The sequence below is a fragment of the Electrona antarctica genome (assembly GCF_951216825.1).
Source record: "Electrona antarctica genome assembly, chromosome: 11".
NCBI classification, from domain to species: Eukaryota; Metazoa; Chordata; class Actinopteri; order Myctophiformes; family Myctophidae; genus Electrona; species Electrona antarctica.
In genome coordinates this window covers 7,881,465-7,953,553 of record NC_136792.1, presented here as the reverse complement: position 1 = coordinate 7,953,553, position 72,089 = coordinate 7,881,465, and the positions used below count along the sequence as shown (strand labels likewise).

General features: G+C 43.5%; 2 protein-coding genes across 2 annotated transcripts in view; one reads left to right on the top strand and one right to left on the bottom strand.

Moving 5' to 3' along the window:
• LOC306931963 (unconventional myosin-XVIIIa-like) overlaps window positions 1-19,362 on the top strand; it is a 128,534-nt gene extending 109,172 nt beyond the window's left edge. The window contains exons 33-39 of the mRNA XM_079513668.1: window positions 1,184-1,321; window positions 4,195-4,380; window positions 6,402-6,541; window positions 9,453-9,497; window positions 15,296-15,418; window positions 16,610-18,142; window positions 19,224-19,362. Coding sequence (XP_079369794.1) covers window positions 1,184-1,321; window positions 4,195-4,380; window positions 6,402-6,541; window positions 9,453-9,497; window positions 15,296-15,418; window positions 16,610-18,134 — 2,157 coding nt within the window. The 3' untranslated portion in view covers window positions 18,135-18,142; window positions 19,224-19,362. The remainder of the gene's footprint in view (window positions 1-1,183; window positions 1,322-4,194; window positions 4,381-6,401; window positions 6,542-9,452; window positions 9,498-15,295; window positions 15,419-16,609; window positions 18,143-19,223) is intronic.
• Window positions 19,363-36,751: 17,389 nt separating this feature from the next.
• On the bottom strand, window positions 36,752-61,385 carry pipox (pipecolic acid oxidase; the record flags this gene model as incomplete). The annotated part of the gene is made up of 8 exons (XM_079514188.1): window positions 36,752-36,882; window positions 39,820-39,895; window positions 42,464-42,613; window positions 46,650-46,802; window positions 51,171-51,353; window positions 55,081-55,294; window positions 60,124-60,275; window positions 61,275-61,385. 8 exons carry the CDS (start codon window positions 61,383-61,385, stop codon window positions 36,752-36,754), a joined length of 1,170 nt encoding a protein of 389 aa, XP_079370314.1.
• Between the last annotated feature and the right edge of the window lie 10,704 nt (window positions 61,386-72,089).

The window sequence follows — 72,089 nt, the reverse complement described above, 5'->3', positions numbered from 1 at the left end:
TTAGTGACAGGGGGTTAGTTTCAAACAAACAAACAAACACACCAAACATCAATTATTTGCAGTGAATGTTCTTGGGGAAATGGGAGATGAAAGATAAAGATGCAGGGCTCCTATCCCACAAAATACCGTCAACCTGCTGTACCTTTCGCTCTTCTCTTCTCTCGTACATTTCCTGTCATCATTTTTAAGACTCCGGTTGTCATTAGACATTTCCAGGCACTTAAAAAGCATATCATTTTCTTGGTGCTAAACAAAAGATTCTGCCTCTTCTGTAAATCGTTCCAGACGAGGAGCCCGTCTTCTCCTCGCCGCTTTGAAATGGCAGCGCAGCTGATCAGCCAATCACATTCTGGGACACGTCTGCAGGCTTTGAGTTATGGATATGAAGCGGTCCAGTAATGAAGGGCCTTCCCTTCCTTACTTGTTTTGAAGCTCAAGTCTTACCGTGAATCAAGGCAGGAATGTGGGCTGTAAAGCACTTGTCCACAGCCTTTAAGAGTCACGCGATTAGAGATGTGTGTTTTCGGACGTGTCCTCCAGTAGAGGTATCCTGGTATCCAGGATGAAAGGCCTTCGGACTGTCTGTTTGATTCAGGGATGATGAAGAGGTTTTTTTAGAGGTCGAGACACTCAGTGGTTCAGGTACTTAAAGCTGTCTCGATAAAGGCTGCAGTCTTTTCCAAGCCTATCGCAAGATGAATAGGATGTTTTTTTCTTTTCTCTTTTTTCGTTTGCAGCTCATACATCATTAATTCATTTATGCCTGTGTGTTGTCTGTCTTCTCGTACTTCCATATTTATGAGGACCAGATTTCCTCACAGCTAGGAATTGATCCCGAAAGTGGCGACATTGTGCCTCTTCTCACTTTCCAGGGACCTATTAGTTTAGGCTCGGTTTAGGCTTAGAATGGTGGTTTAGGGGGTGCCCGGTGGTGAGGGTCAAAAAGACTTGTTGCCGCTAAAACTCTGTGGTTTACGCTACGTCGCAAAAAACGTTCCTGTGGAAACAGACAGCCGTTGCAGCTCGGCGTGTGTGTGTCATGTGACCAGTTAAAGTACCATTCTGTCACAAGTAGTTGGATGTTGCAAGGAGTTGCATCATTGGTGTGATATGGGCTTTAGGGTAGGAATTAATCTATTCAATAGCATAGTAGTACAAATCTGTGTGTGTTTGTGCCTCTCAGATGACGGCCCTGCAGAGCCAGCTGGAGTTCCAGGAGCAGTCCATGGTGGAGAAGTCCCTCGTCAGCAGGCAGGAGGCCAAGATCCGTGAGCTGGAGACCAAGCTGGAGTTTGAGAAGACACAGGTCAAACGCCTGGAGGTGAGAGCCAAAGTGTGGGCATGATGGGCGTTAATGTATGGCACCTTGTCATGTGCGTTTGTACAATGTTCAAGAAAGTGATGTGTGGGTGTGTGGGCTGGGAACTGTTCTGCAATGTTCGTCATTGGTCAGAGGCCCAGGACTAAGACTATTCTTACATTTATTAGAAAAGACTCTGTTCCTCCCATATCATCAATAAGCTCCATTCTACTCTGTGCACGGCGCACATTAACATCCTCCTTAGTTTTCAGACGGACACACGGCTGCCAGTTAGAACTGTCATCAGCGCTTCGCTTCACTCTAGCCTCAACTGCTTTCATTTGACAATGCCATTTGTTATTCTGTCATTTTCAAATTACTTCCTGATATTTGCCCAGACAAAAACGTTTAAGTGAAGGATAAAGGTTAGCATCCGCACGCTGCAAGAGATAAATTGAAATCCTCTCACGCCTACTGATGAAATGGAATGCTTGTTCGTACATTTTGTCAGAGTTCAGTTTGGTAATTTACTAGCTGTGCTTACAGGCAGACATTTGCAATAGTTGTTTTGGTCAGGTTAATGGTAGCTTGTGGCCACTGACCAGATGTTTGGGAAAGGATCTGCTAGCACTAGTGCCCGAATTTCCATGAATTTCTATGATGACTAAAACTAAGACTAAATATACTGACAATTTTGTCAGTATATTTAGACTAATAAAAAAGGGACTAGTAGACAAGAGATCCAGTATAAGTCATTTTACAATTAGTTGCATGCTGAAAATAGAAGATCTACAAGCTCACAACGCTTGTAAATCAGCTTTTTTCAGCAAGTGAAAAAAACAGTCGGCATCAAGGCCCGCCAAAATACATTTTGTTCGACTAAATCAACTGTAGATTTAGTCGACTAAAATCTTATGATATTTAGTCGACTAAAACTAAAACATTCCGGGTGGCTAAAATGTGACTAAAACTAAATTAAAACTATTCAAGAGACTAACGACTAAAACTAAAATCAAAATTTGCCAAGACAACACTGTGGTACACACACACAAATCTCCTGTGTGCTCTGAGACATGAGTATGCATCTGGAATGCCTTATTCTTCATGAAAAATCAATTACAGCAGTGCCAAACTTCACTCACAAAATGTTTCAGTGGCCAACATTAAATAAATAGAAAAGAGAGGGAAAAAAAGAGGCTTGTTCAAACTATCGCTCTTTTTGCATAATAGATAATAAGCATTCATAACTGACAACCAAACTGACATTTACACACGTTTTATTTTAGTTGAAGCATTCGGCACTGAATTGTTTGAAATGCAGTTACATTATTAAACTCTTAATACTGTAGCAATTACTCGATCTGGATCACATTAAACTCTAATACTGTAGCAATTACTCAATCTGGATCACATTAATGCCACACAAATTCAATCCATAGTCTCACCATCTGATGAAGATTGCATCATGGGTAACATCTGTCCCTTCTCCATATAGGACGGTGGATATAGAATAGTTTGGGTGGTTAATGCAATTCTTACCTCCTCAGCAAAAATTTGGTAGAACAATATACTGTATATAGGTTTATATTATATCCTGCTCACTATGATCTGTTTCTGTGAAAAGAAATCTACTAATTTACACCTATAAGGAATCATTGGTGATGGGAAGCATTCTCGGCTTGTAGATCTGTTATTTATTTTTGGGTGAGCAACGCTGTCATACTACAGAGTATAATTAGGCTTTCCTCTTCTAAGTATTATTTGCAAATTATTAACAATTCAATTTATAAAGGAGTGGAATGCATCATTTGATACACCTGTCTATCTATACACACAAATCAAGGCTGTGCACATTGAATAAATATATCAGAAATGTAAGAACAGTTGCACGAATAAGACCCGTTGGAATATTGCCTCCGGCTCCGACAGCTCCAGATGTCCCATTTTTTTTTGTCGATTTTCACTCCGTTTCCCTGGAGAATGGGAAATTGCGAGAGTGAGGAGAAAACGAAAATCCCTTAACGACACCGCCAGAACTCTTCTTAAACTAGTTCCACTTATCCGAGAAAATCGGGGACCTTGGTCAAGCCTACTCCTTATTAAAGCATGTTGTCAAAATCCAGCCAGGCTCTAAGCCTCCTCCTGAGACTACAGCCTCTCCACACCTTTCAGAGGGGAGGGGAGGGCTGGAACTATAGCTTGTTTTGTAACACAGCAGCTTGTTATGGCAACCTCCCTTGGTTTTTTCTTCGATAGGGGGCTGCCATATTGTCCAATGCAGTTTTATGGCTTACACCGATTCTGCCATAGCTTTTAACAAACTGCAGCAAATTCATATTTCAGGTTGCCAGAGAAGTATAACTCGAAGTAGCAAGCAGAGGCTCAATCAATAGAGATCTGAGGAGGCACAGTACAACACCCACTCAGAATGTGAAATATGGACAAGGTCAGCAGCTAATGGGGAGCTAGCTTTGCTGAAGTTTGCCGTTCGCGTTTGATGAAAATTGACTGAAAACTCGTCTCGCAGCCCATTTGAAAGCCTGTGCGCTCATATAGAATTCTCCTTCTCAACAAGGTTACCTAGGCCTACTTCACTATGTTTTTTAAAGGCAGTCTGTCTTTGTCGCACTACAATGCATTATTGATACAAATAAGCTTATCAATTCTTAATATCGCCGCCTAAATGAAATCTGCAGGGATGTGTTTTAACCTTCGTTCATACCTGCTCCGTACCGTGCACTATAATATTCTGGAATTTATTCCATGACCTTCCTCTACGTGTGTTTTATTGACCCAAGTCTCTGGATGCTTGGGGGGGCCTCCTCTGATATGGTCCCCTTGCGGTACTTTGAGGAGAACAGTCATGACACCTTCCATCTTCCATGCTTCCCCAGAGCCTCGTATCGCGTCTGAAGGAGAACCTTGAGAAGCTGACGGAAGAGCGCGACCAGAGCAGCACCAGCGAGAACCGGGAGAAGGAGCAGAACAAGCGGCTCCAGAGACAGATCCGAGACGTGAAGGAGGAGATGGCCGAACTGGCCAAGAAGGAGGGCGAGGCCAGCCGCAAGAAACACGAGCTGGTAAGAGAACCTGCCAAATCCGTGGCCGGGGTCACGGGCTTTATCATCTGGCCTAGCATCACTATTCTGGGGGAACTGTCTGTGATCTACAAGATCTACAAGATCACAATGCATCACAAAGGGAAAAAAGGAGGGGGGTTCTAGTATAAACCCCTGTGTGACTGTAGTCTGGCAGTCAACTAAGTATATAGATAGAGCAGGGGTGGGCAACTTTGATGATGGAGAGGGCCACTATATTCCACACTAACTCCAGAGGGCCACATTGCCGTAGCAAAAATAGCCGATCTACATTGTCGTAGCAAAAATAGCCGATCTACATTGTCGTAGCAAAAATAGCCGATCTACAAGCTCAAAACGCGTCGCAATGCGACGCGTTTTGAGCAAGTAGATCAGCTATTTTTGCTATATTTGAATTAAAAACCTGAATATTTCTTTGCTATTTTTTAATTGGAATCCTGAAATTAACCTTTTTATTGAATTTCAAATGCATTTAGTTATAGTTATGTTAACTTTATGAACTGTTGACATTGGACACAAAAAGACAATAACATTTTAATACTAGTCATTAAGTACAAGTAATTTAATACTAGTCATGAAGTAATTAAAGCGGGTTTGAAATTGCCACAGCTGAAATCAATACTATTTCAATCATTACTGATAGTACTACTAGTCTACTACTATCAGTTTGCTGGTATTAACATGCAGGCCGCATTAAGTGAAGGTGGGGGCCGCATGTGGCCCCCTGGGCCGCCAGTTGCCCACCCCTGAGATAGAGCATAGCAGTGGGTGGGGTTTTCTGGACCCACTGAAAAATCGGCCATTCATTTTTCCCATAGAGATTTACACAAATATTTATATCAATTATTTGCCTAGAATCAAGCCATCCAGGATCCTGGTGAATCCATGACCATAAAACCTTTGATTCTGTGAAAAATGAAAACGGCTAAACAAAGGTTATTTATTAAATGTAGTTTATCATATAATGAATTATTCAAATGTCTTTCTTCACAGAATCAAAGGTTTTATGGTCATGATTCAGTTCACCAGGAACCGAAGGCTGGATTCTAGGCTTGAAATAATTGATATAAATGTGACTGATGTTAGTCTGCTCAAACGTTACTCTTTTACCTGCTTTTTACTAACACTAACTTCACAAAGATGCCCAGAACATCGGGATGAACCTGTGTAGTTTATGGCTGCTCCAACAGTAGTGGCAACATTCAACTTTGGAGAGAAACGGGATGTTAAAAAATCCACCGCGGTGGCTGAGACCAGAGCCATAGAGTAATGGTTGAGACGAAGCAGTGAAAGGTCCTGAAAGATACATAACGTCAGTCTTACCCAATACCCAAACATTCTGTTGTATGAACACAAGGCTGCTGAACTTTATACCTCTTACTTTATGCTTAATGCTTAGTATGAAAAAAAGAAAAACGGTAAATAACACGGATCCTATGGCTTTCATTTTTCACATCTTAGCGGATAAAATATTTCACATTTCACAACACTGAGATCCTATGGCTATAGAATATTTGAGATGTTCTGCTGTTATTTGTTCAAGGCCACATGCTTTGTTCACTACCAACTCCTCAATGGCGCAACACACTTGAGGTCTAATAACCCAAGATTGTCGTTTTAAATTCATCACTGTTGACAGTCTTAATTCAATATTTTCAGACCCAGTAAACCCTTGATTAGTGGATGCCAAGTGCGTCGTACTGTTCTTGAAAACCTCTTTACAGTTTTCATAGATTATTCTGCTGAAGCTGTTTGGCCCTCATGACCTGCTCATTTATTGTAATAAAATGTGAAAGTTTCTTTGTTTATCACACTCTGAGCTATGATTGTGTTATTGTTTGGGCTCACCTTTAACATCAGTTAGGCGGTGTTTACACTGCTTTAGTGCTTGTTCCCCTGTCCGATACTTATGCTGATTCGGGTGGTTGGGGGGGGGGGTTAACTTTGAAACTGGTTATTCTGTCACCAGGTAAACTTAATAGCACATTTGTATAATTCCCCAGGAAATGGACATAGAGAGCTTAGAGGCAGCGAACCAGAGCCTAGGGGCGGACCTCAAGCTTGCCTTCAAGAGGATTGGCGACCTCCAGGCAGCCATCGAGGACGAGATGGAGAGTGATGACAACGAGGACATCATCAACAGGTACCACCACTAACCGTAGACCGTAGACCAGGGTTCCCCAATAGGCGGCCCGCGGGCCATTTGCGGAGCGCCCCCTTGTGGCCCCTGGAAGATTTTCCCCCAAAAAAAAGAAAGTTTTTTGTTTTGTTTTGGGGGGGTGTCCCAGATATAAATGGCATTAAATGGGGGTCAGTAGCCTATGCATGTCAAACTGGGCACACCCTCAAGGACCACTGGGGGTCCCCGGACCACTGGTTGAGAACATTTTTTTATTAATTAATGAAAAAATTAAAAAAACACGTGCGGACTCGGCCCCCAGCCTGGTTCCCTAGTCAAAATATGGCCCTTGAGGAAAATTAATTGGGGAACCCTGCCGTAGACCCTTAGCTGAGAGACGGGATGAAGCGGGGACCCCACTACATATTGGATAAAATTATGTTGCAGATTAAACCTTTTTCATAGATTAGCTTAATAGAGCGCCGAAGTCCTGACGTCACTCACTCATCCCCAGGTTCACGGAAGTAATTTCTCTATGGAGAATAACACGGGGTCATCTTAAAATCGTCTCATATAAGCATTGTGGTACAAAAATAAACAAACCGTCTCTGCGAAATTGTCGGGGAGGTTGTCTCTGTATCGTTTGCGACCGTCAGTCAGTCATATTTGATAAAGTCTTGTTTCTAGCGAAAATCGAACTAATTCAGCAGCAGTAACATTAGCGTTTTCTCTCAGTCAGTAGATTCTTCATATCCATATGAGTGAAGCGGCCTGGATGATTTGTTTATTTTTCAAACAGTTATTATATGAGGCAATCTAAAATCCCCCTATGGGGATTACAATGCAAATCAAAAAGTACATGAACCAGTGGATTTGGCGCCCTCTACCGATATTGACGTCAGACTTCAGTGCTCTATTGGTAGTTTTGTAAATTTGTAAATTAACTATCAGTGTTTTTATAAATTAATGTTTTTTGTTTATTTCAGACAATTAACTACTTAAACCCTCTGGCTCTGTACTTGGTTTGCTCCGTTTCTCTAAAATCTAAAATCTAAAAAGATTTGGCGGCCCCTCTGTAGTAACTCTGGGGACCCCCTGTTGAAGACCCCTGCAGCGTTGAGATTAGGACTGAGCCACGTTCAAAAGCTGGGAAAACCCCCTCTGTCCAACCACAAGACCACAATCAGTTACGTTCTGGTTCAACCAGAAAGCTGAATGAATGATGCAGGCAGGGTGGACTTTCCGTTGAAATTTATTCCACCTTAATCTTTGAATAAAGCAATCAGAATTGAGCTCCGACTAGACTCGATCATAACTTATTCACACGCTCTGCAAAATGATTCATTCTCTCCCAAAAATCACTTGTCTTAATTTACCTGGCCCTTTATTTTTCATATTGTGATTTTGTCTCCCGTCCCGTGAGGACCTCTGTTTAACCTCTGTTAAACATCCTCTCACTGTGATTCAATATTCGTTGCTGTCCGGAGGAAACTCCATTTTTGAGGTCTTTATTGAACACCCTTTACGTCTGTGTGTCGTTTCGAAAATATTGAACGTTTTACTATTGAAAAGTAGTAAAAAACCCACGCTTTGGACAAAACCTCTTAACTCCATTGGACCATCAAACTGTCTGCTAAAACAGCTAACTCCACCACCTTTCTCCTTCTCACGCAAGTCATTGACAATATCTAAAGTCACAACACCAACTCTGATGAGGCAGTTGAATAGAGGAAGGGAGCACGGCCGTGGTCCTTTTGTTTGTTGAACTGAATACAGGTGCTCGTTAGCGAGGTTAAATCATAACATTAAAGAAGAGAATCCAAGGCACTCTGTTCCAGTGAGGTGAAAAAAAGCCCTTTTTATTTCTTTATATCCTCTTCTTTTATGTTAATGTTCTTTGCCATGCCTTAAAGGAGAATTCCATGCTAGAAGGCTTTCTTACCTTTCTTACCTTTCTTTGTAGTCGTAACGTCCCCACCAAAGAGGTCCTGGTGTTTTTTTGTGCAAAAACTCCTTATTGGCTATTTCCCCTACCATAAGCCCTCAATGAATTGCATTGAATTGAATGGGAATTGAATGGGGCTATGGGGTGTTGTGCTAATTCGCTTATTTCCATCGAAATAAGTAGTAAAGTGTGCTGCTTGGGATATCATTTACATTATGAAGAGAGGATATATAATAAAAAAAATTGAGCGATGGAAATAAGCGAATTAGCACAACACCCCATAGCCCCATTCAATTCCCATTCAATGCAATTCATTGAGGGCTTATGGTAGGGGAAATAGCCAATAAGGAGCTTTTGCCCAAAATAACACCTGGACCTCTTTGGTGGGGACGTTACGACTACAAAGAAAGGTAAGAAAGCCTTTTAGTATGGAATTCTCCTTTAACTCTTAAATAAAAAAGGCTTTTTTTCACCTCACTGGAACAGAGTGCCTTGGATCCTCTTCTTTTATGTTATGATGAGGCAGTATTGCATCGTTTAAAAAAATATAAGATTTTATTATTTTTCCTTAAAAAATATATCTTTTTCATTTCCTGAAAAATGTACATTTTGGAGTTATGAGGTTTCCTCCGGACAGCAGAGATATTTACATGTTTATTTGCCAGCACAGTGAGGTAGCTGTCGTCCTTTTCCTTCTGTATGTGTTGTGAGCATGAGTACATTATGATTTATTCTTACCATTATCATATTATGCAATATACAGCAGGCAGGATAAGGTGTCCTGCTGAGTTAGTTAACCATTTTGTTGGAAGTTGGAGTACTTTATATATTTTGTTATATCTGTTTTTTCCATTTTTATTTCTCAGGTCATTATTTAGAGATACATTTCATACACGTTCACATTCTATTCCTGTGGTTTGTTTTTGACTCTTTCTTCTCTCGTTTGTTTGTTTGTTTGTGTTTGTGTGTCTCTACTTTCATCATGACCAGTTTACAAGACATGGTGACAAAGTATCAGAAAAGAAAGAACAGGACGTGAGGAAAAAAACACTCCAGCTCGTGTTTCAATTTGTTTCAAGCCGTGTTTGGAATTGTCCGTTTTTTTTCCTGTCACTGGGGAAGATGATGCTGTATTCTGCTGTCCTTTGATCATGCCAGATTTGTTGAGAAACCTTTAATGTTGTATTTATTTTTTTTACCACTTTTATCACATTCCTAATTTGGGCATGTCATTGTAGGCAAACAAAATCTCTCCTTTCTTTTTTAATCAAAATGAGATTTGATTGAAAAACACATTTCGTTTTTAATATAAAAAAAATAACAGATCTATTGTAAGCTCACAACACATTGCATCGTGCGGCGTTGTGAGCTTGTAGATCTGCTTTTGCGTGACTGACACTGTCATATGTCAAAGTAAATCAAATCGGGCTTAAGTGGATAATATACTGTAGATTACTATCTATCACATAATGTGATCCCATACAAACACCTGGCATTTAATCCGAGGCGGATCAGTGATACGGCATCATCATTCCAGTGCTCGGCAATTCCCCCAAGATAACCCCAATTTACACCACTAGGCATTGCATGATGTCACTCGCTGAAATGCACGAACGCCATTGACAACACATGCTTCCTTCAAACCCCGAGCATGAAACAAGCCTCTTTCATCTTGTCTGGTTAACTGTGCACAGTAGGAGTGTGAGCGCACGGCGAGTAGAACGGAATGCGGTCAGCCTCCGTTGCTCTCTCGTGCCCCGTCCCGTCCCCCTCACACACACACACACACTCCCCCCACAAGGCATTTCTTTCCCCCCCTCTCTCCTTTGGGAACCCCACTTGGTTTCTCGTCCTAGTACTTAACCGCCTGGCTTTTGTCCCGAGGGAGGTTTCTGTCAGGACACCGCTGCGTGGTGTTTGAACAGCGTTTCTGCGGCAGGCAGCCTCTCGTCACCAGGGCCCCCTCCTTAATATTTCAGTGGCCTGCCCCAGGGCTGGATGTCACTGCCACGGTGACTCTGCCCCTGACAGCCGCAACGGAGGGCGTGTTCCTCATCAATCTTTGACATACCACTCGCTTAATAATTCAGGAGGCTCAATTGTCCAACAAAAAAGGGTTTCTGCTCATCTGGCAGGCAGTACACACGCCACAGTGTTAACCTCTGGCTCCAGGCCATCCTGGTCCCAAGTCAGCCTGGCTTTGGTTATAGCAGTCTGTGTGGTATACGCTCTGCTCTTGTTAAGCTTTGTTAAGCAGTACAGTAAAGCAAGGCATTTCATTGCCCTGCAGAAAGTGTTTTGAATGCTAATGGTTGGGCTACCAGAGCAATGCATAAATGAAGGGGACAATGCTTATTTTTTCTTAACATTTTATCCCACAATTTTGCAACCCATTATTTTTTTCACCCAGTGTCAATTATCTAATGTAATCCTGGGCGCTACACTTTCTCTGCCAACCTGGGGGAGTGGGCAGCGGACTGACCTCATGCTTCCTTCTATGCATGAGGAGTTATTTTCACCTGACGGGGGGGGGGGGGGGGGAATGCTTCTGGTCATTTTAGAGAATTGATCTACTGCTACAACTGCTGTCCAGTTGTTGATCTGGTCAAGACACGAGAGTATTCAGTGGAAACATTCACCACACACACACACACAGTGCCTGTAAGACCCAGGCAGGGACACGGTGGACCGGAGCAGAGCGGTGGAGGATCCATAGAAAAGTAATGATGAATATAATAGTGTGTAACAGAGATGTACAACCAATGGCGGCAGATTGTCACAGACAATTAATGTCTCCTCGCCACTGTCTCTGTTTGTTTGCCTCCCCCAGGCGTTCAGCGGGGTTTAACTAATGGTATGGCGGTCAAGGATATAAATTGTGGTTGACGCGGCACGCCACGTGTGAAGCGTTTGATTACAAATTGCCCGCCGTTCTGTTTTATCAACAAGATCACAGCACATCACAAAGCAACAATGAAATGTTATTTAGGGCAAACGGACAAATAATCCACCTAAACTCTATTAACCCATTTTGGGCGGGAACCACTATTGGTGTTAGCATTATGTTATGCTTTAGCCATTGAAAAATAGCAGATCTACAAGCTCATAGCGCGCCACCGAGTGGCGCGCTACGAGCTTGTAGGTCTGCTATTTTTGAAAAATCGAAGAACGACTGACACAGAAACATAGCTTTTTCAGAAAACTGTCAGGATGTAGAAGACGTTTTTAGAATCTGATCTCAGGTCAAAATGGGTTAATTTATTCAATGTAAGACATCATGAAGACCTTGGCATACCAACGCCCGATGAGTGAAATCCATCTGAGGTTCACTTCCAGTACGTCAAGGACTATTGTGCACCAGTGTTGATTTTGACAGAAATGTTTGATTTTAATTTTAGTTTACACCTGCTGAAAAATAGCCGATCTACAAGCTCACAACGCGTCGCAGCGCGACTTGTAGAGCTGCTATTTTTTTCAGCATGCAACCAAGTGTAAAATGACTTGTGTCTCTTTTACTTATAATGGATCTCTTGTGCACTAGACAGTCCCTTCCTATCATTTTAGTCTAGTTTTTATTTATTTGTTTTAGTCATCATGGCTTCATTTAGTTTCCATTTCGTTTTCGTCAGTGAAAAAAGCTAGTCGACGAACATTTTTCGTCATAGTAATAATGAATTGCATTTTTATGGCGCTTTTCTATGCACTACGTGCCTACTCAAAGCGCTTACAACGGTTCATTCATTCATACATTGGGAGGTGAAGCGGCGAACAGTCGACGCCAGCGTCCTCACTTCCCACATTCACACACCAATGGTGGCAAGCTCGCACCGACCGACTCATTGGAGGCAATGTAGGGTTCAGTGTCTTGCCCAAGGACACTTCGACATGTGGACAGGAGGAGCCGGGATTCGAACCGCCGACCCATGGATCATTGGACGACCTGCTCTACCTCCTGAGCCACAGCCGCCACAATATAGTATTAGTCGACGAAGTCAACACTGTTGTGCAGCACTCTCTATCTTTGCCCGTTGACTTTGCTGTGTTCATCACTCCTGGATCAGTCCTTGAATTGCGAATCTCATTTCGAATACAGCGAAAGCAAGAGGTTTTTGTTTTCTCGTACAAGTTCAACAGCTACAGCTTTAAGTCCCAGGAAACTCAGCAATGTCGCTGAGGTCAAGATGCAGCGGGGTAGAGGGGGTTGGCCAGGCGCATGCATGCTGCATCACACATCAAAAACAATTTCCCCTTTTCACATTCCCATTTTCTCAAGGCGAGAGTAGTTATTTAAAACAGAGTGTTGACAGATAAGGGAAAGGTTAAAAGACTAATCTAAGAGGGCCTGGGGGCGACTGTTGACTCACAAAAACAAAACAAAACAACACCACAAATCCTAGCGAGGTTTTTTTTTTTTTTTTTTATCTCACAAGAGATGAGCAAACAGTTGTGGAACCTTCTCAGCACAGCAAATAGCTAACGTCAAGTGCTGCATTTCCCAGAGCCTCTTTGTGTGATGTTTACCCTGTCTTATTGACAAGTTCCTCCCATGCCAAGAAAACAGCAGCTTGGTTGCTCTGTCATCAGTTGGCAGCCACTGTGTCCCTAGATTGTCTGCTAGACTGGGCATGGCCTGCAAAGCTAATTACAGCCTTAACCCATTCTGGGCGGGAACCCCTTTTGGTGTTTTAATTTAACTATTGAAAAATAGCAGATCTACAAGCTCATAGCGCGCCACCGAGTGGCGCGCTACGAGCTTGTAGGTCTGCTATTTTTGAAAAATCGTTTGAGTTAAAAACGTTTTTAACTCAAATCTTTGCTTCTGGGGGGGTCCCTGGAACAACATATTTTCAGATGGGGGCCGGAGGCATATTACATATACGTTTTGGGGTCCTTGACATGAAATATTGAGCTCCACGGATATAGAAACACAAGTTTTTTCAGAAAAAAAATACATTTTAAAAATTTAATTTCGACGTCAGGCCTGAATGGGTTAAGAGCCACTGTGGCCCTCGTCTGTCCTCCCAGCCAATCCCTCCTTCTCTCGTGAGCGGAATGCGGTCCCAGCAGCGACGGCCAAGGTTATTGTGCACCGTAAAAGGCATCAGCGTATGCAGTTGCCTTTTTACTGTGCAAGCCATTATTGAATATCTCTCCCCTGCAATCCTTGGGAGCCTTTGTCTCTGGCCGTTAACAAGTTTAATTATACTGTAGGTGGTACAGGGCCTTGTAAAGATGTGAATGAATGGTGGGTAGAAAGATTTTTTTCTCTCTCCCTTCAACAATGGGACGAGATGGCTTCTGAACCAGATGCAGAGAGACGTATAACTCCACCCCCAACCCCCCCCCCCCCCCCCCAACTCCACCCACCAACTCAGCAGCCTGATGTCTCAGTAGGGCCATTAATCCATTTAGGCCTGACGTCGAAATTAAAAAAATGTCTTCTAAATCCTGACAGTTTTCTGAAATACCTCATGTTTCTGTATCAGTGGTGCTCAATATTTCATGTCAAGGACCCCAAATAACAAAAATGATATGTAATTGGCCACCGACCCCCATCTGAAAATAATATGTTGTTCCGGGGACCAGCAGAAGCAAAGGTTTGAGTTAAAATCGCTGTGAAAGAATATATATTCAAAGATTTGCGCCACATTTTCACGATTTTTCAAAAATAGCAGACCTACAAGCTCGTAGCGCGCCACTCGGTGGCGCGCTATGAGCTTGTAGATCTGCTATTTTTCAATAGCTTCAAACACCAAAAGGGGTTCCCGCCCAGAATGGGTTAAGCTGTAACAACTTAATTTCGCAGCACCACACGAGCACTGGGCTTTGACGGCGCTTAATGAGTGTTGTGCTCTCTTCATCCGTGTCAAATTTTATGACAACTCCTCCGTCTCACCCCGCGCCTCGCTGTGGTTTGTCGACGTGTAATGATAATTCAGCAGAAGAAAGAAAGAGAAAGAATGAGAGCGCTGCGCAGCCCAAGCTGTGCACCAAATATTTTTTTTTCGTCAAGAGAGATAAAATTGCAGGCGTATGCATGTGTGATGTGAGTGCATCTGACGAAGAAGCATAATGAAAAGACGAGAGGTAAAAGTGTACTTGTTTGGTGCCTGCACAGTCCATTCAAAATCAGTTTTCTTAAACCGCTGTTGTCCTTCAATGCCTTTAGGTGTGTGTGTGTGTGTGTGTGTGTGTGTGTGTGTGTGTGTGTGTGTGTGTGTGTGTGTGTGTGTGTGTGTGTGTGTGTGTGTGTGTGTGTGTGTGTGTGTGTGTGTGTGTGTGTGTGTGTGTGTGTGTGTGTGTGTGTGTGTGTGTGTGTGTGTGTGTGTGTGTGTGTGTGTGTGTGTGTGTAATTGATCCTTCCTTTGGTTCCTTGCACGACCCCAGCTAAACACTGGACCAGGCTGATGATGATAACACCTCTAACAGAACCCAAAGCTGAATGTATTGTGTGTGTGCGTGCGCACTCCCCCTGAATTTATTTGGTGTGTTTTTTTTTCCGAATAGGTCCTGTAATCGACTGCATGCGCCCACGTTGTTGTTTTTTATATCCAGGAAAAAGGTGCTCTCGCTTCACCTTTTGTTCTCCAACTAACACTTCCAACTTTAATCCTTCCAACAAAAATCCTTCTCATTTCCCCCTGGCTCTACTCAAACTACAAAGAAATCCTCCAAACGCTTTTTTCTCCCGTTATTCTCTCTCTGCTGATTGCCACCTATTTCAACCTCCTCCTTTTACTTTATCTTTTACTAAACTTATTTTATCTGCTGGTCTCATCAACCCAGTTGCAACACTCTAATGTTTGTTTCTCCATCCTCCTCCGCCGACCCAGCGAGGGCGATTCGGACACGGACTCGGAGGTGGAGGACCGCGTGGACGGGGTGAAGTCTTGGCTGTCCAAAAACAAGGGCTCTGCCAAGAACCTCTCTGACGACGGCAGTCTGAAGAGCTCCAGGTCAGTAACAGTGCGCTTCCCGTCCTTTTACCATTGGATCTGTATACGCGCTATTAAGCTGTTTAATCGTACGTTTGGCTGGCCTTAAATATTCAGCCCGCCCAGATAGAAATAGTTTACGCGGTCGGACCCAGGAGGAGATGAAGCGATTGGAGCAGAGGCACTTGGCTGAAACGAGTGGAGTGTTATTACTTGAATGTATTATCTACGCACTCTGTCTTTATTGTCACTCCCCTGATGACAAGCGGTGGGGGGGGGGGGGCGGTGGGGGGGTTCTAAAAGGGAGCTGCCTCCCTGGCAGATTTATCGACATGCCCATTGGCCAGCTGGCATGGACTACCTGAGCCCCCCCCCCTCCCCCTCTCTCCCTCCCTGAGATTAATGGGTGTGTCTGCCTGCTGACAGCTTCGATTGCCCTAGATTTTTACTCCTTATCACAAGATTTAACTCTCCTCCTCCTCCAACTCCAGCCGCTGCAACTTTGAAAAGTTTGGGGGAGTTTCTAAATCTGTGTTTTACTGCGTGTGTCCCCACGGACAACAATGCACCAGGAGAGCTTAGCTCCGATACCTACGTAGCTGCCATCGTCTCTTAAGAGAAGGTTTAGTGTGTGTTGGTTTAAAATACACCCCCGCACCCGACATGCACGCACACTCGCAGTAACACTGCAGGAGCCCTTAGAGGATTTAAAATTACAATGAGATGCTTGACTGAAATCCTCTGTAACATTTACAGGCATAACATTTCATTGGAATCAATATTGCACACTCCATTGTTCAATATAGCGCTCATTAGGAGCAGCTTTGGACTTTTGATTCTGCGTAAAGGAATTGATTACAGCAAGCCAATATTATTCTGTCAGAGCTCCAATACATGCTGTGGTAAAATGTATTTCATTTAGAAGCCAGCCTAGTCTGCACCGATGTGGTGTCGTGAAAAGTAAACTTCTTCAAATGCGGTACACTTCCTCACTCCCTTTCATAGCTGTACATCCTCCTGAAGGTCATCTCTTTTCAGCTTCCTTTACATTTCTATTACTCTCTCTAGTTTGTTTTTCATTTGTTGTTCATCTGCTCTTATTCTATTTTCTTATATTCCCTGTCACGCAACTTTACCCTGACTTCATCCATTTTTTCATCCATCTTTTGCTCTCCTTGCGTCCTTTTCCTCTCTACTCCCTTCTCTCTCTAGATGTGCTGTAAATGTAGATGCAAAGGAAGCGAAGGAGTATAAGGAATGGAAGGAGGCCAATAAAGAGGGCAAGGAGGTAGAGCAGGGCAGGCCTGTGGTGAGTTCCCTTAGCTACAGGAAACGATCCAACCTTAAGGACTCCTTCGGTGGCAAAGGGGACGAGAGCTCCCTCTTCAGCACCCTCAAGGACAACTCTGAGTCCCAGGAGCCTCTCTCCTCGTTCCGCAAGGCCAAGCCCAAAGCCTCGGACCCCCAGGACGACTGCCTCTCTGCTGTCACCTCCTGGAGGAAGTCTCAGGTGGGAGAGGACATGGACGACCGAGGCTCGGTCATCTCCCAGGCCTATTCGGAGGCCACCAGCCGAGCCAGGAAAGGCATGGACAGCCGCTGGGGAGACTTCGACAAAGAGTCCACTATCGCGCCGAGTCGGGCTTCCGCGCGCCGCATGTTCAGCCCAGAGGACGATGCCAAGTCCACCGTCAGCGTAGGTCAGTCCAGTCCTCTGGGACGCCACCGAAGTGCCTCCCGTCTAGACGAGGGGAGGAGCGGGGAGTCTTCGTACAGACGCAGCCCCAGTTTGAGCAGGTGGTCCGGTGGACGCAGCCCTGGGAGCGTGAGCCGCGCCGACTCCCGCATGTCTGTGGCGCGCAGCTGCCGCCTCAGCGAGTTCGATGTCGACATGGATGATGGCCGGAGTGTGGCGTTCACAGAGAGGTCAGCATACAGTCCTCACTCTTCCACCGGCCGTAGCATGTCCATGCCACCCCCACAAGCCCGATCCTCCATGGGGGATGACGACCCGCTAGACACATCGGATGTCAAACCAGTGAGCCATCGCAGCTACTTGGACCCTGACCTGGAGAAAGCCATCAATGAGGTGTTGAGCTTCAAGCCCATCAAATTCAAGCGCACCAGCCTGGAAGACTCCGAGGCCGAGGCGAAGAAAGACGACAGCGATGACCACAAGAGTGTGCGCGAGGCAGACAGTGGCCGCGGTGGCAGTAGCCTCAGGCGCTCGGCGTCCGCCGTGGACTGCGTCAGAGCGCCCAGCAGCATGAGCAGCAGAAGCAGCAGCCGCAGTCGCAGTCGCAGCAAGAGCAAAGCTGGTAAAAGTAAGAAGAAGAAGAGTCATAGCTCCGAGTCCGACAGCTCTGAGGACAACCGTCGCAAGAGAAGCTCAAGTTCAAGTTCAAAGAAGAAAGGCAAGAAGTCCAAGAGGAAGTCCAAAAAGAAGGAGCAGTCCTCCTCCTCCTCCTCCTCTTCTTCATCGTCTTCAGACTCGGAGTCCGACTCGGAGTCCGACTCCAGCTCGGGTGCTTCTACAATTTCTTACCGTAGCGCCAGCAGCGTGAAGAGAGCTCCGTCCCGCCACGCTTCTAGCCCAGAAGCAGAAGGGGAGCCTGGGGCACCCGGGGCACCCACTGAGGGCCAGCAGCCTAACAAGAAGCAGGACAAGAAGAGGAAGAAGAAAGTGGACAGCCTGATGATGAAATACCTTTATCGGCCAGAAGAAGAGAGTGAATAAAGCAGGCAGTAGGTGGTTGCCTCGTGCCTGGTGTGGATTTGAGGAATGTACTACGAGCATGGTGTGATTCTAACCACTGAAAGATACCACTAATACGTCACTGATACCACTGATGGATTGATAGATGCGGTAGATAGAGCCCTTTGACACAAGTACCTTTTGTGAGGTATCACTTTGGAGATGTTTGTTTGTTATTGTTGCTGTTTTGGGATATTTATCCATATTATCTGAACACCGGTAACGGCATTCATTAATTCACAGCGGCTCCTCTTTTAGCAATTAGGATTATGTCTCTAGAATGACAATTATCGTGACTTTTTTTATTTTTTTGCTGCTGCAGTAATGGCATTAAGACCTTAGTGGGGAGCTCACCGGGAGAGGACGTGGCTTAGGCGTGTTGTGAATTTGATCAGCATGCAGATTAGCTGAGCGGTGGGGGTGAGAAGTGGAACTCACGTGGGTATTATGCCCCCACTAATTCCTCTCCGAATGTCTCTGTGATTTATTGCCATGAAAAGGCAAAAATAACAGGAGTCGTCAATTAAGTGGGGCCACCATAGATTTTCCTCTCAAGCCCCTTAACTGCAGGTGTAATTAGACCCCAAGCATCGATTTACACCAACTAGCGAGTTCATCTAAGATGCACGATTGACAGTAATTAACCCCAGGTTTGCAATATTTAAGCAGCGTGAATGTTAAATAATGGTAAAACACAGAGTGAGTTGTAGGTGGTTTTACCCTACATATTTCTTCTTTTTCGTTATTAACTGAAACAATTGCACAGCTTTGCATTTTTGTCTTGTTGGACTTAGTTGACTAGGGTCCCCCAGGGGTCTATACTTTTGCATCTATGCCAAATCTCTTGTGTCACATTTCTTCATATTTAGTGCCCCTGACCTGCTAATGTGCATTCTATTTCTCTTGCATGGGTTTTACCTTTACGAAAGATTACGTCGGTGCACTTGCTGTGATGGCTGACGATGTATTTTAGATTTCGGTTGACCTGTAAAGAGGTGTGGTACGTAGCTGTGTGCGTGCTCTCTGTCTGATGTTGACTCCATCTTCTTGTGGTTGCCTCTCTCTCAACAGCCCACCCAGCCGTAGGCGCTTCTGTCTGGACAGATCCGACCACGAGGATGAGGACGAAGGGGAGAGGGAAGAAGTGGGGTCGTCCCGCTCCCGATACAAACGCGGCAGCTACCTGAACGATAGCGACGGCGAGGACAAGGACAAGCCTTCGGAGTCCACAACCTAATCCTAGATATCCCTGTATATTAGACACACACACACACACACAATCACTCTGTCGCATTGTTTGGCCTTGCATGTGAAGTTGACGCCAGTCGTGTAACAATTAGACACACACATGCACGCACGTGCACGTGCGCACGCGAATACACATACTATAGTCCCCACATACACATACTATAGTCCCCACATACACATACTATAGTCACACATACACATAATAACCAGACACCCAAAACACTCAACTGCTCAACGGGGTGTGTTAGCCCCTACAGCAAAAAGCAGACAATATTATAATTGTTTTTACTGTTGTTGTTATTATTACTATTATTATTATTATTATGATGCAGCGCTTGCTATGCCAGATCCTTGAAGGGTTTGGGTGCAGTATTAAAATCTATGTTGTCACCCCCCCCCCCCCCCCGGCACCCCAACAACACCCTTCCAAAACAGTAGCTTCATTAATAATGCCGTGTCTCTGCTGGCTGCACACACAGCTGCTTGGCTTGAGCAACGCTCTCCCTTCTCCCTTCTTGAGCAACGCTCTCCCTTCCTACAGTATTTGCCTTCTGTCCTGGTTGTAACTGAGCCAAAGAACTCTTCTTTTCCCCCCCCCTTTATTAACATTATTATTACAGTTGGGTGCCACCGATATTGTCCCTTATTATTTGACCCTTTTTAGGCCTGACCTCAACATTTTAAAAAATCCTTCTAAATCCTCCAGTTTTCTGAAATAAATATTTTCACCATTTTTCAAAAATAGCAGACCTACAAGCTCGTAGCGCGCCACTCGGTGGCGCGCTATGAGCTTGTAGATCTGCTATTTTTCAATAGCTAAATTATAACATGATGTTTAAAACACCAAAAGGGGTTCCCGCCCAAAATGGGTTAACTGTCCTTTTGCGCAGATCACGCAAACCTCAGCAAAAAGAAAAGGACAATATCGATGGCCTCCAACTGTATCATTCTTATTATCATCAGTGCACCATAATTCAAAAAAAAAGTAGAAGAGGAAAAGATTGTCAACCAAAAAAAGCCTTTGTATGTGTATGCGTGCACTGTTGTTATTGCCTGCTCCAAGTTTCGTCTTTGGAGAAAATCCCCCGGATATTTCTCCCCCTGGTTTAATTTTTCTATTTATTTTATTTTCATTTTTTTTTTGTACTTTTGCGGACTTCAAGTGCCATTTGATTTAAGTACGGTCTTTCTGTACAGTTGTCTTCTTTCCAGCTGTGCTTGGATCCGGGCTGTTTGCTGAACCGCACACTCGAGACACTCTCATCATCTGCTTGCCTTTTGATCCCTCAAAGATTCTGCAGGCTTTTCTTTCAGGCAAATCATTTCCCACAACACAGACAAAGGGGCTGCAGCACTAACTGCTCCGTGATGAAAGCAACTCCTCTCCCCCTCTTTCTTTTTTCATCTTTTGTTTTGATGTTTTGAAAGAGACGGATAATTTGTTTGGAAAGTAGCGCCGTCAACAAATATGAATTTCCATGAGGTTGAGCACACCTCTGTGAAATGCCTTGTCTCATTCTTATTCCAACTTGAATTGACTCAAGTACTTGCCGCAATTCTGTAGGGAGGAATGTTTTTTTTTTTTTGCTCAGCTGTTTTTTTTTTTGTATTTGTTTTTTTCAAACTCACTCTCTTTGTGCTTGTTCACATGCTTGCTCTCTTTTTTTTTTGTTTTGTTTTAAATTCAATGTGCTTTTGCTTTCCAAAGGGAATGTACTTGACATGGGGCAACAGTGTTTAGTTGGTTCTCTGACAAACACGTAACACGACACACGACGACACTGAGCAGACTGGATACAGCATCCTAAACCAGCATCTTAAAGTCTCCTTCCTTAACTGGACACACCGCCATCCGTTCAAGAGCCAATACTGTGAAAGAGTTTTCTGTGTCTTTGATGACATTGTTTTGTTCTGTAACTTTTTGTCAATAATGCTAGTCCAGACCTAGTGACGCCTCCTGAAACATCAAGAAAACATAGGAAATCTGCATTGTCATGGTTGCTTAAAGTGTCACATTGAACCCTTTGGCCATGTCTCTAGTATTTATGAATTAGCAACATTAAGATATTTTTAGTGAGGCCTCCAAACATCCATAAATTATCTTACATGGATTTGGTGGCTGGAAAGATTGGCTGGTTTTCTGTGCAAGAGGAAGAAATTCAGTGTGATTGTATTATACATGCTTTTTTTTAAATAGACACGTCTATCACTTCTGCTTACTCTCTATGCAGTCGACATGAGATTGGAATGACATTTTGAACCTGGTTCAACGAAACTACCTGCGTAGAAAAAGGAAAACGGAAAGCGTCAAATGACATAACATTGCTGACTGTACACATTCATATTTATGTATAAAATACCTGTATGGATCATGCTAGCTTTCAAAATAGCTTGTTTATTTTCGTTATTGAACAAAATGACCACTTGTTATAAGTAATAATTTTGCATTACAATTTAATATATTGTAAATAAATGATGGTGATTGTTTTACTGTGACTTCAGGGTTGATTTCTGTCCCTCGCGGCTTGCTTTTTGTTGTATTTTCGGGGGCATGTCACTCTGTTTTAGACTGGAATATGTTCTTTTGATACGGTTCCGCTCTTAATATTCCTGGAGGCCAAACGACATTTATATGAATTCAATGTGATTACGATTTGATGTTATTCATCCGCTTTCTGAAATGTGAACAGTGGCGTTGACCCCAAGACTGCCTTTTAAAGAAAAAGAGTTGTTTAAAAAGGCAAAATGGTTATTTTCTGTGAGAGCAGAAGTCACAGAGCCAAGCTGCAACAGCACATAACGGTGTTTAATTTCCTGAAGACCAACCACAGAGACCAACACAGCTGGGAGTAGGGGGAGACACACGTTCTATTAACATTAGAACAATATTAGCCTTCACGTCGCTCACTGGCCGTCATGTCATTTTGACAAGCCATTGTGAAAAAGACCTACTACTGTTTTTTTCTCCTTTAATGATTGGCCATGGATGGTCATGGATTGGTGCTGAAGAGGACCAGTGAGGCTTCCTGGGCACCTCAGGGTGGAAATCCACTGTTAACCCTATCTCATCCATTTTCTGGAAAAAGCTACTATATTACCATCTCTCTGTGCTTCTTCTGACAAAACCATTGAATTTCTGCATTTTAAATGGTAATTTTCTCTCTTTGACTATTTCCCGAAGGATATTAACCCCTGGGAAATTCTTATCTATATGGAAACCTTGAATCTTTACAATAAGATATATAGTTTAGTTTGGTGAGAACCGCTGACACGGTGAAGAATTTCACAAAGTGCTGAAAGTGTCCTTGAGAGATGTCTGAATAGAGGGAAGCTATAGATCTAATCTGTCAAGCGATCAATATTCAATCTCATAGTTTTGATATTGGTTTGGGATGTGCTCCGCATTTTGCTATTAATTTAAGTCTGACTTCTGTCCTGTGGTGCTCATGAAAGTCATTCATGTTGTCTTTCTCTGCCCTTATGCTGACGTCCCAGTGAACGAGGAGCAGATGCAATATGCTGTTTTAGTTGATGAATAATAGTAAGTTAACCCATTTTGACCTGAGATCAGATTCTAAAAATGTCTTCTACATCCTGACAGTTTTCTGAAAAAGCTGTTTCTATGTCAGTCGTTCTTCGATTTTTCAAAAATAGCGTCCCTATTACATGGCCATGTTTTTGCCACAAATTCTCAAATATACAATATGAAAATTATTCAACATACGTAGTCCTTTGGGTTCTGGCTGATGAAGTCAATTAGATATGCAATTCATAACTAATTGAGCATCAGCTTGCCGGCCCATACATTTTTCAAGAGGCGAGTTGCATTGGGATAAACATTGTTAGATTCTTGCAGTGTGGAGGTATGCATCTGCCCTGTGTCTCTCTCACATGTTTGTCAGAAATGTTGGCGAACGTTCGAACGTCATCATCCTTACTGGAGGCATGAGCTCTATCTCTAGCTTCGTAGAGGAGATGTTCAGCATCACGCAGAGAGAGGGCCCTTTGAGAGTCGAGCGTAGTCACAGTGCTTCATCCGAGGCTCCCTGCCAAGGATTACTGCAGCCAACAAACGAGACAGCAGGACAAGGCTGCAGGCAAGGTCAAACTGGCACTGGTGTGGTTAAGTGATTGTGCTTCCCCCCCCCCTGGCGGTGGGCTTTCTTAGGGGGAACATCCCCAAACCAGCAGCCAAGCAGTCGCTCAGCATCAAGCCAGGACTTCATTCTGTTACCCACCGCATCTCCACACGGTAAAGGATGTCAGGAAGTTGCTGTGCTGTGTCAGCAGTTCCAGGAGAGCCGAGGGGTGGGTGGGTGGTTGTCTAGGTATGCCAGGTGTCTTGGCAATCTTAGGAAATACTCCCTGGTGCCTTTCAGTACATGTCTCTGCTGTCTGTGGAGAGAAATTAAATGGCCTTTTAACCCATTTTGGTCGATTAAAAAAAAGGCTTCTAAATCCTAATTTTTCTTCTGAAAAACCCATGTTTCTATGTCAGTGGTGCTCAACCTTTTTCATGTCAAGGACCCCCAGAATTATCTCTATTGGGCCACGGACCCCCATCTCAAAATATGTAGTTCCAGGGACCCCCCAGAACCCAATATTTTAGTTAAAAATGTTCGCTCTGAAATATATATTCAAATATTTGTGCCACATTTTCACGACTTTTCAAAAATAGCAGACCTACAAGCTCGTAGCGCGCCACTCGGTGGCGCGCTATGAGTTTGTAGATCTGCTATTTTTCAATAGCTAAAGTATAACATAATGCTTAAAACACCAAATGGTCTAAAAATGAAACATGAATTATTCCAATCTATCCACTTATTCCTGTGGCCGCTTCCCCCCCACCCCCACCCCCCCACTCCCCGAAAACTGTCTCCCGAATGGAGATTACTGTCTGCAACCTTTGAACCCCCCCTAATCAAAACTACTCAAGGCCGTTCAGTATTCATGAGCTGAGTGATGGAAATCGCCCTTTCAGCTGCTGGCGCATCTCAGCTGCCAGGAGAGAAGGAGAGGGGAGAGACAGCGAGATGGAGACAGATGACGGAAGGGGTTGAATGCTGGCAGGAATGCACGCACACTGTACTTTTCCCCCAGAGACAAAGTGACAAGGAAATGCTGTAAAAACAGGCGATGCCTTCAGTGTTTTCGCCTGGCAACAGTGCCACTGAGCTCATTACCCTTCCAAATGTAGCTGCTGTTCCCATCCTTTCCCCCTGGGCCCCCCTGCTGACAGTCTATCTTGTTTTTTGGCTGACTGCGACTGTTGCCTCTGACCTCCGTGACACGTAAACGACAGACAGCCCGGTGCGACTGCCATGTGCTTTGGCAGGTAAAGGTGGTCGATAATGTTTTCTTTTCAACAAAGGAGGAAGGGAACAAAACGTAGCCTGGATTTTCCTGTGGTCACTGTCAAGACAGAATGTGGGGCCTGTTTTAATTCCGTTTAGAGAGAACACTGGTGGTAAGGTATAAGGTCATTTTATTTATAAAGCGCCTTTCAAAACAATTGTTACAAGGTGCTGTACAATAAAACAATATCACAATAAAAAATAAGAAACTTAGTTCAGAAGACCTAAGTTGTCTCACATTTACCTTGGGGTGTACCAATTCGGTTAAATAATTTGGGCCCAGCCCATGGAGAGAAGTAATTAACAAGAAATTTAAAACAATTCTGGAGTCAATTGGTAGCCAGTGTAAAGCAGCGAGCACAGGTGTAATATAGTATATTGTGACATATATGTATTGGTTTAAACTAGTCTAGCAGCCGCATTCTGAACAAGCTGGAGGCGGTGTATAGAGGAGCGACCGAGTTACTTACAATAGTCCAAACGGGACGAAATAAAAGCATGGATACGTTTTTCATTGGGGGGGGGGGTCAGTCATTGTCTAATGTCCGTATATATCCACTTTTCAGCGCATCAGTAATCGGCTTCGCAATATTTTCATTGCCCAAGTATTCCCTTCCCATCCCAGTTTTGATCCCCTTCGCCTGCACCTTTAACACTTAATGGCCAGTTTTGGCCTCATCAAGGACCTCAGGTTTGACGACATATTGTCCCTTCCATTCATATATAGGACTAGCACAGACTTGCATCCAGACGCTTTCTTGCTTTCAATCTCGCATGTTGAGTTACTTGCTAGTTTTCATTAACCTGATTGCTTCTGAGTTTCCCGGCTGCCTTTGGTACACACAGGGCCCACGGTGTTGAAGGGCAGCTAGCAGGCTGAGAGATCTGGATCTGATTTAACCAGCATCTAAACACCCTTTAGATAACAGTTCATGAGGAAGGCAGGTGAACAGAAAAGGCCTACAGCGCTGCCCTCGTGTCGAGACCAGCTGCCTCTAGATGTGTGGGAGTGGTTGGTACAGGGCTGGGAGCCTGCAGAGCGCTGCCCTCGGAAGGTCAGCGGCCATTCCGCAGCACATTGCAAGGTCATGTACGGGTCACGCAACTCGAGCACATGCATATTTACACCGTACTGCTTACCCCATGTAGTTTTTATAAGAGGGCATGTTGCCACCTCTGCTAGCACAGATCTACGGTTCATGTAGAATTCGATCATGACCTAAAGTCCTGACCTTTTTGTTGTGCTGCAGTCTCAAGACAAGTTGGGGGAGGTACTGTATTAAGTCTGCATTTCCTTCTGACAGTTTGGGTACAGAGATACTTTTGGTTGAATATGAAAATGAAGTAGGCTACAGTACACTGTAGAAAGTCTGCAACGCATGCATTATTCATATTGCAAACAGCATGTACAGTAGTGGGACCTTTCTTAAATTAATAGTAAAAAAAAAGCTCTAACCCACAACTTACGAAGGGGGATAGTGTAAACTGTTGTACTGCAGGTGCCAATTTGAATAATGAGCCTGGCTACTAAGTTTTACAGGTATATTGTTAAATATATATTGTAAAAATATATATTTATATAAATATAAAAATGTGAAGATTGAAGATTTAATTTGTGTTCTTTATTTGTTCTTTTCTTCTCTCAACTTTTAAAGGGGCAGTCCACCTAAAAGCTACTGAAGCATTATTTTATTTCTGCACTTTAATGAATCACGGGATATATAACGGCATGGCCAGTGTATGGAACTCCAACCTCCCCCGTCAAAAAACCAAACTCGGCTTCTTCTACGCAACGGTAGAGTCTGTTCTCCTATACGGCAGTGAATGCTGGACCCTGAAGCCAACCCTGCAGAAGTCTCTCGATGGGTGCTACACCAGAATGCTGCGTGCAGCACTCAAGATCGGCAAGAAAATAGCAGCCAGGAGAATGAGACTAGCAGGACACTGCCAAAGACACCAAGAGCTGCCAGCCAGCAAACTAGTGCTGTGGGAACCAACACATGGGCACCGGTCACGAGGACGTCCCACGCTAACATACGTGGATGTACTCAAGAACGACGCAGGAGTGCAAAGCACCAACGAGCTGGCCAGATGTATGGAGAACCGGGATGACAATGAGGATATCATTATTTAGTATGTTGTCAACTTGTCTATGTATTAGTTTAGAAAATCGAACCCAATACATTTTATAATTGCAATTTAGGCATTTAGCAGGTGCTCTTAATCCAGAGTGATTTACAGTAAGCAGAAGGAAGATACAATTAAGGTAGGTAATACAGTACATCTAGGACCATATAGGTAAACCCAGAACCTATAATCAGTCTAACTCTAAACAGTATAATAACCAAAAATATCATTTCAATCGAAACTATATTCACACTACGACGAAGCGACGATGGAAGGCTCGTCTGAGGACGACCTAGAGAGAGACACTAAGGTGACATTCACACCAGAAAGCTTTGCTGCGATTTAAAACGAATCCTGCTGCGCATTGTCAGAAAGTGCACTTCGTTTGGCAGGTGTGGAGGCTCATTTGAATCCTAATGCGTATCAAAGAACCGCATTCTACTCCGAGCAAAAACGGGGGTTTCGCTTCGCTTCCAATCGCACTTGATTACGATTTGGTGCAGGTGTGAATGCAATCCGCAGTAAATAAAGGAAATGAAGCAAACAATGTGGCGGGTGAGGAGCTGAACACAGTTGGAGACGGAGAAGGCATATTTTACGCAGCGCAAAGATGTCCCGTTACCGTGGATAGACGTGGTCGAATGAGGAGACTGAAGCCCTGGTCGAAATTAGGACGAATACATTAATCAATTGCTTAAGGAAACACATAAAAACACTGCAGTGTATTATAGCCTACACTACAGAATAGTCTGTCTGTCTGTCTGTGCGTGCCGTAAACATGGAGTGCTGTCACTGTGTGGTGACTGGGGAGTAGGGACTTTCATCTCGATAAACTTGTAAACATTTTGCGCTGCTGTCTGTTATATCAGTGCGCTCAGCGCTGTTCCTTCCATGCCCAAAAGAACAGTGCGTGACTGCGTGCGTATAGAGAGAGAGGTGGGTCCAGTCCCAGACGGCACGACACATGCACGTTATGAGTATAATTTGAAATTTTGATCACCATAGATTTCACTGTGTAGGCTATAGTTTATGAATGGAACACATTGATAAAGGTCCCCCCTGCTGCGTTTCCAATAGCTGCGGATGACAGTGTGAATGCAAACCGCAGCAAATTAAATATGCAAGAAGTCCCAATTCTCCTCCCATTCGCATCGAGTCTACCGAAGTATTAGGTGGGAATGTGACCTAAGATGCCAGGTCTGCAAATGAACTTGGCATCTGTCTACATAACACGCCATCTACGTAAATTACATTTTAGCCTTTGCATAAGCCTAAAGTGGAATCTGAAGAGGTGTGTCTTCAGATTACGGTGGAAGATTGGGAGTAAGTGCAGTTTGTTCCACAGTTCCCAGGGCTGCGGTGGATCAGGGGTAGAGTGGCCGGATGGCAACCGCGAGGTTCCCAGTTCGAACGCGGGCTCCCCCAGAGTTAGTATCGTCGTTGAGCAAGACTCTGAATCCCTAATTGCTCCTGATTTGCTGGTTGGTGCTTTGCATGGTTTCCGCCGCTGTGAATGGGTGAATGTAATGCACAATCTATGTAAAGCGCTATATAAATGCACCATTTACAGTTTGGGAGCCAGAAGGGAGAAGAGTCTGGGACGTGTGGTGCGTTGTCCTGGAGGTTCTGCCTCTGATGTAGGAGCAGAACAATAATCTTGGGACAAAAACTGGGGGACTTGACATTCAAAACAGATCACTCTATAAAATATAATATAAATATGGGGACTGGAGACAGTGGAGACTTAGATTCTGACGGCAGGGAAAACCATTGGTGCTGCTGGGGGACCGACGCGAGCACGCTGCTCGTGTGCCCACACTGTGCAGTGCTCTAGGCAGCAGCAGCAGCGACACACAGCGCACTGAGCACTTTTTTTCCGACTGATTATTTATTGTTTGGTGTTTTAACTTATTTGTATGACTAAAATTGATGAGGGGATAAGGGGAGAATGTAATCAAGCCTGTAATCAAGCCTGTAATCCCCGTTACTATACATCCGTTACTGTAATCCAGATTACACTTTGTTTTTTGTACTCTAGATTACGTAACGGCGTTACATGTAATCCGTTACTTCCCAACCCTGTTCAAAAGCAACGTGACAGATATTCGAAAGAAATAGGAACAATTTGTGTGCCTGTTGTTCACATTGATGTCAAGGCAATTTACGTCTGACAGATATGAAGCCTGTTTGCTTTTCAGATTGATTCTTTTGTACATGGTGAGTCCTTAACTTATCATGTTTTCAGCCGCTGTGCAGACGTTTTGTGAAAAGGTTAGTAGGGAAGGATGATGGGCTCAGACAGGTGCCAAGAAGATCTATGCCCTTTTGCTAAACTATCAGTCAATATGACTCCTCAATGTTGCGTCCATCTCCCTGGCCCTCTGTGAGCACGTTTCTGTCGAACCTCTACATTTTCACATGTACAACATGCCATTAGAACTTCTCACCCCAAGCACACTCTTCAATTTAATAGTCCCTACATGTTTTCTCGTTAATTTGTTTTCACACTGCTGGCTCTAACACATCAGTGCTGGTGTTCAGCCCTCAGCTATTCCTGTAAGAAATACTGGGAGGAAGAGGCGAGAGTAAGTACTCTCTTTTGTATATAGGCTACTGTGCATTTTCTACACCTACACTGTTCTGCACCTACACTGTACATCCGTGCACACATTTTATTTTATTGTTTGCTCTATATTCTTCTGTAGACAAACTGTTCATAGTACAGACGGACGTTACCAGGTAGGCGCTGCCATCACCTTTAGGCAGGAGTAATACTGCTTTTTTGGAATTTTACAAGTACAACCTGTATACTGGATTATTGGGCTATACTAATTAAAATTGGGCTATATTGTTTGAAATATTCCCCCCCAAGAATGAAACCAAGCCATTCTGATCCAAGCCATTCTGATGATTGATTGATTGATTAATTGATTGAATACTTTATTAACAGTTTGCAGAAAAAGCACAGGAAAGTACAGTTCAATAAAAGGTCTGCTAAGAGGATGTATAACCCAAGAAAGCACTATATGGCTTGTTTCCATTGGGGTCCTTCATATTCATCTGAATCACCAGGTATAGGAGCTACAGGAGCTGTAGTCACTTTCTGTGCTGGCAGGAGGAATACTTCATGTTTTGGCTTATATGGCCTTTTTACCGGTACAAGCACTGTAACATTGTACTGATTGGGCTATAATGTTTGGAATAATTACCCCCAAGAATGACACCAAGCCCTTCTGATACAGAAATGACTGTAATCACTGTTTGAAATTTATTTTGAGAATAATAATGCATTATTATGGCTCATTCATTCAAGTGTTATTTATTCTCGAAATTACACAGTAATTAAACTCATTTTCAGTGTCGTCGAGTAATATAAAAGAATAAATAAAAAAAACCTCATATGGCCTTCTAGAGGAAGTACTGTGAAATGAAATATAACCTTGAATGACATCAAGTCATTTTGATACAAAAACAAGCTTACCAGGTAGGAGCTGCAATTTATTTTTGGCAGGAGGAAAGCTGCTTTTTATGGCTTATATGGTCTTTTACAGGTACTGTATGCCCACTGGTAAATGTATCTGATTGGGCTTTTGAAACTAGAAAAGTCACAATTTAAAAAAAACTGCAAAGTGTGGTTGCCGCAGTCGCTTACATAGGCCCCTCCATAATTTGAACATTTCTATAACGCTTGAATAGTTTTGTCTTCTGCCCCTGCAAGGGAATTTATGTCTTTATAAATGATTGTAAAAGATTGGTTACGTAACCAACAGCCAATTAGCTACTACAAACGTTATGCAAAGCTCGGCCAATCACAGCGGAAGTTAGGTAGGTTACTCCGGAAAAAGGAAAATAAGAAGGTGTGACAGACCAATAACTATAGTCTGGGCAAACAGACTAATAATATAACCCCCAAAAATGAAACCAAGCCATTCTGATGCAGAAAATATCATCCAGTCAGCAGGTAAGAGCTCAATCACATATGGCGCATATGGCCTTTTAGAGGTGGGGGCCGTGGGGCGGCAGTTGATCAGGGGCCAGTAGAACGGCCGGATGGCAACCGCATGGTTCCTAGTTCGATCCCGGGCTCCCCCAGAGTTAGTGTCAAAGTGTCCTTGAGTAAGACGCTGAACTGAATTGCTCCCGTTGTGAAGGTTGGTGCCTAGCTAGCTCTGGTCCATATAGCTCTAATGCGTTGCACGCATTAGAGCAATGGACCAGAGCTAGTGCCTAGCATGGTTTCCTCTGAGCATCGGTTTATGAGTCTGTGTGAATGTAAATTGCACAATCTATGTAAAGCGCTTTGAATGAAATTGCTATATAATTACGTAGCCTGGCTTTGGCTAGACACATAATGTGGATTCACTCACACCTCCTCCTCCTGTTTATGAGGAAGCATGAGTTAATCCATGTTACCAGGCTGGCCAAAGGCAGTAAATGCACCATTTACAGATACAACCACTGGTATTGTTGGGACTGATTGGGCTATAATGTTTGAAATAGAACCCAGAAGAACCAGGTCATGCTAATGCACAAAAACACCTTCCATCACTTTGACAGGAGGAATAAGGAGTAATAATGGTAGATAGATGATGGCTTATGTGGCTTTTTGAGTGGTGTAAACCACTCCTACAACTGGCTTTGTTAGTTTACGTGTCTGTCTGTTTGTCTGTCTGTTCACCAAAAATGAGCATGGTTGCTATGGTCACCCAGTTCACACGGGTGTGATTTCATTACGTCAGACATTACGTCAGACCACAGCTGATCAGGCTATATAATACCTTACACCACTCAGTTCACACGGGTGTGATTTTTAGAGGTATGTCCACTGATATGTTGGTCTGATTGGGATAATGTTTGAAATATAACCCCCCAAGAACTACATCAAGTCATTTTGAGGCAGAAACAAGCTTTCGGTGTCACATAGCATGGTGTTAAACTGGAAACGTTTGCAGCCTGCATGCATTTCTCCTTGCATAATATATTCTCTGACTTTATTCTTTAGAGTGTCTTAAGTTCCTGATTTGTTGTTTTCTACAGTGTAGCTTTAAGTTTACATTTATGTGAGTTGACCTGCTTGTTCTATGCATATTCTTCTTAAACAACCTTGACGAACCAAGACCACATTCACCTGAAAGCATCATAGCAGCTGTGGCAGATCAGAACAGTATAAGGGTGAGAACAGGCTGAGTTGCTGTACTGGGCTGGCAGCCTGGCCATGTGGAAAAGTCATTCTTGTCATTCTTGACATTTTCCCCATCTTTCCAATGTCACATCACTGGGGGGAGAGATGGTTCCAGTTGGTGGCTTGTCTCCCCTAGAGGCAATGTTCGTGTCACTAGTGTTGCTCCTGTCTACTCTCATTTATCCGCCTTTGATATTGACAGGTTTTGATAGTGAATATGGAACTGTTTAAGCAGCGACTTGTTCCATTAAAAGGTTTCTAATGCAAGCACGACTGTCCAAAGAGCACTATCCATGTTTGCACTTTGCAATGGAAGCACAATGGAGGCCATTAAATAATGAGATTAGCATATTGAGAAGTGGTCTAGCTGGCATAGCCAGAAGCAGGCATACACCTGGAACTAATTAACAGACCACTGATTGATTACAGTTAATCAGGTAGGTGATACGTGCATCCCCAGAGCAGCAGAAGGAAGGAAAAAAACATGTGAGATTATGCTCACCAAAGATTTTTTTTCTAGAGGGGTGTTTCCATTGGCCCAAGGTGATGATTATTTGTGGTTGAAATTTTTCATCTGCATGTTTAATGCACCTCTAATTCCTATAATTTGCATAATGGCCCTTTTCCTATCCATCTGAAGTCACTTAGAGGCAAAGGGAGCAAATGGCTCGCTGATCTCTGGCATCTCCCTGCATAATTCTCCCATTCGTGCTGATGGCCGTGGTTGGCATCCATTGTAACAGGCCGGCTGATTAGTGATTAAAATGTTTACCGGTACACGGGGAAATAGATTCAGGCAATAGCGTACCACTGAAGACTGAGCACGCAGCTGGCTGCGCACACACAGATAAATGGCTCCGTGGCTGATGTCTTTTTAACCATGTACTTAGCTCACAAAATAGCTAACTCAGAGGGGGTGGGTGTACTGGCGCATAAAAATAATACAGGCTGATAGGGATATGTTTTATTTTAAGTTTAACCCATTTTGACCTGAGATCAGATTAAAAAAATGTCTTCTACATCCTGACAGTTTTCTGAAAAAGCTATGTTTCTATGTCAGTCGTTCTTCGATTTTTCAAAAATAGCAGACCTACAAGCTCGTGGCGTGCCACTCGGTGGCGCGCTATGAGCTTGTAGATCTGCTATTTTTCAATAGCTAAACTAAAGCATAACATAATGCTAACACCAAAAGGGGTTCCCGCCGAAATGGGTTAATAAAATAAATTCACAGATGGGTGGGTTTACAGTTGCACCATGTTATAGTGTACAGTAGGTGATGATGATGTTGGATGGGCCCCTGTGTTTAAAGTGAATTGGCACTGAGAGTGCAAGTGGTTCGTAGTTGATAATGGCTGTGCTTCCTATTTGTTTGCTTTAGAGAGCGACTGGGGTGAGTGTCTTCCCATTTCTAATATTCCGATTCAGAAAAAAAAAAAAAGTCTGCTCACCAGTGACCAACCATAGGACCAGTGACCAACCATACTTTTGATCTATGCAAAAAAACAGTAATAGAGGCTGGTAAAAGTAATTAAAAAAAAGTGGTTCAACCATCAGGTGCAACCTGGAATCACTTGATTACTGTACAACAACGAGAGCCTGGGCAAAACCTTAAAAACACCCTTACTAATATGCATCACTCGCCACATAAAATATTCATAAAAATACAAAAGCTGCTTCAGTGGCACATTCGTCCTTCTAAAAGGTTCAAACAGTCATTTGTTCACAGTGCTTTGAGGCAGAGGAAGCATAATAATGGTTGTTTGATGTAGCTTCACGCATGCACAGTACGTATGCGCAGCGGGTTCGTCTCTTTTTCCTGACCTGTGTTTACCTTGTTGTTCTATCTTACATGTTGCCTGTGATTGTGTGTGATGAAGCAATTTCCCTGCTGGGAACAACTACTACTATTTTCACAGCTTCCGCCTTTTCACTGAACAAAAGGTATACAGAAGGCATTGAAGGCGACCACCCAATATGGCACACTGCACATCTGCCCTCGTATTTGATGTCATGGAGTCCTCTATAATTTCACAACACTGTGGAATCCAACACTGAAATCCTTCAGTGTTGGATTCCACAGTGTTGTGAAATTATTATTATCTTCACATATTATTATCTTCACATTTACCTCTGAGGTTCATGACTTAAGTAGCATTGTTGAGAAATATGAAGCAGTTTTCGCATGATATCTTATTCTACTGTGTGTAAGATACATTTACAATCTTTATTATTACAATATGGGAAATGTTTTGTTGGATATTTTTGGATATATTCTTTTTCATTGTACGTACCAGAGGGTTTGTCTTTGAGGAATAATAGTATATAGCCAATATTGTAGCCTAACTGATGTGCAGACCTAGGTTACTAGATGTGAGGGTCGGGTAGTGGCCCGAACCTCTAGTACAGGGGTTCGGCTCAACATAAATAAATACTGAAACCAGATATAATCATTAAAGGACAACTTTAGTTTTTTTCAACCAAGGTTCATGTTTTAGGTTGTTATTAGAGAAAGTAAAAGATGAGTGTTATTTTTTATTTATTTTTGCTGCTTGCTTTCGTTTTAGGGATTTTAGCTGTTTTTGACAGGGGGGCGGGGCATTCGATGGGGCTAAATATGTATTGTTTTACAAAGTTTTATAGCGATTTCTTTTTTTATTATTTACTATGGTCCTACTAGACCCCAAGAAATTACATCTGGCCACAAGATCACAGGATCTACTGAATGTGTCAAACTGACATATTGAGCCTATGACACACAGTGCGGCTTCGCCCCAGTAGGCATCCTTCACATTCAGTAGATATAGGCTACTGTATATGCATGCAAATATGGTTCACAAACATGACGGTCTGACAGACAGACAGACAGACAGCAGACTGACAGACAGACAGCAGACTGACAGACAGACAGCAGACTGACAGACAGACAGCAGACTGACAGACAGACAGCAGACTGACAGTTACTAGAGCTAATTATATACAAAATAGAAGTCCACATTATTGAATGGCATCAGCATGTTTGCACTTTGCAAGTCGGCCAGTCAAAGTGTTAAGCCAGCTCACCTCTCCAGCGCTCTCCTCAAAAAAGATATGTAGGCCTAGTATGTGCCTAGCATTTGTCAACACACACATACAGTACATATAAAAGAAAGAAATGGCTTAGCTTATGTTAGGCTGATGCAAATTCCACTGGTTTGTATTTGTATTTATTTTGTACACTATGTAGTTGCATTCAGAGCTGAATTATTAGGTCGCTCAGCATGTTGAAGGTTCACGTAATGATTTAATAGCTACTGCTGCATGAGCACCTATCTGCCTCCATTTGAGCACCTATCTGCCTCCATTTGAGCACCTATCTGCCTCCATTTGAGCACCTATCTGCCTCCATTTGAGCACCTATCTGCCTCCATTTGAGCACCTATCTGCCTCCATTTGAGCACCTATCTGCCTCCATTTGAGCACCTATCTGCCTCCATTTGAGCACCTATCTGCCTCCATTTGCGTTGTGGTATTAATTTATAATAATGTATATTGATCACTTGGACGCCACACACAGAATAGCCTAATAACGCTTACCATTTGATGAGGAAACATCTAGTTGGATGAAATCTAGCTTTTCCGACGTATAGAACAATGATCCAAAAATGGTTTAACCCTCAGTAAAAAGAAAAGAAAAAAAAAGAAAACTCTGGTCCGGGATGGATTAAATCTGTGTCCTGTGTCCATGTCCATTATGCCATTTGCTTTTCAAATCCGATGACAGTGGAGGGCAGGGAATCAATCACCCCAGTAATCAATATATCTGATGAAAATTATGGCATTTTATTTTTACCTCTGCAAAGGAAAGGTGCAATTCATCAGTATACAGGGCATTTATAACATTACCCTTGCCGGGTTTTTATAGCATTTGGTCGTGACGTGAGGTTGAACTGTACAAATTAACTTATTTCTCATTATACAGTATGTGAAAGTAACTTTATTTTAACATCAGTTATTAAGTTCAGCAAGGAGTGAAGGAATCGCGTGACAAAATAAGTTAAGCTATGCGGTGCACCCGCACCGTGCTTGGTGCTTCCCGACCTGGTGCCGTCCGTTTCGTTTATAATTATACAGTATAACTCACGCTGTTTGCTTGAAGATCTGTCTGAAGTCCATGCGAGAGACTCGCCTGTCAAAATCAGCTGATCAACAAGTTCATGCGGTGTGATGCATCGCGGACCACCGCGTCCACCATTGTAAGCTTGAAGATCTGTGCATTTTGCAGGAATGTGATGAAGTTTTTCACCCGATGAAAGTTATTTCCTGTTGCCTTATATGGCGTGGAATGGGCGTGGATGTTCAATTAAACCAGGCGACGAATCACTTGAGAAAGATCCCCACAAATTAAGTCATTACGCCACCTTTGGTGAATGACACGTGAGCTTGATCGGACAAATTAATGCGCTCTCATTACGCACTTCATTTACACCTGGTCGTAAATGTCCTTTGTGAATCTGGCCCAAGGTGTCTATTTTACATCATGATGATATATGATGATAAGAGCGCCCCTCACTTCACACGGGTGTGATTTCTTTTTTAAAAATGTATTCACTACATTCAAATTAAATTTGAGTGCTTTAAATTATAGTTTGAATCATAGATCTTCCATTCAGGCACATGAAGAAGGCGTTTCCCAGTCGACCACAAAGGTTCTACAGAGCTGCTTTGCGATGTGCCTGGAAGCGTGCCATTCTGAAGGGTGAAAGGTCATAGGAAGGCACCTCCCCCAGGCTGAGTTCACTCAGCAGCTTGCCAACGACTGGTCCCAACTTGAAGCCATGACCTAGGGAAGACAACCAATCACGTTGAGCGGTGTGCTGAGGTCATCGAGTCACGCTGGGTAAATCAAAGTCATAATGTTGCAGATACTGTATATAACCCCCACACTCCATGCATTTTCTTCCGCATCAGGCTCTCTATAAATAGCTTTGGTTTCTCACCACTTTTTCTTAAGCCAGCCAGCGACAAGTTTAAAGCCTGAATGAGTGAATGCATGAAAGGAGATCAGAGCTATTCCTCTGGCTGTCACACTGGCCATCGCTTCACTTATGCAAACAGAGGCCAGGCACTAAGTTCTCTGAGATTTGTCCCTTTCCTTAGTGAGGGCTTTATATTATATGCTCCGGCCCAGGAGCGAGGTTAGAAAAAGAGGCTATTTTCTGACATTCAGCCGTCTTGTTGCTAAGGTCTGAGAGGCAAATTGTGAATGTCAACAGGGCTTCAGGAACGCAGCGCATTTACCATCTGACAAAGGTCTCTCAGCTCCTGCTGGATACTGCTGGGCTTTGAAGTCATAAAAGCTTGGCTCCGACAGTTTGGGCACGTGTGCGTTTTCATCTCGCCAGAGGAGCAGAATGGAAGCCCTCAATGGCTGGCCAAGCCCACTGGGTGACTTTGTAACCATGGCAACCCCCCAGGACTTGCTTTAAAGCACTTGTGCCTGGCTTTGATGACACATTCAAGCAGAGTTCTGTAGGAGGGGGAGTTTTTTTTTCCTCCGTAGTAATACAGATAAGCCCTGCAAACCGATCCAGACATGTTACTTTGCTTCTTTACCTTAAAAATATGACCTTCTTTCATTCTTTGCAGATCAGCAAATTAATATAACGTGCTGGGGGGGGGGACATGGTATGATTCTCTGGCTCTTCATTAACCACTTAAACCCTATATACTTCATTGACCGGGGTGCCCCAGGGATCCTTCTAATCTACACCATCTCTTTCGCAAAAATAGACAGTCTATAAGCTCTCAATGCGTTGCGTCGTGAGCTTGTACAGTAGAATACAGTACAACGTGATTGTACTGCAATGTGACACCAACCCGAAACATTCTGCGAGTGACATTGCACCTGTCTGTCTACAGTCTGGCATGATGTGGATGCGGAGACGCGAAAACACATTTCCTCATGATTGTAATCTGTGTCTACGGTAATCGATTACATGGCTTGATAGACTTTTTCCTGAACCTGTTGGTTATATTTCCAGGCATGAATGCTCCATCCTCTAGCGGCCAGCTAGCCAGCCATACACTGCAATGTCTAGAAAATTAATTACACATGTAATGAGCTGGAAAAGATGACAATGAGAACAGATGGAGAAATGCCAGGAGACCCCGACAGATTCCTGAACCTCTGGGAGAAGACCACCATCAGAGGGAGGTAGTCTGCTGGGTTCTCTGCCATGCTAATTAGCAATAACAGAAGTCCAGACCTACAGTCAAAGCTCCTCGCCTCTCACTATGGGTTCAGGAAAGATTCTCATTAAAAGTTAACACTGTGTCTCTGGCAGAAGGACTTGGTTTTGTGTCCAGGGCTGGGGGGGCTTATTCTGCAACAGCAACTCTAAACACAGTATGAAGTGCATCGAACCCACTTCTGTGGAAGGCTTTCCATCTGTGATTCAATTTTTCAAATAGCAGTCGAGGCAGTACTTAATCTGAAAACGACTTCTTAACATACTAGAATTACTGCTAGGTGCACTACAGTGTAGTATAGAGGTCATAGTACAGTGTAGTATAGACTATAGACATCATTATTATCATTATTATTCTACACTATATGCTCAATATTATCACAATTTTTTTTTTAATAATAATACATCGCATGGATGCACCTGGGACGTATCCTCAGTGATGTATCCCAAGGTCATCAGGGTTTCGGGTCTCCCAACATCATACCCCTCACTCAGGTGGCCCAGCCGGGGTGATCAAGTCCCGACTTATGTCCCAGTAGTTATAACCTCGATCAGTCCCGTTAGGGATTAACCAGGTCCACACAACAATCCGTTCCTCCCGAACTACTCTGCCGGACTGGGAGGTACTATTCTGGCGCGTGGAAGGACTAGGCTCTGTGCGTTGACTCCTGTCCGGGCCCCTCCTACGTCTCACCAGGTCCACTCCTGCTCTCACCAGGTCCAGCCCCTGTGCGTTGCACCAGACTCCCAGCACCAGGCACTTCATTCAGGAATGGTGGATTCTCGAGCCGCCAATGGTTCTGCAGGCTCCACCTGGCCCATGGTGGTGCTGCAGGCTCCGCTTGCGGCTTGAGTGGCCCTCCTAAAGGCCTCACCGTGGGTTTGTTGGGCTTCTTCCTCACGGAAGACACAGGCTGGGGCGCCAACCCATACTGCTCCCGGGTGCCGGCGTCTACATTCCGGCTGCCACCCGTCTCTCTCCGGTGGTCAATATATACTATACTGTATATACTGTATAGTGATAATAATGAGCATATAGTGTAGAATAATAATGGTTATAGTACAGTGTAGTATAGACCAGGGGTTCTCAAAGTTTTTGGCCGGGGACCCCCGAAAATGCTTTGGCAACGTCTCGGGACCCCCGCCCCGCCCCCTCCCGACCCCCAATATAAATTGACTGCTACAATAACCTTAATAATAGAGACAATACACCATAAATAAATACTGAAACCAGATATAATCATTAGGGAAGGTGTATGCATGTACTATGTGTACTATATGTAAACTCTTCATTTCCATTTTCCAGCCATTCAGTTGCATTTTTTTTTATTATTTGGGGACCCCCCAAAATAATTTGGCGACCCCCCGAGGGGTCGCGACCCACGGGTTGAGAACCCCTGGTATAGACAGAGCAGGGGTTCTCAAATATATTTATACCACGACCCACCTATTATGAGGGTAAATGTTTTGGAGACGCCATCATCACACCCACAAACAACACTACTGCACTTACTACTGCACTTACACACCTGAGAAGCCTGCTCCGATCACAACGTTGCTATAGGTGGGGTGGCAGTCCAGCACAAAATTGCTATCTGGTGTCATCTGAAAGAAGAAGAAAAGAGAGAGACTACTATTATTATGAAGGGCCAGCAGGGTCATATGAGTGGGTTTTACAGCTGTATCTAGACAAATAACACCTAACTATGTTCTCTATCAGTGGAAGAACTGTTTAGTATGAAAGGTTCTTTTTCCAATGTTGCTAAAACCTTTCAAAAACCCTTTCACAAAAGGTAATCACTGTACTTTACAACAACATTAACCCATTTTGGGCGGGAACCCCTTTTGGTGTTTTAAACATGTTATAATTTAGCTATTGAAAAATAGCAGATCTACAAGCTCATAGCGCGCCACCGAGTGGCGCACTACGAGCTTGTAGGTCTGCTATTTTTGAAAAATCGTGAAAAGGCGGCACAAATATATTCTTTCAGAGCGAAAGTTTTTTTTATTTCGACGTCAGGCCTAAATGGGTTGCCAAGGTGACACATACACTATATTACAGTATATATATTATTATTATAATCTTTTATAGATTTGTGCACAAACTCTTTTTGTTAACAGCACCCATGTATATTGGCTACAACATTAGCCACATGTCCCTACTACATATTTCAACAAAACACACTGCATTGTGAAAAGCAGGACTATTGTGATTTTCAGAAGCAGTAGACAAGGTCATAGCAATCCTGCTGTCCTGGAGTGATGGTTTTTTTTTTCTAGCAGTGTATATTATTGCTTGAGGGGAGAATGGCTGCTTTTAGCTCCAACCCCTCCCTCAACACACACGTGCACGCCGCAAGATGGCTCAGAATGTGTATTCCAAATGTCCTCGACAATCTCACACCTGTCTCATACAGAGACGGAAAACATCACACCACAGGTGTTGACAAACCTGCTCCATCTGTATAATTATTTCTAACATGAAATATCACATCTATGGAGTTGATAATGCGCTCATGTCCCTCGCTGCTTCTTACTTAGCACAGCGATGTCTCAGAAACGAGACATACAGTTAATCCACTTAATCAATACGTAATTTCAATGTCTTGGAAAAAATGTATATATCTCAAGTGAATGGACCACTAGTGATCATATCATACTGTATGTGGTTTGAGCGGAACAGATAATAAAATCAATAAATAAATCGGAATGCCTTTATATTCTGATTAAAGGGCCACTTTAATGGGGTTTTTATGTGTGTAATTATGTGTTTTTGGTTATTTTTAGTCATGTTCATGGGAACAAATTGTCATCAGTCATCACACCTCCGAGATGCAGCTTCCCCCCTCTCCACAAGAAGTGGCTGTGCACCAAAGCATTATGGTCTTTGTAGGAATTCAAATCCTAGTCAAACACACATACTTGAATTTCAAATTGTGCTACTACAAATAAAATACTATTAACGTTGAGTGACTGCAGTTTCAGTTTCTTCCAGCGGTGAAACTAAGTAAGTTGCTCTACTATTCAGTGACTGCTGGCTCTGTCCATGGTGCTGAAGTCCCTGGGCTCTGTCCATGGTGCTGAAGTCCCTGGGCGGTTTGCCTTTTCTCTCAAAATGCCATTCTCCCAACAGGCTAGTTTTTATCAACCCTATTATTGCTGTTATATTGTTGTTTTTAGATCAGTACATAGTGTACCTGTAGGTGTACTCAACGACAGCATGAGCGTGGCCTCTCAGTTACTAAGTTACTCTACAGGGAGGTGCGCACTTTGTGAACGAATCATTAGCTTCAGTGACATTTGCAGTGAGTTAAGCAATACTGTAAATCTATTATAAATAAATCAGAGATGCAACAAATCTTTCACTCCCAGGTCTCCAGTGCTGTTTTGTGTGTTGTTTATGTCCACTGCGAAGCGTTGTGAGCTTGTAGATCTGCTATTTTCAGCAAGTGAAAAAAACAGGCCCGACGGCATCAAGGCCCGCCGAAATACATTTTAGTCGACTAAATCAACTGTAGATTTAGTCGACTAAAATCTTGTGATATTTAGTCAACTAAAACTAGACTAACACTAAGACATTCCAGGTGACTAAAACTAAATTGAAACTATTCAAGAGACTAATGAGTAATGAGAGAATAGTAGTAATAAAGTAGTAATTTAGTAATGACTAAAAACTAAAATCAAAATCTGCTGCCAAAAACAACACTGGAGCTTTCTCTGCTGAAAGCAAACCAATAGGGCAGAAGTAACACATGGAATATTAATAATAATTTCTGTGTGGAGTTTGCATGTTCTCCCCGTGTCCCCCTAGGGACCCTCACAAAAAACATGCAGTAATCCTGGTCTCTAAACTACCTCCCCCTGGCCAGCCGTGGGACGCCTGATGGAGGGGAAAGGATCTGATTGGAATAACGTGTTGCTTCCACGTGCTACGTCCAACCAGGGAAACTCCCCCCTGTCAGGTGTAAAGGAGCGACTTGGACACTCATGCATGAAGGAAGCATGAGTTAAAGTCCGTTGCTCTCCCCAGGTTGGCGGAGGGTGTGTAGAGCCCAGGATCCACATTAGATAATTAATTGACACAGCGGTGAAAAATGGGTTACAAAATCGTGGCATGAAAATTAGAAAGAAAAAAATAAGTAACACATGGAGCTATCTATGTCTTCTACCCACCGTGTACAAGCAGCTCTCCACCACGGCAGGCACAGGGTCCAGGCCAGGGAAGCAGCGAGCGAGGTATCGCTGCAGGATGTCAATGTCCGAAGTATCCGTCTGCTTGTCTCTCTCGTCTGGCGTTGTCTTACTACCCATGTGGTAGCACACCTAAAGAAATGTGTTCACACAGTAGTACTATTAACCCATTTAGACCTGAGGACGATTCTACAAATGTCTTCTAAATCCTGACAGTTTTCTGAAAAACCCATTTTTCTATTTCATGTCCCCAAAAATATATGAAATTGGCCGCCGACCCCCATCTGAAAATATATTGTTCCAGGGACCCCCCAGAAGCAAAGATTTCGAAAAAAAAAACCTTTGCACTGAAAGAATATATATTCAAAGATTTGTGCCACATTTTCAAGATTTTTCAAAAATAGCAGACCTACAAGCTCATAGCGCGGCACTTGGTGCCGCGCTATGAGCTTGTAGATCTGCTAATTTTCAATAGCTAAAGTATAACATAATGCTTAAAACACCAAAAGGGGTTCCCGCCCAGAATGGGTAAATTATTATATACTGTCTGGGCTCATTTTGCAATAATGACAGCCTCCCTGTACACACTGTCCTGCTTATTACACAGCTACGTATGAGCTAAATCAATATTCTGACATGAAATATTTATTTAGAAATAAATGTATCTGATTACATACAAGACAAAAATACTTCCAATACGTTATACGATTCGCAGAATACCTTAATTAGAATAGTCCCCAATCCTTGGGTTGTCTTTGTTTTTCACACATTACGTGACATTTGTCCTCTGCATTTATCCATCCTATAATCGAAGTCCCCAGTAGTTCTCGTATTACCACTAGGAGCAGTGAGCAGCCGGTCTACGGCACTCAGGGATCAATTAGGGGTTAAGAGTCTTGCTCAGGGACACACATGGACACATTGCTGGTCTGGGAACCTGGGACAATCGGGGGCTCTGGCTCCCCAGGCGGGCTCGCTAAACACTCAGCTATGGCTGCCCCCAATTGACCAATCAGAGAATTGGTATTCAACAAACCCTTGTAATAAAAAAAACATTAAAAGGTCAAGGAAGTCCACAAATTATAATTAAATACTCTGGTTCATTCCACATTATGTATGCATGTCTTATATGTAAAAACAAACCCTCTCAAACATGCCGTAATCCTGGTCTCTATACCAAGGGGCCAGTGAGGCGCTCCAACGTTGAAGCTCTGGGCCCTAGTGGTAAGAGGAAGGACTGCAGGCGGACCCGTGCACGGACACGTAGGACCATCACTCCCTACGTCACCCATACGTCACCCCGGACCTCAAATTTGAGGTCCGGAAGAGGTACTTCCGGCAGTCTTCCGGGTGCTTCAAAACGCCACTGAGCAACTTCATCGAAATGAATAGCTTGGGGGCGGGGCTAGTGCTCCAGTTCGGTCTCTATCCTTTATATACTCTATGCTCTATACTGCCTACCCCTGGTCAGCCCCGGCTCATGGAGGGGAAAGGAACTGGTTGGAATAACGTGCTACTGTACGTCCTAAGAAGTGGCCTGCTAACTCCTCATGCATTGAAGGAAGCATGTGTATGAGCTCAGTGCAGGGCTCTCCCCAGATTGGCAGAGGGAGAGTAGCGCCCTGCAGGATTAGGCAATTGGCACCGGGTGAAAAAAATGTGTTACAAAATGGTGCGATACAAATTTAAGACAAAAAAAAACTGCGCGAAAAGTGGGCAAAGCCCACTCAGTTGTACTTTCTGCACCCCCCCCCCTCCCTCAGTTTCATGTACACTACAGAATCTTTTCAAAAACAACCAAATAATTGGCCGAGATACGAGTGTCAAGCTGTCATGTTTCATGCAGTAATGAAACACCTTCTTTGAAGTTATCTATCACCCATAAAACATTTGAAGCTTGTGATCTGAGCCCGTCTCTTTTCCACTGTTCAAACAGCATTCACACATAGTTCTAAAACATACTGCTGTTATTGCAGGAGCCAGGACTATTATATTTGAACCTCATGGCATGAGTGGCTCTGATTCTCAGAATTGTGCGAGGCCACAGTTCTTTTTTTCTTTTAAGGGTTATTTAATCCATTGAGACCTGGAACGCATCCATGTCACGTTAGCGTTTAACCACATTAACCATTAACCCATTTTGGGGCGGGAACCCCTTTTGGTGTTTTAAACATTGTTATAATTTAGCTATTGAAAAATAGCAGACCTACAAGTTCATAGCGCGCCACTCGGTGGCGCGCTATGAGCTTGTAGATCTGCTATTTTTCAATAGCTAAATTATAACAATAAATTATTTTTGAAAAATCGTTAATGTGCCTCAAATCTTTCCGAAAATTGTCATGATTTAGAAAACTTTTTTTTTTTATTTCGACGTCAGGCCTGAATGGGTTAATAGTACACTGAGAGACAGGAAAGGCGGACAGAGAGCAGGGGAATGAATGACACACACCAAACGGTCCGGCTGGCCGTGACTCAAACCACAGGGACACGCTGAAGAAGGCACCTTGCGCCCTATGTGCTTGTGGTACAGTATGTGCCCTAACAATTCAGCTATTGGGTCGCCCCAGGACACAGGTTTAATACTGGCTTCACCACGGCTCAGAAAGAAATAGGATTTGATTTTGAAACGGTAGTCTTGTGTTATGTAGCTGTTCAGAGGCTATTAAATCAATGAATTACATTAAACCTACCACCAGATCGGTTTAGGTGGTGAGTGGTGACCTGACACTCCCAAAATATTCTTGTTTCATATTATAGCCATGATGCACTATTAAAGGACCACTTCACCACTTTTCAACATCTCTTCATATAATTGGTCCTTACTAATGTTCATGATAAAACACCACCATTTTTTCCTACTCAGTCTGTGTCTCATAGGAGGGCTTTGGGCAGTTTGGACACCCGTCCATCATCATTAGGCAGATTTTTTTTTAAACAAGATTTGTTTTAAAATATATTCAGATTTTTATTATCGTGAGAACGATGGCTTCAACTTTTGCATTGCAACTTTTCAGGAAAAGAAAGCCTGCCGTTTCTATTAGCTTGGATTCACCATCGATGATGTCACTGGTGGACGGGTTTCTGAACCACAGCCTTCCTATATGAGACACCGACTGAGTAGGAAAAAATGGTGGTTATCATGAACATTAGTTAGGACCAATTATAGGAAGAGAAGTTGAAAAGTGGTGAAGTGGTCCTTTAAGGTCAGGTCAATTGTTCACACTTCACATCTCAAAGACGAATTATAACCTACTTATATAAAAGCGTTGCCCCCTTTCCGTTTTAACCCCCCATTCACTTGGTGCTGGGCCTACACAAGACACAGCACCAGTGACTGTGTCCCAGGGTGAATAATATGATGTGGCATCGCCATCTGTCCCCCCTCCACCCCTCCACCGCGTTGCATGTTGTGTGCCATTAGCCTCAAAACTCCCGCTGGCTCACCATCATGCTGAAAATAGACGTAATATCAATTGAAAGTGAACCAAAGCAAAACTACATGAAGTTTTGGAACAGTTGAGGGTAAAGCAAATATTGCTGGCAGATGTGAAGCAATCACCATCTTTTATGTTTTTATGTTCAGAGTGAGAGTTGAGGGATGTTCTAAGCATATAAAGTGTTGGCAGCCTTTAGATGGTCTTACTCCATAAGCAACGCCAACCTGGCAGTCCACGTTAGCTTCATAAATCAAAGTCACGTAGAGCCCCACTGAAGCATGAAATGTACACACTAGTGATAATGAACAAACGTGACGATGCCATGACACTTCTTTCACTTTTCGACCATTTGGATTTGGTGTAGTTCAAGAATTATTATTATTTATTTTTTTACCATTACTCTTAACCCAACCTGCCCCACCTGTTAAACAGAAACGCAGTGCAGTTGCCAGAGATATGGGGACAATTGAAATAATTAATAACCGTGGGTGCATCCATGTGCATATTGCGTGCACGTCAGAAAAAAGAAAAGAAAAAAGAATAATTAAATAACGTAAAATTACGTCTTGGCACAGGCCGGGGGTTTTACTGCTTAAAATGTAACCTGACGTTCCTGGCACAGATTGTGTTAAGACTTCTCTCCTTTCTTGGCATCTAAGATACCATTCAGCCACCATGGGAAATGACGCTGAAATGCGTTGCCGTGGGTACTGGGTTGTTTTATAGCTCACCTTTATCAGGCCTGGGTACTCGTTGGAAGGAAGGCCATAGATGTGATGCTCGCCTTCCTTGCTGCCCACCTGCAGGAAGCAGGGGAAGCGGCGCTCCACATGGTACGACCCAGGAACCTTCTCTTTCCAGTAGCACACATTGATCCGCATCACCTGAGGATATAGGAACACCATCAGGACCACTAGAGTTCTTTAATGGGCCTGGAAATTAAAACCTGAACCGAACTGACTGAGCCGAAGCCCGAGCCAGATCATCACATACAATACTGAGCCCGAGACCAGCCACACACCACCAATTAGCAGAAAAGGTTACATAATTTGCATAGTTTGGGCTAATCACATACTGTACTATACCCGGGTGGGAGAGAGCAAGCAATGAAAATAAAAGCCGTACCTTACCTGACCAATTATCATAAATCATCAGCCCAAACCCGGCCCTAACCAACAGTATTTTTGAAACCGAGAACTCTATATGCATGACTAAAGACATTGGTAAATGGTAAATGGTGCATTTATATAGCGCCTTTATCCAAGTCGCTTTACATAGATTGTGCAGTACATTCACCCATTCACACACACATTCATACACCGATTGCGGTGGAAGCCATGCAAGGTACCAACCAGCACATCGGGAGCAATTTGGGGTTCAGTGTCTTGCCCAAAGACACTTCGACATGTAGACAGGAGGAGCCGGGATTCGAACCGCCGACCCATGGATCATTGGACGACCTGCTCTACCTCTTGAGCCACAGTCGCCCACATTCTTATTTGACTAATTGTCATAGGAATTTGTTGACTAATGAATTGATTAATCAACAAATCTGTCAAATTGTGATTGCCACATACTATCATGCAGAGACCAGCCTTTTCAGGTTGGTGATGTTGAGACCTGAATTCCTGATTTCACAATGGCTATTAGAGTCAGGTAGAATGAAATGTTTACAAGAGATGTGCATGGGAAAATAAGCATACAAAGCAACTAATCAACCAATGTCTTGGTCGACCAATTCATTGATTATTTGACAGCCCTAGGACAATCCGTGGACATCGTTTTGTAAGAGACAGCTGTGTATTTCATACACACAAATCCAGCACACGCAGATTAATTTATCACCAGCCTATATTATATCTATTCATTTCCCATTGTTGTCTCTAATACACGTGCAATTACAAAAGCAGCACTGTGGTGGTGCAGATTGAATCAGGATTAAATGAATTGCATGCACACTCGTACAAATCATGTCCATGTGTGAGGGTGGTAATAAGGACACAGTGTTCAGGAGCTTTCAGTTTAATGAACTAACCCTCTGCTCTCCCGTTCCGAGGGACCATAAAAATTCAGGCGGCGCAACCACATCGAGCCAATGAGCACATACATACCCAGCTTTTCTACCAGTTCACTCAGGCGTGGCATTCCCCAGGCCCCCCCAGCCCGCTAGCCTGAATAATGCAATTCCAATACCAACTCCAATTCTGCACTCAAACAGCTGCCTGCTTGTTTTTCCATCACCTGTTATTTTCAGTTTGTGTGGCATATTGTGAGAGGGGGGTGAGATTGGCTGAGCTACTGTATTTCCTGAGTAAAGATACACAGTAGAATCCTCAGTGTTCATTTAACTATGCAAGTGTAGACTAGAAACTGACCCTTTTGGGTCCATTTTTAGGGCCGATTCATACTCCTATTTTAGAGCCGAATAAAAGTCGGTTCAGCTCTGTAGAGCCTACAATGTGACGTCATTTGAGGTTCGGGGGGCGGGTACCGTCCTAAAGTCGGCTCTTCGGTGCCACTGGAAATTTCAGACGAGCCGAAATCCTTTCGGCACTACAGCGCCGAAACAGCGGTAAAATAGGAGTATGAATCGGTCCTTACACTGCCATAGTTACATGAACACCAGGGAGTTGACTGTGTAGCTGCTTTAATGGTTTTGCTTCTGTTTAAACAAACAGAGTAAAACCTACAGCAGAAGGTTGAAGGTCCGTTCCCCAAGTGTCTCTCTACGACCAGAGAGAAAGACAAAGGGAATGTCATTCATAGCTCTCAGCTTTTAGCCTGCCTGAATGCATGCAGTCTGGACTCCTAGTCAGGCTTGGTTTTGCTTCTGTTTAAACAAACAGAGTACAGCAGAAGGTTGAAGGTCCGTTCCCCAAGTGTCTCTCTCTACGACCAGAGAGAAAGACAAAGGGAATGTCAGTCATAGCTCAGTCATAGCTCATAGCTTTTAGCCTGCCTGAATGCATGCAGTCTGCACTCCTAGTCAGTGTTTGCAAAATTTAAAAATGTATCCTGCTATGTCCAGCTTTGAGGGTTTGCGTAGGTTCACTTTATTTGTCATTTGGTACTCAGGACCAGCAGTGTATATTAACCCATTTTGGGCGGGAAGCATTGTTATGCTTTAGCTATTGAAAAATAGCAGATCTACAAGCTCGTGATGAGCTTCTAGGTCTGCTATTTTTGAAAAATCGAAGAACGACTGACATAGAAACATAGCTTTTTCAGAAAACTGTCAGGATATAGAAGACATTTTTAGAATCTGATCTCAGGTCAAAATGGGTTAAAACCTAGCAATAAAAGAAGAATAAGCATAAAATCCCAAAGTGCAGTGCATTAAAACTGAGCAGCATATTAAAAAATATTAAAAACAGCTAAGTAGCCTGACAGTCCCCGGGTAGAAGCTGCGTTTGAGCCTTTCAGTCCTGGCTTTGATGGAGCGCAGCCTCCTACCCGAGGGGAGCGGGGCAAACAGTTCATGGGCCGGGTGAGTGGGGTCCTCCATAATGCGGGCCGCAGTGCTCCTGCACCTGCTGGTGTAGATGTCCTCGAAACACAAACATTGTCCTAACACAAACATTGAATTCCATTGACAATGAATGGCCAGTTTTGAGTGTTTGTGCAAACACGGACATTGAATTCCATTGACAATGAATGGCCAGTTTTGAGTGTTTGTGCAAACACGGACATTGAATTCCATTGACAATGAATGGCCAGTTTTGAGTGTTTGTGCAAACACGGACATTGAATTCCATTGACAATGAATGGCCAGTTTTGAGTGTTTGTATAAACACATTGTTTAAACAAACATTGAAGATGAACGTGAGGACGCAAATTGTGATTGTCCGGAATGAGATGATGTATGATGCTAAGAGTGCCCCTCACTTCAATTTCAATAGATCTATACACTTTAAATCTATCATGTCCAGCTCTATAATGTAATGTTTTAATTTTTAAATCATTAGATTTTTATTCTGATAATCAGTTGGATTACCTGAACAGCTGGTAGCTTTCTCGCTAACCTGGATTCAATCAGTTACACGTCAATTATCTGGTGTTATGAACAGATAACCATCCTAATACCGTCATAGCGATTAAACGTAGAGCTCACATGTGAGTTTTTCATAAATGTGGTCTCACAACCAATTGCTGTTTGTCTAGTTTCAGTCTTTTTAGGGCATATATGGATGGACACCAAGTGGTTTTCTCTTTAGTGAACTGTCTATTGTTACATATTCATCCAGAGCTCATTGTAGATCCTCCTAGGTGGCAACTCTCTCTTAGCTTTCTTCACACGGTAGCTTAACCCATTTAGGCCTGACGTCGAAATAAAAATCACACCCGTGTGAACTGAGTGGTGTAAGGTCTTATATAGACTGATCAACTATGGTCTGATGTAATGTCTGACGTAATGAAATCACACCCGTGTGAACTGGGTGACCATAGCAACCATGCTAATTTTTTGAGCACAGACAGACTAACAAAGCCAGTTGTAGGCGTGGTTTACACCACTCAAAAAAAAGTATTCTGAAAGAATATATATTATAAGATTTGCCGCACATTTTCACAATATTTAAAAAATAGCAGACCTACAAGCTCGTAGCGCGCCACTCGGTGGCGCGCTATGAGCTTGTAGATCTGCTATTTTTCAATAGCTAAAGTATAACAAAATGCTTAGTTAAAACACCAAAAGGGGTTCCCGTTCAGAATGGGTTAAAATGAGACGCAGCCGGGGGCGTAACTAGCGTGACGCAGACAACACAACTGTGTCGGAGGGGGGGGGGGGGCTGCGTGGGGGCCTACTGACGTCTACTTATGCTGCTGGATGGAGCGCAATGTAAATGTACACTATGTGGATTAGAATAATGTGACTGTAAAGGCAAAAAATCACACCCGTGTGAACTGAGTGGTGCAAATCCCCCCCCCCCCCCCCCCCCTCTCTCTCTCTCTCTCTCTGTAATTAACAGGCAACAGTGCAATACTATCTCTCTGTCTCTGTTACAACAGCGCCCCTACTGGTACTCATGAGTCACACACAAACATACATAGTCACAAACATAGGTGAACAACACGGACATTGCTGTTCCTTGGAGTGGTTGCACCACTCAAAAAACCAAAAAGATGCCAGTGAGGGACCCCCTTTTTGCAGAGGTTCCAAAGTGAAGAACCCCATTGAACCACTGAGACCAACAGTGTGGCACTACAACACTACCTATGATCACTGAGCACCTGAAGTGAATGCTGTTCAGTACCTCCAGTGGGAGCTGTAGTCCAACTTTGGAGAGCAGGGTGGTAGCCCACGCTCCGGCTGTGATCACCAGGCTCTTTGCTCGGTACACGTCGCTAGACGTTGACACTGTGACAACAGGGCCAGGCTCAATGTCCGTCACCTTCTGTCCATCTTTAATCACGCCACCCAATTTGTGGAACTGCCCCTGGGAACGAGAGAGAAGAATCAATACGTCAATGGAAAATATTCCTAGCTAGGTTTCTTTTGTTGGTGCTGATGATGTGTTTGCAGAACAGTTGACAGTTCCCTCATTTGCATTACCTTTGAAGCTGCCCGCTCTTCTCTCTCCACGTTATTCGAGACCAAATTTTGGGGATTAAAAGACCAAAAGCAATGTGACGGTTGATTTTAAATGCAGCAGTCACTCACGGATATTAAAACACCCCCGCATTCGTCTGAGCTGAACCCATCCCAAGAGTGGAGACGGTTAAAGTTTAATGAGAAACTTGAAAGTTGTTAGAAAAAAAGTAGAACCTGTCAAGCGACAGTCTGAGCGAAACACAAATGTATCAGCGAAGCAGCATCTGTCCACCTACCTGGAGACGGAGATGTCTGCCAGGCTTTCTGAATGCCATTGATTTAATATCTTCTGCACCTCATGGTTTTAAAGAGGTCTGGGGTAACTATCAAACAAATTCCCTGCAGTGAACCTCCTTTGTGTATCTGTGCTAGGGCTGGCCGATATGACCTGAGATCAGATTCTAAAAATGTCTTCTACATCCTGACAGGTTTCTAAAAAAGCTATGTTTCTATGTCAGTCGTTCTTCGATTTTTCAAAAATAGCAGACCTACAAGCTCATAGCACGCCACTCGGTGGCGTGCTATGAGCTTGTAGATCTGCTATTTTTCAATAGCTAAAGCATGACATGATGCTAACACCAAAAGGGGTTCCCGCCAAAATGGGTTAAAATCAATATCACGATTATTGTCTCGATTACGATGAACATTTTTTTATTAGTGAAAATCTACAAGAAGGGTGATGCAATGCAACGGTAAAAAAAAGTCTAGATTGTTCTATAACTACTAACACAATCTTGGTTGTAAATATATTTCAATTTCAATACATTTTCAGACAATGCGAGGGACTTGATCACAGGGGAAGCTCTGTGGATAAAGGTTTCATGACCTGGCACTGTGGTAACTTATTAACTATACATGAAAAACTATTCTTTACGGGTGATAAGAGGAGCATTTGCACAATGATTAATATGCGGTTGCCCTTTGCAAAGGTCAGAATTTGGCAATGCGCCAATAAGGCACAAGAGTCAACCCTTCAACTTACTGTATAATGAGGAAAGTCTGGACTAGCTCGACATCGAAGCAAATACGGCCCCGTCAAAGTTTTTCTAATTACAGTACAAGAAGCTGATAAGCCAGGTCAAGGACATACTGCAGTCTTGGCCTCATTTAGACAAATAATGCAGCCATTCAATGGAGGCCCAGAATTCAAACGTTCAGGAAAATGTCTCATTTCTATGCATAGAGAAAGAAAGGACAGTTAACCCATTTTGGGCGGGAACCCCTTGTGTTTTAAACATTATGTTATAATTTAGCTACCGAGTGGCGCGCTATGAGCTTGTAGGTCTGCTATTTTTTTTAAATCGTGAAAATGTGGCCCACATGTTTGAATATATTCTTTCAGAGCGTTCGTTTTTTACTTTTATAATTCTAGGGATCCTTGACATGAAATAGTTTGAGACATAGAAACATGGGTTTTTCAGAAAACTGTCAGGATTTAGAAGGCATTTGTAGAATCGTTCCCAGGAACTTCCCAGGCCTAAATGGGTTAAGATAATGGTAAGATAATTCAACCGACCGACTGAAGCAGATCACTGGTGACACGTACGTAGTAGACAGAAAATGTACGTGTTATAGATCAGCACTTTCAAAACGCAAAGCACTGTTCAAAGTGGGCCTTGAGATGTCTATTATCACAGCTTATGACACGTTGTAATTTACTGGCAATTGGAGCATTGCACAAAAGGGGTGAAAATTCTATGCAGACAGTTGAATAAAAAGGACTGTCATTGCTGTGAAATAACAAATCGTTAGATTTCTGCTTGATCTGGCACAGAACAGGGTGTTCTCCTCCAATTAGGCCTGCCACAATTATTGCACAATCGCCTAATGGCAATAATTTGAGATAATCACAATTATCTTTGCGTAATCGTCATAATCGTTCTCAATTTGAAAAATGTCCATATAACATTTTCCAAAAATAGCGGAAATAGTAGATCTAAAAGAAAAACACGTCACTTGGTGGCGTGTTCAAAGCTTGTGGATTGTAGCTATTTTTACATTTTCTTGAAAGTATATTATTAATTGTGTCCATAATTTCTTTGTATACTTGTCATATCTGCCCTGTGCAATTTGTGATTATGAAGCCTAAAAAACAAGTCCGTATTCATGTGTTCCAATGTCCAATGTAAAAAACACAATTAAGTCATTAATCGCAATTATTTGAATGAATGCATGCATTGTTTAATTTACTCTGTACATAAAGAAAGCAGGCATCAACACAATGTAAACTATTCAGTACATTTCAGAGATTCCAAACACCTGACCTGAGCAGTGTTGGAACGTAACGCGTTACTGTAACGCCGTTATTTCCGGCAATTTAACGCTTTAAAAAAAATCTGTAACTCGGTTACCGTTACTACATGGTGCGTTACTCTGTGGCGTGCGGCGAATACGTGCTGTGGGTGTGTTTGTGTTTACTAAGACGGACAGACGGTCATGGCGTAGCCCAAATCGTGTTTCTCCTAATGGATATATTCTCACTACTTCACCTTTGTCGAGTGTGTGTGACGTGTGTGTGGGTGAGAAAGAGAGAGAGAGACGGACAGACACAGGGAGAGGCTGCGCGCGTGTGTGCGTGCGTGCATAATAATGCGTGTGTAATAATCAAACCTATTAATTAATTGTCTGGTTTTGGTCTTACTTTGAAATCCAGACTCCAGAGCGGTGGAGGAACCCCCATGTGTTGTTGTTTGTAGCCTACTTGTGTTGTTGTTTGCTATAACAATGTATTGATAGGCATGGCGTCATCAAAATCACCACCAGTCCCCCCTGGTATTATCATTATCAATAACAGTACTGAAATGAAGGCTATAAGGGCATTATGGCCTGGGAGTGGGAGCCCTTTTTTTGTAGTAACTAAAAAGTAACTTTTCACAGTCCCTCGGAACGGGAGAGCAGAGGGTTAGTTCATTAAACTGAAAGCTCCTGAACACTGTGTCCTTATTACCACCCTCACACATGGACATGATTTGTACGAGTGTGCATGCAATTAATTTAATCCTGATTCAATCTGCACCACCACAGTGCTGCTTTTGTAATTGCACGTGTATTAGAGACAACAATGGGAAATTAATAGATATGATATAGGCTGGTGATAAATTAATCTGCGTGTGCTGGATTTGTGTGTATAAAATACACAGCTGTCTCTTACGAAAAGATGTCCACGGATTGTCCTAGGGCTGTCAATTAATTATTTTTTGTTGTAAGTAATCATTAAAGTAACTGAGTTACTTTTTGAAATTAAGTAACTAACTGTAACTAGTTACTGAAAACCAGTAACTAGCACTACTGGACCTGAGTAACTAAGTAATTAAATCACATGCATTCTTCTCTAGAGACATGAAACCTGACAACCCTGAAGCATATTTATTTATGGAAAAACCTTATACTATTCTTCCTTGTGGTGAATACCACATGATCTCCACCAGGCCGGAAACGGCCAGGGGCAGAGATTATTTTTAGGCTGTCTGTCTGTCTGTCTGTGCGTGTGCAGCTAATGTCGGCATCGCTGGACCAATCGGCATGAAACTTACGGTACGGAGTGCGTTTTTCATACATTATGTGCTGTATACCTGCACGGCTTTCAGCGCACGGTCTGCAAAGAGCACTCCGGCTGTGGTGTCCACCATTGCTCCGTCTCCATCGGCCAGGTTGACGTTGGGGATGTGCTGGCTGAACTCCTCGCGTGACAAATGCACGGTGGGGACCCGGAGACTCTCCAGGGTGGTCTTCATCGCCTGAAATTCATGTCTTTTCTCAGGACCCATAACTAGAAGACCAGTTTGTCTGGGAGGGGGGGGGGGGGGGGGGGTTGGGGGGGGGGGGTGACGACAGTGAGTGACATAAAATGTTAAAGGATTATTTTTAATTATTTTTAAGTCCTATTCTCCTATCTCTTTATGTCATGCAAATTGATTGTGATACAGTATAAATTCTGAGTTGAGTTTTACATGTGGAAATGAGAGATATGACCCTGATACGGGGAAATGCTTATAAGAGCCACTGACTGATCCCTATTCCCTGCAGCGCTTCTTAGGAAAAATGCTTATCCTTTAATGTCAAGTTGTTAAAATTCCTAATTTGATGATGATAACAATAATTCTGTCTACCAGAAAAATAAACCTGCCTATATAGAGAGAGTGATACAAGGGAGGGAACAGACCGTTACATAATCAGCTCTATAACTGTAGTCCCAGTTTTCAGAAGTACCCTTTTCATGTTCCAGGTGAGCTAGTCTACCTAGACTAGTCTCATTCACTCTTTACCTGATCAGAGCGGCTATTTAAAGCGGCTATCTGCCTACCTGCTCATTCCTGGCTTCTCTCCTGCTGTGCGGTCGTGTGCCACCGCTGCTGCTGCTGCTGTCTCCCTGCCTCGCTTGCTGCTAACCTGCTGCTCATGAAGTTTTTGCAAATCCCACCGCCTCCCCAGCATCCACCTGTATACAGGCTCTGTTTCTAGATCCCCCTGCAATGGGGGTCTTATTCATTCCCTGCAATTCTACTTGGCTTATAATTTAACTAAAATGTTAATGTTACAGGGAATGAATAGGGACAGAGCCCTGACGTCAATCTATGCTTCATAGATATATGCTCAATTATGCTCAATAAATATATATTCTAAATTCACTCTAAGAGTTGTCTGACTGAACTATATGTAAATGTTATGTAAAGAAGGAAATGATGTTACCTGAAGGTAGATATGTTGCCAAATCTGCTGGTAGATTTGCATAAAATATGCATACACATGTAAATTGACATTTGAAGTCACAAAGAATAAACAATTCATGTCGTGCAACTGTCAATCTACACGTGTGCGTGAATAATTTTCTTGACTTCAAAATCTGATTACTTGTGTGTGGATTATTATTACAGGATACAGGTCCAGAGTTCAGTGAGTTTGAGTGCTCAAATCAAATCTACCTATACTGTAGATGTCCTTTCCTTCTTTACATAACCCTTTTAAGAGTGAGGATGGAGGAGAGCAGAGCAGAATAACGACCTGAGACGCATAATCTTTCGATTGACTCGCCAGCAGGTTTTAACCAGAAACATATCGTGAGAGAGAACGAGTGCATTCTCCGGCAGCGGCATCTGCCACGGAACACCCGCGGTGTTTGGTAGTCGGAAACCTCTTATATCCATATTTTAACTTTTTCATGATTTGTTTCGTAAATTAACCCATTTAGGCGTCGAAATTTAAAAAACGTTCGCTCTGAAGGAATATATATTCAAAGATTTGTGCCGCATTTTTACGATTTTTCAAAAATAGCAGACCTACAAGTTCATAGCGCGCCACTCGGTGGCGCGCTATGAGCTTGTAGATCTGCTATTTTTCAATAGCTAAAGTATAACATAATGCTTAGTTAAAACACCAAAAGGGGTTCCCGCCCAAAATGGGTTAATGCCCTATTTGAACATACTACAGCCTCACACAAAAGCATCAAAAGTATAGCAGATGCACAAGCTTGAAACATTTTGTGTTTGTAGATCTGCTAGTTTTGATATTTTTGAATTTCAATCCTGGAAAGTAACAGATTTGGACATAATGAGGCAATCAAACTATGGGAAAATGAACTGGAACAGGAAACGGATATGCCACCTTACGAAAACTGGAAATACAGATTTTGAAGATTTGAACCAGCTTAAAGTCACTGACATTAAGGTTACAGCCCCCCCCCCCCAGCATGCACGCATGCACATGACACACACACACACACACACACACACACACACACACACACACATACACACACACACACACACACACAGGGGCGGCCTTAAGGATCGGGAGGCATTTTAATAATGAATAATTATTATTAATTATCGGACTTCAAAGCATGAACAGCCCCCTTTCCACGCCCACTTCCGGTAGATAGTGGTGTCATTTAACATTAGGCAATTACACTTTTTTTCTCTGGAGAATCTAAGTACATTTCCTAATGTTAAAATGTCAAAGACCGATAATAATATGAAGAAAACACAATGGTATAACAACTCAAATAAGTAAAATAAACCTTACCTTTACAAAACGGTAGTTTGTGGCTTGTGAAAATACCTCTTTTAACATGGAAGCCTATGGACCGCAAAAAGAATAACACCACTAGCTCCAAAAGGGGGCGTAAAAAGGGGGCGGGGAAATGCTGTGAGATAGGCCTAGTGGACGTACAGGATGAGGCTGAATAATTGACAAGGCTGATTGAAAGGCTGCGATGCAATGCAATATTACTTCTACTACTACTACTACCTTACTACTACTACTACTACTACTACTACTACTATTTTTTTTGGGAGGTCCCTGGAGGCTCGAGGCCCGCTTCAATTGAAACGATTGAAACATATATAAGGCCGCCACTGGGTATACTCCATCGGTGAGCAGCGCCTTGTTGTATGCAGGCTTGCGATCATGTTGAAGCACACAGTCCCCAGAGGCTGCAAATGCCCCTTAAATCTGCACTCACTACATTAACGGTGGTAGTTACAACGTCATGCCCAGGACACACACACACACACACACACACACACACACACACACACACACACACACGCCTCTCAGAATGGGTCATTAGGGTCAACTGTTGCTCATCATAACAAATGCTGGTATAATGGTCAGATTACAATTTGTTTTTTTTAGGAAAAAGGTCAGTGTAGTCAGATCCACATTCGAATTACATCAATGAGTGGTCCTTTTATTTCAGGACTGGAGAAGCAACCATTTTGAGTCCACTGAACTATCTGCCAACAACAGGTCAGGTGAATAGGTCAGTCCCTCCTATCTGGTCTGACCCTTCACCCTGCTTTCCCCTACCCCGTCAATAGCTCACTTTATGGGGGGCCTTGGTGGCTCAACTGGGCTGCGGGTTCATTGACCTCACAACCGCAACATCATGGGTTTAATTCTCAGCTTGAGACCTTTGTCGCATCATGTAGCAGCAAATACCCTCACTTCACATCTATGAATAGAGGATAAATACACATATCCCTTAGCTGTCTTCACCCTCAAGCGAGATTTAACCTAGAGAAAGAAGACCCACCACAACAACCTACACTATTTACCTTTCACCAAGCTGCCCAAACCATTATCACAGTACGTGCACTTACTGTATATGACACCTTATTATTGGCAAATCCCAGCGTGACAGCCAATCAATAGCTTGTAAGGCACGCTGTAAATGAGGCGGTGAACGGTATCCTAACATGTAATGAGGACCCACTGATGACATCTGACTGGAGGAAGTGCAGATGGTGAATAGGGCAGAGCATACAGTAGCAGTCCCATGGTAAGTTATTGAGTCCCAAAGTGAGAGGTTGTGAAACACAGAGCCTAATTCAGTAATCTGCCTGATGGATGGCTGCCTTGTCCTTTGCCAACAGTGTTTTCTAAAGCCCGCTCCAAACATCTGTCAGCAGCCATGACGCATAGGCAACACTAGCTAAAGGCTTCAGCCATTCATCAGAGAATTTTATGAGTATGCCGCCACCCAATGTGTGTGTGTGTGTGTTTGTGTGTATGGTCTGTGTATATGGCACCCAAGTTCATGTGTGTGACAAAGAGGGGGAGAAAATGTGCGTAAGTGTGTGTAGAATCGTAAATATGATTCATGATCCAGTGCAGCCCCTGTCAGGGAAGGTGATGAGTAGCACTGGTTTGCTGCTCTGTGTGTGTGTGTGTGTGTGTGTGTGTGTGTGTGTGTGTGTGTGTGTGTGTGTGTGTGTGTGTGTGTGTGTGTGTGTGTGTGTGTGTGTGTGTGTGTGTGTGTGTGTGTGTGTGTGTGTGTGTGTGCGTGCGTGCGTGTGTGCGCATGCGCGTGTGCGTGTGTGTGTGGCCAACCCAACAGGGTTGGCAGATGGATTCTGGGTTAGCTCCCACCATTTTCAGCGGGGTCCATCTATCCCCAAGCCAGAGGAACGACTGAGGCATGAGGCATTGCTCAAAAAGATTCACGCAAGCCTCCCCTCAACATCCCTCATTGTGCTGCAGTCGTTTGTTGTCGGGCTCTTCCCTTCGTCTTTTTGCCAGCTCAAGGGCACAGGTGGCCTTCAGATGTGGCCCCATCAGTCACCAGTCCAGGACGAGAGCACCGGGGCGGGGCTAAAGAATCACTGCATGCTCGGGGGGGAAATGATGTGGGCATGGCTGGTAGCGTCACGATCTATTATGGACCACCTTGCATGAATCAATTTGTAATTTGGCTTGCCGATACTGACAAAGCTTAAAAATAATAATAATAAAAATTTTAAAAAAAGGTTGTACTTGCACGAAGCCCAGAGATGCCGCCCGCCCGGCACTTTGATGCTACTGTCATATTTATAAGCACACAAATACCTCTCCTGCACTCCGCGAATGAAAATCAGCTAGGGGTTTGAGATGGAGGGAGATAAAAAAATAAATAAAACCTTGTTACACAGTCAAAGGCATGGGAGCTGTCTGGGGGTGAATCGCTGACGCTGGAGGTAATGAGAAAGTCATGCGTTTATGGCTCCCATAGATTGAGTTGCTGCTCTTGTGCGTACATAGCACATTGAATGTGACAAATCTCAGTGTTCTGGCAAAGCTTTTGTTATGTTCCATTTAATGGCTTTCTCTCTCACTCGCCTTCAGCAGAGACTGCTTACCTGTACAGTTTGACGTTGTCGGCCTCTCTCTCCAGCTGAGACCACAGCTGATAGCATTCCTCCATCATGCGAGCATAGAAGTCCTGATCATATGCCTTGCGGATGATGCGTGTCTGGCCATGGGAGCTGCCCCGGGAGTGGGGCAAGACAAACTAAAAGGAGGCAAACAAGGTTTCATTAATTACATGTAGGCCTATGCTCAGTATGCTGCAGCAGCTATTATCTTTATTCTTACATCGGTTTTGGGGGAATGTCTCATCATGCATACATTTGAAATAAAAGCAAGTGTCAGCAAGAGAACAACACAGGAAACCTAATAGGAAAACGTCATGGCCACGTTCAAAGCCCTAAATGGGCTGGCCCCTATTTACATCCGTGAGATGCTATCCCTCGCTGAATCCGGGCGCACCCTCAGATCCTCGGAGCTATAGGCCCTTCTGTCTGTCCCTCGTACTAACCTATAGTTACCCGGGGTGACCGTGTGGAACGCACTGCCAGTGCACATTAGGGTAGCACCATCCGTCCCCCTATTTAAGTCACGCCTGAAAACCCACCTTTATACAGAGTGTTTCACTATTTAATAGCCAATTGTACATACATCCTTGTTATTGTTTTGTGTGCCATTATCATTTTGTTATTGTGTGTTTCTTGCTGTTTTTAATCTTGCTCTGTGCAGCACTTTGGAATTATGTTTTGAAAAGCACTATACAAATAAAGTTCATATCATATCATATCACTTAATTAGCCATGCATCCCTGTGCAGCTGTGCTATATACATACAAAATTATGTTTCAATTCACAGCTGTTGCTTGAATGCATTATAGGCTTGTCCACAAAAAGGTCACGCAAGGGAAATCCTGTCCTGTAGCCTACAACTTTACAAGTGAATGTCCTGCGTGTTAACTCTAGGACTTGAGGGTTCATTTCGGGTGAGTGAAATAACTAACCATCATAAACTCAGAGGAAGTTTCATGTGTTGTTGTAGAATGTAAGAAAGCTAAGTTTTAAAACACATTCTCCTTGAACACTTCAACAACCTCTTACTACAAAATAATAAGCTAGTTTGCATTTTGTGTTTGTGATGATAATGAAGTCCTCGTCTGCTCGTCAGCACGAGACAGAAATAACAACGATATCATGATCTCACACACCTGCTCGAGTAGAAGAGTCTTCTTGTTCTTTTTTGCAAGATGATACGCCGTGAAAGAGCCCTGAATTCCAGCTCCAATTACTATACAGTCGTAGTCTGCTTTGATCGACATGTTTTTGGAAGAGGTTTGTAATCGTAGGCATGAGCGCCGCGCAGCTCGATTTGAAGTTTCCTCGGTAATGTTTACACTCCCATGCTGCATGCACTTCCTCAGTAGTAGGTCAAAGTATTCCTGGCTGTTACACAACTATATTTGTCGATCCACTTGACTCCACTGGAGTGAACCGGCCAACGTACGTGGACAGTCAGGGACTGTCACAGTTAGTTGTCCGCAACTGAACTTGCCTTGCCAGTATAGTATTAATACCTGGCTACTGATATCATTTGACTTGCGGTTGCGGACCACTTTACCACTTTGGACGCGCTGAAGCCTGCGACCCTATTATACGTGTGGTGTGAACGGCTTTTGATTGATTAATTGATTGAAGTATTTATTAACAGATTGGAGAATTACAGACAGTATACATTTCAAGCACAACTCAATACAGCTGTTAACTGCTTATGACGACACCATAAAGCATTACACTTGTTTACAATAGGGTCCACTATACTGTATGTTCAATTCATCATAACATTAAGAGAAGTATACACTTCTATATAGCAGCCTAAAACAGGAAATCATCATAGGGGAGGGAAAAAGGGAAAAAACATATACAGTGAGTGAGGGGAAAAAAGGTGTGGGTGGGGGATTCAGATTTTACGGGGGCCAGGGGGGGACTTCAGCTGGGGGGGATCCTTATCTAACTATAAATGCACCAAGTCTCTAGAGCTCTAGAACCATTCGCCAACTTGCTTCGTTCCAAGTAGGCCAGTGCCCAACGGGCACTGCTGTAGAGGCTCCAACGCATAATATCTGGGTGGGGCATGCATTGCCAACTTGCTTCGTTCCAAGTAGGCCAGTGCTTAATGGGCACTGCTGTAGAGGCTCCAACGCATAATATCTGGGTGGGGCATGCATTGCCAACTTGCATCGTTCCAAGTAGGCCAGTGCCCCACGGGCACCGCTCTAGTGTAGTAAATGGCTAATTTATATTAGGCCTGTCTACAAAGCGCTTTACAACATACTTTACATTTAACCAGTCACACACACACATTCATTTCACACGACAGCAGAGGAAACCCATGGTCACTGACATGCACAAACCTGTTCATCAGGACAGGAATAGTTGGGGAGTGTCTTGCTCAAGGAAAGGAGGGACCAGGGATCAAACTAGGAACCTTCCAATTCCAAGACGGCCGACATCCCATGGACAGTTTGACCAACCCCCCAATTGACCACGGACGAACTGGAGCACCTTGAGCCAAAGCCAAACGCGAGCTATATAATCTCATCCTCTCTTCGGGTAGGCGCTACAAGGCTATTGATATCAGTGAGGCTGGTCTACTGAGAATAAACTGATTACCTGTCATTCCAGTGGATCCCCAGTGATTATGCATGTGTCCTGGTTGTCTGCCAGTCCTCCCCACACATTTTGTGTATTGTCACTGCTTGGTGTATCCTACTGACTCAACTGCCAGTGAGGAGCCCCCAACAGGTGGACGCAGAGCTGTCGTCCTACTCCTCCAGCCCAACACTCTCTACTAACAGGTGCCACCCGGCCTGTAGGAGTACGTGTATAGTGACAAATATCACCCTCCCCTACCCAGCTTCCCTCCCCCGAACATGGGCCAATTGTGTTCGTATAGACGCTCGGCAAAACCAGATGCACCGTGATGGATTTGAACCCCCAGCCTCCACAGTGGTGGGCAGGCACTTTACCACTGCACCAGCGCCACCCGAGCACCTTTTGGCCACTGTTATTGTGAGCTGTCCATGGCACTGCATTTGCACTCACTCCATGTTGATACGGGCCTGGCACTTCCATTGTTAAGCTTGCAGTCCAGGTACTGACTCCGTGTTCAGTCGGAAAGGAAGACAGATGGGACGGCAGTTCCCTCACTGTGCTGCCCTTCTGTCATTTGAACAGCAGTGAGGGTAGAAACTCAGGGTTTCCTGACCATGACAGTTACCGTATGTGTGATGTGCTCTGGCTTGTTTCATCCTCCACCAATTCTACTGATCTTACGTGAACCAGAGCAGACAAGGCCTGTTGGGAATCCATAGCCTTGATTCAACCCGTTCTGCGTTCTGCTTCTCTGTTCTCTTCTCTTCTGTTGGCATGACAGATGACCACGTTCTTGAAGGCATTCAGGCCATGGTCCATGATGGCATGATGGCCCTTATATAGCCACCCATTTCCTCTTGTTCTGAGCACCCAAATTTACAGTAGCAAAGCAAAGTGACCATGGGAATTATAATACTGCTCCTTTGGGATAAGGTCTGTGAGGATACAGTATAGCGCTCACCCTTCCAGCTCCATGAACGGTAGTCTTGCTGTTTCACCAGCTGTTGAGTTGAGCCATCCTCTTGACCAGGACATGACAGAAATCCACAGGTTTGGTAGCATGTGGTTAGATGAGGCTTCATCGTCCTCTGCCAGCAGATGGGCAACCTCGGGACTTGACTTGGCGTGCCGAACGGAAAGGAATGAGGCTGGGGCAAGTGATGGCTAGCAATTGCCACCGCAGCCCCCATTCCGTTTTTCTCACTTAGACTGGTTTCCCACTTGTACTGTAACATATATATTCAAACAGCATTCAATACCGTTTCGGTTCTAAGTGGGGTCTGGTGGGGTGGAAGGAGCAACACAGCCTCTAGGGGCTGCTAGCAGGGCTTTTAGACGCTATTAGTCTTGTTTTAATATTAACATGTTAATATAAGTATATAATTCAGTAGCCTATTAAGCGAAAAATAACGTTTTTTATTAAAAGTGTTGTGAAAAGCTGTGCAGTCCTAGCCTGGCTAATAAGCCAGACTAATATCACACAAGGCAAAAAATGTTTTGCCTTGGCTTATTAGCCAGGCTAGTGCAGTCCTGTGAGAGTGTCATCTGTTTTACACTGCTGTGAGTTTGAACTGGGCCTCCAACAGCATGTTTTATAGTGTGGAACATCAGGTTGGTTTAATGGTTGCCTGAATTATATCACATCAAACAAGACCAATGTTGTCACATCACACTTTTCTTTATGCTTTTCATTTGAGTTAAGTCATCCTGGCAAATCCCCACACATGGAAATTTGACTAGATTTACTTATCTTATTTAGTGAAATAAGACTTTAATCCCTGAATGGGAGCTTGCCAATAGTACAGCAGCAAAGAACCCTGTGTCCTTATTATTCTATAGTCTAGCTACACCTGGGACATCAGGTGAATGCAATTAACTTCCTGGTAGGTTACAGAAACAGAAGTACCGAAGGTCCCTCAGGAGAGTAGGAACCACTGCCTTAAATTACTCGTTTTGCCCTTTCTGGAAACCACCATCCAGTCAGCTTTATGTGAGGCTGCTCTCATATCATATGTATTACTGACACTGAGTGATGATCAGTGATCTAGATGCTCTCTCTTTGATTCAAATGCTAAGTTTGCCCCTTGAAAGCAGATAGCAGTAGCTGGTCAGTAATGTCAAGTTTTTCCACAATGTACAAATCCTTGACATAAATTCAAGCGGTGTAGGCAACTGTACTTGACCCTCTTATATTTCCTCTCTAATAATCAAACTACAGGCCCACACAATGCATCATGTTGCTGCAACACACTGTGAGCTTAGAGATCTGCCACCTATAATGACATACCCAGAATAGGGACACTAGGATTAATGGTAGTTCTACTTCTTCTCTGGCCCCAAAACTGTGGAACGCACTTCCCGTTGCAATCAGAACTGCAGCATCACTCCCGATCTTCCGCCGTAGTTTGAAAACCCACCTTTTCAGACTCCACCATGGCCCATAGCACTTACCCTACCCCCTTAGACAGCACTTTTTTAGACTTAGATAGCATTTGAAACAGACTTATAGCATGTCATGTAGACAGCACAATAACAGTACAGCATAGTATAATATATATGTATAGCTTATACAGTATGTATAGTGTCATTATATATAGATATGTTCTAGTTACGTTCTTAGCTTACGCATGTTTCTTGATAAATGCTGTTTATATATGTGATGTATTCCCATGCTTTTGTTCTTGCTTAATGTAACTCGCTCTGGATTAAGAGCGTCTGCTAAATGCCTAAATTGTAAATTGTAAATTGTTCTTTTGGTCAGTGGGATTTATCCCTGTCAAAGATCTATTTATAAAACATACAGCATCCCTTTTTGTAATAACAGACCATTTATCTATCTATTATTTTGAATCAAATGTATCTGAATGCTTAGCATGTAAGAATGCTGTTGGCTGCTGGTTGCCATCTAGGGTTTGTCCTGCAAAAAAACATCTGGAACCAGTATTTAAATAAACAAAACCTTCATCCATTTTGGCTCAAAATAGGTCTTTATCATGGATGTGTTGAGGGATCTGCCTCTGAGTGTCCATGCATTGATTGTTCCCTGCTCCTCCATCTCTTTCTGTAGACAGCTAGAGATTATCTCTGAGTGGCTCTCAATTCCAATCGATCAACGCATAGATGGCTCTTCCTCATCGACCCCCAAGACAGAGGAATACAGTGGAAACAACTGTAAGGCTGACGTGAGTCATCAACCTCTTTCATAAAACCTCATGGACTCCCCGCGGGACTCATCTACTTCTCAATAATATGTCCAATTCATTTAATTAAACTCATTAAAGGTATATTCAGTGATTTGACTTAATTCAAATATCACTTATTTTTTCTTTTTTTCTGGATAATCCTCCCTACTATAGAGTGTGCTGACCATATAAGGAGCTCCTCCCTGTCCCCAGTGAGCCCCTGGGGTAAAAAACCCCCCTAGTTTCAGTTTTGGTGGCGGGTGGCAAAGCCTTCATCCAATCAGGATGAGAGGGGCCTTCATCCAATCATGATCGAGTGGGGGCGGGCCTTGGTGCAAATGCTGTTGGCCTGTTACACTTCCCTCCACTGTAGAGCGTGCATGTGCACATTTAGTTACCGGGGCGGACTGGGTGGTTTTCCAAATCACCCAAATCACTGAATGCTCCTTTAATTTAATTAAACTCATTAATGGTGATGTCTCAATTATGTATGTAATTCAGGCTGATTTTTCTTCCCTTTTTCTTCCCTTTATATATAATTAAACAGTTAAAATTTGCATAGGGTTAGAACCAGGTCCATGAATGTTAAAGGACCACTTCACCACTTTTCAACCTATCTTCATATAATAGGTCCTCACTAATAATCATGAAAAAAATGGCGCAATTATTTTCTACTCGGTCTGTGTCTCATAGGAGGGCTGTGGGCAGTTCAGAAACCGTCTTCCAGTGACATTATCGATGGGGAATACAAGCTAATAAAAACTGCAGGCTTTCTAGTCCTGAAAAGTTGCAATGCGAAAATGGAAGCCATCGTTCTCACGATAATGAAAATCTAAACATTTTTGTAAAAAAAGGCCATTTTATCATGATTATTAGTGAGGACCTATTATATGAAGATAGGTTGAAAAGTGGTGAAGTGGTCCTTTAACAAAAGAGCCGTTTGGTTAAACAGCATAATTGCCAGCCTTATATGTCTACAACCTGATAGATACTGTAATAGTGCACCAATGTTTACATCACTGTTACTGAAATGCCTGACTGCCTCGTCCTGTGGCAACTAGGCCACAACCCGGAGAAGTTATGAGACAGCTAGTGTTATAAAATGTGGGCTGGGTGGAAGATTGGCTCTGTGAGTTACACACAGAGATGTGTGGACAGGAGGTAGTAGCAGATGGATCCTGTGGCAGACCTAGGAGAGGGTCAGGTGGTCACACACACCCCGTTGTTCTGCCCTGTCGCACACAGATGAAGTGTGATCCTCCTCTTATCCCCCCCCCTCCCTCCATATCACACCACATTAACTAGCTAGCCCCTCCTATATTCAGCTGTAGATGTCCGTCCTACACAAACTCCCATTGACAATGAAAAGAGAATTTTACGTCATAGTGTCTGAGCAAATCGGCTTAGTGTCTATTTTTGTCCTACACAAACATGTGGAGAATTTTACGTCATAGTGTCTGAGCAAATCGGCATATGTCTATATTTGAGGCCCCTCCAATATACATGTTTGTCCCATTGACAATGAATGGAGAATCTTACGTCATAGTGTCTGAGCAAATAGGCATTGTCTATTTTACGTCATGATGATATGATACATATATATAACGCCCCTCACTTAATTCACACGGGTGTGATTTTTATTTCTAGCCATACAATTAAAGTAAAATAGGTTATTTTTGAGGGGCCTATGCAGATCTTGTCCCCACACGTCTCAATATTTGCCATTGACTATGAAAGGAGAAATTAGGTCAAATATCCGCCAAATATGACGTAAATTAAACATCAAAACAGTAAACGCCATTGACAATGAAGGGAAAATTTACGTCATATGTATAGACGAGCAAATCGGCTAAACAATCAGATGTCGGTGGGAACGATTGGCCAATAAGTGACCACCATTCTTGATGATGATGTACAATGATGATGAGCGCCCCTCACTTCACACTGGTGTGATTTTTCCCCCAAATAAAGTCCATTGTGAATTTGTGACACTTCCTGTCTGATGGAGATCAAACAGTTCACAACACAGCATGCAATCTGATAGAGTTCCATTCTAATTAGTCCCGTATTTGTTCGGCCCCTACATCTTTGATCTCTCCTCCCTCTATTCTTAGAAAGGCTGCAGGCATATTATGTACACACTGCAGCGTGTTCACTATTTCACAGTGTATGCCAGAGGTGGCGAGTCTTGTCTCCGGATTCACTGATCTCAGGTTCACCATCACCGCGCAGAACAACCCCCTACATTCAGTTGGAGCTGAGAGAGAAACCGGCCCCCTGCTATTAATGCAGCAGGAGCACTTCTCGTTGATGCATGCATGGACAGTATTTCCTCTGAACCAGTGCTCATGTATACTGTACACTTCACTCAGTCGTGATCCTGTTTGGGTAGGAGTTGTAGACACACTTACGTTTGCAGGCCGACCGTCCCTTGGCCAACCTAGTCAACGACTCTCCTAAACTCTGCAGCGAGATAAAAATGAGATATCAGTGTGATGTTTATGACTTGGAGCCTCACTGGGACACTGAAATCACCATCTGGCAGCAGTGAAAGTTTATTCCCTCGGAGCACGTGGCGAAGGATTGCTGCTGGGGTCCCAGCAGTCCCCGTCGCTCCCCTGTGTGTAATATGATGAACGGGTCTGCCTCCTTGCGTCCTAAAAGACTACTCTGCTCTGCAGCATTGGTATGAAATGCAGCGTAAGGACATTTCCAGAGAGCAACGCCTCTGTCTCGACATCAGGGCCCCGGGACGTGTTCAAGGGGGGGAAAATGATGTCTCGGATATTTTACTCCAGAAATAGTTCTCTCGTCAGCACGTGCCAGGTTAATTTCATGTTTTTTTCCCCCCCTGCAACATTGGGTTATATATTTTGTTGTGGCGTTTTAGTTTTTAAGCCTGATTCATACTTTGTTGCACGTTGTGGGCTTCTAGCTCTGCTATTTTCTGCGAGCTATAGCGACGCCGTCATGCGACAGCTTAAATTAAGCACTAGGTGTAAAATGAAGGCAGAATGTGGACATTAAATAATGAATGCAGACGTGCGATTCAGTTGTGTGTCATAACGGCCTCCTCTCCGTTCATTGTCATAAGTCATTGTCACTCAGAAAGTCTTACACCAGAGACACGAACTCCGCATTAGCAAAGGTCACATGAAAGGCGGCGCTGGCAGAACCTCAAGTACCTTCCCCTGTGCTATTTACCTGGCATTTTCTCCCGGCCATGTATTCCGAGACATGCTTATGGTTAAATATCAAGGACTTCTTGTAAATATTCATGACGACTGCCCATACCAACATGGCCGAGAGCATGCTCACATTCATCTAATGAAAAGCTGAAGGCTCATGAATAATGAACAGCCTGTGCTTCTTTTCGCCTTTGCCTCACTGAGTCAGTTGCAGGTGGGAGCACTGCCAGGGCGTGTGGTGTGCAGTGGAGGGAGTGAGCAGCAAAACATTGTTGTCTTTAGCTTTGTGTGACGATGGCGGTGCGGCCGCATGCAGGGAAATTATTCTGTGCTGTTGCTGATCTAATTAAAATGTGTATTTCTTCGGTTTTATGTAAAGCACTTTGTAACAATGCTTTGATAAGTGCTTCAAAAATATTATTATTAAATGTCTCCAGTCTGCTCTTTGACCTACAGAATAGCCTTGTCACTTTGCTTCGGCTGCGTTAATGACTCTCTTTGACCGCTCTCTCTCCTGTACATGCTTGCTTTGCTGGCGGATTAGGTGGCTCATTCTCCCTCCGTGGCCCCTATATTGCTGCCAATTTTAATGGCCGCTCTTTGCTGCTCAGATAGATGTGGGCTCGCTGAGGGAGAACAGGATTACCTTTTGCTTCTGGAGAGTGCTGTTGGATAAAGGCTCGGTTCTCTCAGTGTCTCTCTCTCTCTCTCACACACACACACACACACACACACACACACACACACACACACACACACACACACACACACACACACACACACACACACACACACACACACACACACACACACCTCTATCTCTCTCTTTCTTTCTCCCCCTAGATGGTGACTATGGATACAGCATGTTATAAATAATTGTTCTAGTAGCCTATAGATTATCACATTGTATTTGTTGTAGTGAGGGTACAGTGACATAATGAGAATACAGGCTAACAAAGCACGCATCACGTCAGTACATAGGCACACATGTTTTGTTTTAATGCTGCATGTTGTGTGCTGAAATATTTATCAGGCAGCGAGCAAACAGCATTTTATTGCTATGTTTTTGCTGCGATAGAACACACTCAATCATTCCCAGCAAATAGCATATCTCAGGGTAGTCTCAACGGGAGAGGGCTAGACAGCTGTCGATAGTGCTCCCTCTGGAGCATGCAGACTAGCAAAGAATCTCTAATGAAGAAGACATGGCGGCCAGCCCATCACCTTACAAAGGGGCTTTTTTTGGCCTTTTTGAGTGGTGCTAGCCACTCCTATGTGGAGCTATGTGTGTATGTGTACGACTGTACGTACGTGTATGTATGTGTATATGTATGTGCACGTAGCTGCAACACCTAAAGTGGTCAGTAGAGTGAGTGAGCGAGCACGCACGCACGCACGCACGCACGCACGCACGCACGCACGCACGCACGCACGCACGCACGCACGCACGCACGCATGCACGCACGCACACACACACACACACACACACACACACACACACACACACACAGGCCAGGGAGCAGTACAGTACAGTACAGTACAGTACAGTACAGTACAGTACAGTACAGTACAGTACAGTACAGTACAGTACAGTACAGTACAGTACAGTACAGTACAGTACAGCACCACTCACTTCAGGCTGGTTTATTTTTACATGGTTGGTAAATAATACTGGAAAGGTGTTTCTGCTTGCACCGGCTTCGAATGCTCTCACTGGACTGAATGGGATATTATCATGTTTAATCAGACTATTGAATGGTCTCAGTAGCCTGTTTGAACACGGTGAAGTATGACAAAAGTACATGACTAAATCCCAATAAAACAAATGATTGATGAATGTATCATTTTCGAAGCAGGCTGTTTTGTGTCGAAACATGAGCTGTATACGTCTCCCACAGAAAGTAAAGGATCAAGATTCTTACTTTTGGAGGTGCATTCTACAAAAACAGGTCATTATGTGCGTGCGTATCTGTGCCTGTGTGCAGCGTTGTGCACACTAGGTAGGGATGTGGGTGGTACTTTTGTATCACTTTTATTTAGCTATATTTATTGACATTTTTTAACTATATAAAACATTACAGATTTATAGCTCTTTTGTTAATAAAAATGTCCATAAACAAACACAAACAGCACATGCACACCTATGCACAATTAAGTGGCTGATTCGCTGTCACAGAAGTAGGCCTATAAAAACATTCTGTTGTTCAATAAGGCTATGCCTTCAGCATGCCCTGACTTTATGAGACACTCTACAGAAACGGGTAATTATTTCAACATGCGGCGTGCGTGTATCTGCACGTGCACATAGCTCCGTGTACATTATGTATAGGGATGTAGGCGATAGTGACTCTAATAAGATTTATGTTGACACATTGTACACGTACTGTACATACATGCAAAAACAACGTGCTGCAAAATATAATTAATGATAACATGTTCAGCCTTATTATGTCATAATTCAATACTGGTTGTCAAGGTGGTTTCAGTGGCCTATATTTATAAATACCGTTAAATACAGTACACCCCTCTGTCTGTTTCCATTTTGTGCCCATATATGCCCCAGATATGTCTGTTTCTGTCTGTCTATACCTGTGTCCATTTTATGCCCATATATGGAGATCTCTGGTGTCATCAGTATGCACATGTGGAATGCCCATATATGGGCATATTACTGGCTGAATTGGCGGTTCTCGACAACTGGATATCAGAACTACTCGACGGCGGGCACTGCGGTGCACTGCTTCGAGTCCTTGCCGCTCGCTGCACATTTGTTTGCGTTTACCAGGACAACACACACACATTGAGGTTAATTAGACGACGTTGGGAACTTCTTCTATGGTTATGGCTGTGTCAGAGTGACGTCAGAGGTCCGCATGCCGGACCTTTGAATTTTATTACATGATATGGGTCAATAGGTCTATCTCACAGCATTTCCCCGCCCCCTTTTGGAGCTAGTGGTGTTATTTAACCTGCATTTACACTTTTTTTCTCTGGAGAATCT